Source organism: Schistocerca americana, chromosome 6 (assembly GCF_021461395.2).
Source record: "Schistocerca americana isolate TAMUIC-IGC-003095 chromosome 6, iqSchAmer2.1, whole genome shotgun sequence".
Lineage (NCBI taxonomy): Eukaryota > Metazoa > Arthropoda > Insecta > Orthoptera > Acrididae > Schistocerca > Schistocerca americana.
Genome location: NC_060124.1, coordinates 169613967 through 169686055, shown reverse-complemented (window position 1 = coordinate 169686055; position 72089 = coordinate 169613967). Strand labels below are relative to the sequence as shown.

Below are 72089 nucleotides of genomic sequence, written 5' to 3'. Positions count from 1 at the left end.
AATCCCTAAACACTCGCTCTATTGGGCTACTTTGAGGTCTGTGTTTGGAGCTAAAAGTATGTTGGATTTGCTGTTCAGACATTACTTTCTTCCAACATTTACTAATGAAATACGATGCATTATCGGTAACTATTCTCTCTGGTTTTCCCACACAATTAATATATTCATTCACTAATATTCTCAACATGGGTCGTACATTCGTAGTTCTTAAGGGATACAACTTAATATATTTCGAAAAAAAGTCGTAGAAACCTGTTACATATCGAAAATTTCCCTTGACGATCCGCCACGCCCTGATTACATCACACGAAACCAGTTCTAATGGTCTAAATGGAATAATTGGATGTAATTCTCCCTTATGACTTACATTAACTGGTTTGGTCATTTGACATAGAACACATCTAAATAAAAATTGTATAGCATATTTCTTTAAGTTCGGGTAAACAGTATTTTAATAATTTATACACACACTTCTTCACACCCACATGTCCCCAAACCAAATGAGTATACCAAATAAAAGTGGTTAAACACCCAGTAGGTATACATATTAACCAGTTGGAATCTCTATTTTTACGATAGTATAAGGTCTCGCCGACCAGCTGATATTTATCATTATTTACGCTTTATACCTTCGCTTGTTTGGTTCAAATGGTTCAAATGGCTCTGAGCACTATGGGACTTAACATCTGTGGTCATCAGTCCCCTAGAACTTAGAACTACTTAAACCTAACTAACCTAAGGACATCACACACATCCATGCCCGAGGCAGGATTCGAACCTGCGACCATAGCAGTTGCGCGGGTCCGGACTGAGCGCCTAGAACCGCGAGACCACCGCAGCCGGCCTTTCGCTTGTTTCAAAGATCGTGTGATATTGCTCCTCTTCTTATCGCCATACTGTAATTCAGTGATCTTATTACACATTTCTTCGAATTCTTTTTTGTATGATGTTGATTTAATAAAAAGTAATTTAAAATTGTTATCACTATTGTCATAATTATCTCCTTGTAATCCTTTAGGCAGTCGGGGTAACGCATCTGCTACTACCATGTCTCGACCTTTTACATGCTTGACATCAATCTTATACTCCTGCAATAGTAATACCCATCGAGTCAACCTAGCATGTAACATTTTACTGGATAGTAAGAATGACACAGCTAGATGGTCACAGTAAACAGTGATCTTTTTACCATAAATAAAATATCTAAATTTCTTTAACGACCAGACAACAGCCAAAACTTCCAATTCAGTAGTACTATATGACCGTTCACATGCTGACAGAATTCTATTCGCAAAGCTGATTATCCTGATAGTATTCAGATCATCCTCAGTCTCCAATTGAAACAGAACACTACCAAGTCCGGTGTTAGATGCATCAGCTGCAATACAAAAATCCTTTTCCAGGTCAGGATGCTTTAGAAGTTTTGCTTGTAATAAGGAATCGCAAATATTATCAAAAGCATCCTTACAATCAGTAGTAAAATTCTATGACACTTTTTTCGTAATAATTTTAAAAATACCTCACTATTAAGAATTTGGTTTGGTAAGAACTTCCGAAAAAATGAAACCAATCCCAACAATGACTTCAACTGCTTCTTAGACTTAGGGTAAGGAATTTTCTTTAAACTATCTAGCTTCTTAGGATCGGGGATAATGCCGCTTGGTGAAATGATATGCCCCAAGAACTTTATCTTATTTCTCCCAAATTTTGACTACGTTAAATTTGCAGAAACTCCATATTCTTTAAATCTTTCGAATACCTTATTTAATAAAAATGAATGCTCTTCCCAAGTTCGGGTAGCTATCAATAAGTCATCCACATATACAGTTACTGCTTCGAGTAATTCAGGTCCTAAGACTGTATCTAGAGCGGCTATAAAAACTCCTCCGCTAATATTTAGTCCGAAAGGTATGACTTTAAATTAGTAGCATCGGCCACCGAAAACAAATGCCTTGTATTTGCGTGATTCCTCTGTAATTTTTGTTTGCCAGTCCAAAGAAGTTAGAAAAGAGACTCCATAGAACCTCTGCAGCAATTCTTCGAGATTTTCAGGCCGGGTTCTAACTGGTACCAGAATTTTGTTGATATCCCGAGCATCTAAAACCAACCTCAGATCCCCATTTGCTTTCTCTACTGCCCACAATGGACTAGAATATTCAGAACTAGAAGGCTCAATAATATCCCATTCTAGCATCTTTCTGATTTCTTTCTGGACACCTTCTCTCTTCGAACAAGGTACAGAGTAATTTACCTTACAAAAATTCTTATGAGGATAGACCCTTATGTTATATTCAAACCCTTTTATTACTCCTGGTTTTTTATCAAATATGGATCTGAACTCCCTTAATAATGAAGATAAATGCTGCTTTTGAATTTCCGTGAGATATTCGGATTCAGATACCTTATCATTAATAATACTTTCATTGCCTTCACTTATCTGATCCTCACAATTATCATCACAGCCTTGCAGTACAATGTCATTATTCATACATTTATTGTTAAAGCTATTACAGTATGTTCCATGAATATCAAATCTTTTCATAAATTTTAATTCAACAAATTTATCAATTATTTCCAACTTACACGTACCTTCCTAAATATCTAGGTTTGCACTGTAATTTCATAGAAAATCCCATCCCCATATATATGGTACTGAAAGTTTCTCCACAACCATGAAGCCGCATATTAGTCGATCATCTTGGATCATAAACTCTACCTGTACCTGTATCCTAACACGTTGTGCCTTTGCACTGAAAGCCCTGATATCGTGTGACCTGACACCGGTAAAGTCCGTGTCGTCTTACATCGACAAATCTGCTTGTAAAAACTGTAACTCATGACTTTTACTGAAGAGCCTGTATCTATTAATATCTGCACAGGAAGTATGTCAATTTTTACCTCCACTGTGGCTAGTAAGGTTTCTCTATTTACCTTTGGACAATGTCTTTTCCTCTAACAGTTCTTCACTAATATCATTCTCATTATTATATCAGAGCATAAACGCATTACACAATTTGCCTTCCTGCTTCTCTCCAGTCAACCGAGGAAGGCCTAAGCCAACGGGATCTAGTTTACCTCTCTAGTTTCAGTCGTAATCTTGGGTTCGTCGTGTACTTCAACAATCCTCACAGTATGTTGACCGTTACCTGAAGTACCTGGATTATTAAAGCTTTTTCTGTTGGATAATGGTATCTAATTATTAGCACTATTCATATTGGCTCTGAAATTATTATTACTATTATCACTATATGGTTCTTCCCATCACATATTTTGATTTCGGGTCCAAGATATACTTGGTGCAGAAATATTGTGTATTCTATTAAAATTATGTGATTGATTTTCTACAAATCTATGCCTCCAATTCTGGACATTGTACGATGTATTATTACCATTCCTATTCCCATAATTATTATCAAAACCGTAATATTGGTTATTACCAAAATTTGGATTATTATTCCCAAAAGCATATCTATTCACCTGCCCAGAATTAGAATTTTGCCTACTATTGTTATTATTGTTACCATTTCCATTGCCATTTGCACGAGAAAAGTTGTTATTGTTGTAGTTGTGGTTGTTTCCATTACTACCATCTGCATTAAATTGATAATAATTACTGTTATTATTCTGGTGTCTAGCATCTTCTAATAACGTATCAACTTCATCTACCATAGACAAAAAATAATCAAGATCGTCATCTGACACTGATACTAGTCGTTCTCAAATGTAAATCGGCAATCTAGATCTTAAAATCCTTATTACTTCTCTATATGAAATAGGATTATACCAAAATTTTGTCTTATTTATGTATTTTTCAAAATAGTTCCTAAGAGTACCGTTTTTTGGATTGAACATCTTGGGATTGTAAACCTTGTTTCATAATCTTTCTTGTTTGCTATACGACCAGAATTTTGCTAGAAAAAGTCTCTCAAATTCTTGACATGAACTGCATTGTTCGGTTACGTCATTAGCCCATATCGCCGCTTCTCCTACCATTTTAGACACAATAAATTGTATTTTATCTTTTTCTATCCAACCCTGAGGAAATACTCGCTTAAAACTATTAATGAATACCTTAGGGTGTATATGAACACTATTTTTCTCGGTTGAAAATGTAGGGAATTGTCTACTCTTAAAAATACTGGTTTAAATTCTCAAGTTCGACAAATATCCCTGCTGTATTCGTGGTTCTGAATCCCAGCCAGACATTTCGTCATTTTCATACAGTTCCCTGCCAAATTTTACCCGTTTCTTTGGTCTAGAATTAAAATCATGATCAGAATGGATATCGGTTTGCATCACTCCGCTATCCAATCTGTCCACCCCTTCGATGCGAATTTCGTTACTAGAAATTTTAGAATCTGATTTTAATTGTTGTTTTGAAACTGCTCCTAATGCTTTTTCCTTTATTATCTTAAATTCTTCCTTATACCCATTAATAATTTCCTGACATGACCGTTGAATATCATTTACAATATCTGAGGCCTGATTAGGAACTTTGGAGGATTTTTCTTCGAACCATTGGGATAGTCTCTCCACAGCACCCTTCGATTGTTCTCCTAAATAATTATCAATCGCTTATTTAGCATTAACTTCTAACTTATTCATTCTATCAGTCAAGTTACTAACATTATTTAAGATCTGATCTTGATTAGATTCTAAATACGTAACTTTAATACTTAAGGAATCGTACTTTTCAGTAATCTCTTGTACGTCATCTTGAACTTTTTCAAATCTTTTCTTAAAATGCGATTCTACATTGTGTAATTTATCAGATAACTTTTTATTTTCTTTTAAAATATTTTCCTCTAATTTAGCAAAACGTTCTGCTTCTTTTAATCTACTATCTTTTGCCAATTCCTCTTTAAATTGTGCAAGAATATTAATTAACATATTAGCATCTGAAATATTGGTATTACTAGATTGAGATGTACTCCCATCACCAAACACAGTACCCGTATTCTGCACTTCCACCAAGTTCACATTAACATCAGTAGTTGTCTCCATATTCTGAGCAATATTTGAATCACTAACGTTTACTTGTGAATCAACAGGATCTAATCCCTCTATCACATTCCTCTGTACATCACGTTCCCCTAAGTGTAACTTCCATATCATCCATTCTATTTCTACGTCTCCTAGCCATTTATAAAATCAATATTAATCGCCACACGCATTTTTAAAAAAATATACTTCACTCCCTACACTACAGCACTACTACAAAAGGTGACACAAAGAAACAATCCCTATCAAGATTTCCTTGGATAAAATAATAATTAAATACCTGAGGTCGATTCTTCTGCTTAGTAATAGCAATAGTAGACTCTCGTAGAGACGAGCTGTGTGGCACAGCAGTCAGCTGTACTCTCGTGGTTCTGTAGATCAGCTGCGTTGTGATTGGCTGCACTCTCGTAGACTCGAAGTCCAGCGCTGTCGCCTATTGGTCGCGCTGTGTCGTCCTCTGCGTTGCCGGCTGTCTCCCTCAGCAGTTGGAAAGATCAGCGTTTCTCGCACTCAACAGCGACCTGTGAAACAAACTGCCTACGACGTCCTTCTTCCTAATATGCGAACCTCAATACCCGTAGTGGCTTCAAATCTTGCTCTACCAATCTTCTGTTTGAGCCCCACGTTGTAGGGCGCCAAATACGTGCAGCAGCCCTTTTTCTGTTTTCGCTTTTTCGTCTAATAGGTGATAGTTTGATTTTATTTTTTACACATTGACTGTCATTGAAGGGTTTTACTTTTATGTAATATTGTCCCGGCTAAGTATCAGTTTGATTACTTTTAAAACCCAATGTTGAACGTGGGTCACTACACGTATAGCCTTCCCAACTGTGAGAGAAAAAATCTTTAGTAGCTTTACTACCAATGTTTAGAGATGACGATACTTTAACCTTTCATTCAATTGTTTTAGTTACGAATCGCTAGTTTGTACTTGGCATAGATTACGTAACCTTAACGTTTATTAATCTAAGTTAAATTAATGTTCAAGACTTGTATTATGTTTCAAATTAACAACGTCAGTTTATTGACAAGAATTATCAATAAATAGGTTCACTCATATGATCTCATTCAAAGAAGTTCTTTAATTAGTTGTCTAAGTAGGATTCCCGCTAGCATCAGAGATGTTAGATAATATCCTGTCAGTTTCGGTAAATAAGTTATTTCTATTTAATATCCGCAAACTGCCATTAATTATGATCACTAGTCGCGTGAAGTTAAAGTTTCCCACTGTCACAATTCAAAGTCCGAATCCGGTTAAAATTCTCAATTCAGTAAAGTGTTCAAATATTCACACAAATTGGCATTAAAGCCAAAGAGATTACTATTCACCTTCCCATTTATCTAATCTGCTAAATGTCCAAATTAAAGTCGTGGATTGACAATCCTCAAAAACAATCTCGTCACGATCTATTCTTGGTCCCCGTTTAATAAAGTCCCAATTGTTGTTCTCTAAAGCTGTACGTCCTAAATAACTTCCAAATTAGAACAGACTAGAGACTGGAGTATCGTAATTACAACGTATGGCTGTTTATACTTTAATAAACACTATCTTTGATGTCCCAGACCTATGTTCTATGACTATAATATTGATTTTCTTACGTATTGGAATAACTAATATTTTAATATTTTCTACTGTTTTTCCCCCTTCCCATGTTTCTAAAATTTGTAATTAAATTTTCCTTTTCTTTTCTTTTGCTTTCTATACCAGACATTTCCCTCTATTTGTTTTTTTATTTATTTTTCATAATTACTGCTTGTGGAGGGACTTGGGTCATTTTGTGAACTGATATTTTAAGGACATGGGAGCTAATTTGGGAGATATTTTTGTTTTTTCAACACTGAGAGTCGCTGTAGGTGTTACAGCGGGTGCGAGTATGATGGGGCTGAGTGCCAGTCGGATAGTGTCATCGTGCACCATGACGTGAATGCAGGATGACAAGTCCTTATGCAGAAATAAGGCGGAGGGGGGGGGGGGGGGGGGGAAGGGAAGTGAGTGTGTCCGAGGAGGGAGCATGCGAATGTTAGTGATTAGCTGTCCGTCGAATGCAGATTTGATCCGGGGGGGAGTGAAGGCTTGACCAGCTGGGAGTGTGAGGGTTCTCTGTATAGTACTTCTACCAGAGATGCGCCAAAGTCCTATTTGTAAGTGGCCTGAATGCCTAATATTACCCATGGTAGGGCATTGGCCCACTCGCCTCTGTGGCACATCAGTGTAGCTTTAAGCATTTGGTGTTAGCATTCAGCAAGCCCATTTTGGGGATGGTATGCTGTGGTCCTAAATTGTTTCACCCCATACAGTTCACAAAGCTGCCACAAGAGGGTGGTCTTTAACTGGTGCCCCTGGTTGGTGGTGATAGAAACTGGGCAGCCGAAGCACGAGATCCACATTAATAAAAGAACTCTGGCCACTGCGTCAGCTGTGATAGTAGTGAGGGGAATTACCTCTACCCAGCAGGTAAACCTGTCAGTGGCATACAGTATGTAACAAAAAGGGCTCAAGGGGGGTAAGGGGCCAACTGTATCTATGTGTATGTGTTGAAAGCTTCGCCCTTGCCTTATCGAACTTACCCACGGGGGGCTGTGCATGACGTCTTACTTTTGCGCGCTGACAAGCCATACACGCTCGTGCCCAACTGTGACATTTTTTTATCACCCTGGGCCAAACAAAATGTTCAGATACCAGATGTGCAGTGGCGTGTATGCCAGGGTGTGCCAAGTCACGAATACTATTATAAATGTCCCAGTGGAGAGTTGCAGGTATCACCGGAGATATGTGTCCTGTTGAATATCATGCCGGATGGGTGACGAGAACCGCAGAAGTGTCCGTAACTCGAGTTTGAGTCCTGTTTCAATATTGGAGCGCAATGTGGCAAGTTCAGTACCATCTGTTTGCAATTTGGGAGTTCACTGAGGTCCAGTTGTGAAGATAATACCGACACACGAGATAAAAAATCGGCAACGATGTTCTCTGCTCCTCTGATGTAACGTAAGTCGCTTGTAAACTGGCATATGAGGTCCATATTACAGAAACATCTCAGGGATGAGTCCTTGCCCGGGTTGTGGAAAGCATATATGAGCGTTTCGTGGTTGGTAAATACCACGAGATGGTGACCTTCGATATCGTCTTTGAAATATTTGATAGCAGCGTAAATAGCAAAAATTTCCCAGTGTCCAGATGCCGGCATACGTGGCTATGGGAATGTAGAAGCACTGTCCCATTGAGTACAGCTAGTCGGTGTGTTTGGAAACTGCGTCGAACTATTGTGAACACAAGGTGGATAATTGGAAAATTATTCCAGAGTGTCTGCTGGTAAACCTAGTCGGCACATGTGTGGTGTAGCAGGCAGCAAGTGATCCATTGTGTACTGCTCGATGGGATGAGAATTCATTGTAGCACTCAGAAAAAATTGGGGTCACCAGTATGGGTCTAGTGTTGTAGGACTGCTGGATCCAATAATGTACACTATACCACATGCAATAAGCACTATTTTATTGGTCCGAAGCACACATATACAGATATACACATCTTGTTAATTCTCCATACACACATGTTTACTGTTTTGAGTGTGACCACTGCCTGCTCACAAAAAGCTTGAAAGACAAAGATGTTATACATGACTTGGTCGATAGTCGCCACGGTGACCAATGAAAATAGGGCGCTAAAGACTAAGTGAAGACGTGTCTAGCATGAAGTGTATAAAAAGTAGAACTGTAGAAAAGACGTGAAGAATGTAGCACCACTGGCTGGTGTTGATGCTTGTGGACTTAATCCCAGTGCTTGCAGTAATCACCATCAGCATTTTGCCACAACTTCCACCTCAGATGACCAATGGTTCTGCTGAAATCCAGGACACGTCAAGGGACCACAAGATAGATGTGGCATCTGCTAACAAATGTGCCCAACCTGTGACACATAAAAGTACCAGCTGTCCAGTCAGCAATAGGCATCAAATCAGATCCTACCAGCCATAGATTTACCAGGCATCCACCTTTACTTGTGGCTGCCAGCCAGACACTTAGGTCCAGACGTCTTGCCACATCTGAGGCAGGCCTCCCACTTACCTCTCTAGCAGCACAATCAGTCTGTGCCTGACCACAGTGCCAGCATCTAACATACTTTCGCTGCCAGTCTGGAGTGTCTACTACACATGGGTGCTCTGTTCCCAAGATACGCTGAGCTCAGCGACCACAGGCGACTATATAACAACGCTTCCCCACCTAGGATTGCGGGTTCAGTATCAAACCCCACCTGTGGAAGTGAGCACTAGGTCTCTATTGTACACTGGGCTAAATAAATAAATCAACTGATAGCACGCTTAATGTGACTGGTTTTGCCCTTACCTACCCACTACAGAACCCCAAGCCCCTACAATACTGAGCATTATTTATTAATGAAAGTCTTATTAAAGATCACACACTATAAGAAAACTATTTACACAAGGTGCTCAGTAGTCACACAAAACTATGAAATCATGAGCAAAAGCTTTTAGGCTAGAGCAAATGCTTTTAAGCTAGGCAATGGAATTTACATCAATCACAGCAGTATACTTTCATCCATGACAACCAAAGAAGAAAGTGCTAGGATAGTAGACCAGAGAGTGCAGCTTAACTGATGAGTGAAAATAAAAGACTGAGATTAAATGTAACAAAAACACAGTTCTACGTATTCTGCATGCACATCTGTGAATGAAAGCTCTGTGTTCAATGGGCGTCCAAACAAATCTCAGAATTTTATAGAAACTATAAGTTGAGAGTGAGGGTCAGTTTCTTCTGAGTTTCATGAATACAACAAAATAGTAGTTCAGATGCCAAAACAATTTAACTGAGAATTCAGATACACTACTACATACAAATGCCAAATACAGGGCATAACTGAAGCTGCATCTCTGGTACAAAACAACAACAGATTTTTTTAACACAACAATGTGCTCATCCACATAGCACCCCAGATTTACATCTACATTTGCAGTCTCCAAGCCACTGTACAAGGAGTTACATAGTATACTAGAATCAATTATCAGGCTCCTAAGACATCATTTACAGAGGATGCACAAGAAGCATTGTGGACACACCTCTGCAACGCCTCAAGTTCCTCTGATTTTACCTTTCTGTTCATGGTGCAAGGTGGAATAACTAATGAGTTACCTGACTTGCACTGAGACATGAGCTCCCAAAATTTTGAAGGTAAGGCTCCCTTGATGCTCAACATCTTCCTTGTAGCATTTGCTATTAGAAATTGTTGATTATTTCTGTGATGCGCTCACATTGGAAAAACAAATTCATAACAAAATGTACAACTCTTCTTTCAATCTGTTTTCAACACTTCCATTAATTAAAGTTGGTAAAGGTTCAACATCAACAGAGCACTTTCAAGAATTTGTTGAAGGAGGGTTCTTTTGACAAACTGCCTATTTGCTTCTGTCTCGGGTTCTTCGGCTGATGTTTGTCTGATGATTTTACCGACATTTCGCCAGCATGAGTGGCTGCCATTGTCAAAGATTCACCTTCCATTGCTCGTGGTGAACTGGAGCCAAGCTCATGGCCTCAGACTATGTGTACCTGGTGCACCAATGTCCAAGGGCTTCTCTGCGGTCATTTCCGGTGTGGTTCTCCTCTTGCTACCTGTGACGGTCGTTCGCTGGAGTACGGGAAGCCAGGATCCATTTACCTTACGGTTTTCTCCTTTCTTGTTGAAGCTATTCCCATGTTTGTGTATTTCTACAGCTTCTCTGGACAAGCGGGTGTGATAGTGCTTCTCTACAGCCAGAACTTCCATGTCGGCAAATTTTATTACATGGTCAGTCTCACTCAGTGCGTGCTGTGCCATGGCCAATTTCTCCACCTGCCCCAGCCTGCAATATTGCTTATGTTCTTTGATCCTGGTATTGATTGATCGTCCAGTCATTCCAACATAAACTTTTCCGCATGTACGTGGTATGCAGTATATTCCCGACATTGCAAGTGGGGTCCCTTTTATCCTTTGTCGATCTAAGACATTCTTTGATCTTCCTTGTCAGTTTGAAAATTGTCTTTACACCTTCTTTGTGCAATGTACAGCCGATTCTGTCCATCACTCTGAGAATGTATGGCAGAAAGGCCGTACCTGACGTTTCTTTTTCTGATTTCTTACTTCGTTGAGAGTTTGTCTCTGTGACATTTCTAACATAATTTGTGGCCACAAAAGCCTAAACAATTTTGTAAGGATTCCTTTAAGTAATCTTTTTTTTTGTAGATGAATACTACTAATTCAGATTCATCTGATAATTCTGTGTCCAGCACCTACAGCAGATCTGTGCCAGCATTCTACCTTAAATTGCTTCAGGCAGACACTTTTGAATATTTCATGGCTGTGACTGATCCACATGATTGGTTACCAACTTTGCAGTTAAATGTTTGGTCTTTCCATCTACTTACACTTATCATTTATTTAAATCACTACTCACTTTCTACCAAATGAGTCAACAATATGACTTCAAAGAGCTAAGGTATCTGCCATACAGCACCAACATGGGTCTGAGTTACAACATCTTCATCACTACAAATTTAAAAATAATAAATAAATAAAAAGAATGCTACAATTATAAAACATATTGCAGTCAAAATCCAATAGATTAATGTATTGCAACAGAAGCAGATTACACTTAAAAATAGTATTGTTCTAACACCGAACACAATAAAAGACACAGTCATAAGAAACCAACTATTTATTAAGTCATGGCTTGAAAGCATACGTATAATACACTTCAGAGAACATATACAAGGCTGATGGCCAGAGCCAGTGCAAGGCTATATAAGAAGTAATTGCTCGTCAAAGCCCATCTGCTATTGGGTGCAGGCAATAGAGGTACTGGACAGTAGTCGGTGGCCTCTGGTGGGGGCCCCGAGCATGTGCACACATATTAACACATGCCACAGTAGTGGTGGCAGATGGGAGGTAATGAGGTACTGTGTGGACTACTACATCCCTCCTTCTCCATCTCCAGGGGAGAAGGCGGTGTGAGGGGAGCGACGAGGCTACATCTGGAGTGTGTGGAGTGTGGGAGGGTATGAGCAGGCAGCATGTTGCCCACAGCGAACTGCAATCATGGTGGAAGACATGCCTGCATGGTACATCACATGGAGCCATCTGTGCTCACTTGAGGATGCAGCTACATCTACATCTACATTTATACTCCGCAAGCCACCCAACGGTGTGTGGTGGAGGGCACTTTACGTGCCACTGTCATTACCTCTGTTTCCTGTTCCAGTCGCGTATGGTTCGCGGGAAGAACGACTATCTGAAAGCCTCCGTGCGCGCTCTAATGTCTCTGATTTTACATTTGTGATCTCCTCGGGAGGTATAAGTAGGGGGAAGCAATATATTCGATACCTCATCCAGAAACGCACCCTCTTGAAACCTGGCGAGCAAGCTACACCGCGATGCAGAGCGCCTCTCTTGCAGAGTCTGCCACTTGAGTTTGTTAAACATCTCCGTAACGCTATCACAGTTACCAAATAACCCTGTGACGAAATGCGCCACTCTTCTTTGGATCTTCTCTATCTCCTCCGTCAACCCGATCTGGTACGGATCCCACACTGATGAGCAATACTCAAGTATAGGTCGAACGAGTGTTTTGTAAGCCACCTCCTTTGTTGATGGACTACATTTTCTAAGGACTCTCCCAATGAATCTCAACCTGGTACCCGCCTTACCAACAATTAATTTTATATGATTTTCCGCTTCAAATCGTTCCGCACGCATACTCCCAGATATTTTACAGAAGTAATTGCTACCAGTGCTTGTTCCGCTATCATATAATCATACAATAAAGGATCCTTCTTTCTATGTATTCGCAATACATTACATTTGTCTATGTTAAGGGTCAGTTGCCACTCCCTGCACCAAGTGCCTATCCACTGCAGATCTTCCTGCACTTCGCTACAATTTTCTAATGCTGCAACTTCTCTGTGTACTACAGCATCATCCGCGAAAAGCCGCATGGGACTTCCGACACTATCTACTAGGTCATTTATATATATTGTGAAAAGCAATGGTCCCATAACACTCCCCTGTGGCACACCAGAGGTTACTTTAACGTCTGTAGACGTCTCTCCATTGATAACAACATGCTGTGTTCTGTTTGCTAAAAACTCTTCAATCCAGCCACACAGCTGGTCTGATATTCCGTAGGCTCTTACTTTGTTTATCAGGCGACAGTACGGAACTGTATCGAACGCCTTCCGGACGTCAAGAAAAATAGCATCTACCTGGGAGCCTGTATCTAATATTTTCTGGGTCTCGTGAACAAATAAAGCGAGTTGGGTCTCACACGATCGCTGTTTCCGGAATCCATATTGATTCCTACATAGTAGATTCTGGGTTTCCAAAAACGACATGATACTCGAGCAAAAAAACATGTTCTAAAATTCTACAACATATCGACGTCAGAGATATAGGTCTATAGTTTTGCGCATCTGCTCGACGACCCTTCTTGAAGACTGGGACTACCTGTGCTCTTTTCCAATCATTTGGAACCTTCCGTTCCTCTAGAGACTTGCGGTACACGGCTGTTAGAAGGGGGGCAAGTTCTTTCGCGTACTCTGTGTAGAATCGAATTGGTATCCCGTGAGGTCCAGTGGACTTTCCTCTGTTGAGTGATTCCAGTTGCTTTTCTATTCCTTGGACACTTATTTCGATGTCAGCCATTTTTTCGTTTGTGCGAGGATTTAGAGAAGGAACTGCAGTGTGGTCTTCCTCTGTGAAACAGCTTTGGAAAAAGGTGTTTAGTATTTCAGCTTTATGCGTGTCATCCTCTGTTTCAATGCCATCATCATCCTGGAGTGTCTGGATATGCTGTTTCGAGCCACTTACTGGTTTAACGTAAGACCAGAACTTCCTAGGATTTTCTGTCAAGTCGGTACATAGAATTTTACTTTCGAATTCACTGAACACTTCACGCATAGCCCTCCTTACGCTAGCTTTGACATTGTTTAGCTTCTGTTTGTCTGAGAGGTTTTGGCTGCATTTAAACTTAGAGTGAAGCTCTCTTTGCTTTCGCAGTAGTTTCCTAACATTGTTGTTGTACCACGGTGGGTTTTTCCCGTCCCTCACAGTTTTACTCGGCACATACCTGTCTAAAACGCATTTTACGATTGCCTTGAACTTTTTCCATAAACACTCAACATTGTCAGTGTCGGAACAGAAATTTTCGTTTTGATCTGTTAGGTAGTCTGAAATCTGCCTTCTATTACTCTTGCTAAACAGATAAACCTTCCTCCCTTTTTTTATATTCCTACTAACTTCCATATTCAGGGATGCTGCAACGGCCTTATGATCACTGATTCCCTGTTCTGTACATACAGAGTTGAAAAGTTCGGGTCTGTTTGTTATCAGTAGGTCCAAGATGTTATCTCCAAGAGTCGGTTCTCTGTTTAATTGCTCGAGGTAATTTTCGGATAGTGCACTCAGTATAATGTCACTCGATGCTCTGTCCCTACCACCCGTCCTAAACATCTGAGTGTCCCAGTCTATATCTGGTAAATTGAAATCTCCACCTAAGACTATAACATGCTGATTGTAGGGGTGGTGGGACGATGGGAGGGCATGGTCAACGCAGCTGATTGTAGTGGTGTGACCCAAGGCACTCTTTGGTATGCACCATGAATGGATGTCACATGTGCTGGCTGTGGATGATGGCTGGATTGCAACGCAGGTGTCATCTGAACCTCTGGGTCCAGAATGAAGTTCCAGACACTATCTGTGATGATGTTCGTGCTGCTATAGGATGCCCATCTGGCAGCAGAAGTAGATGGAACAGTGCTGCTGCCAGCCATGCAAGAGGTCAGCCAAGCTCTTGTCCCTGACAGGAGTCATTCTCTAAGAACTGAGAAAAAACATAAGGGCCTCCTCCACTGGTAGTTATGCGGCACATTTGTGTTTTTAAAATTAACGTGAGGCATTGTAATCTTACCCTCCCACACATTACCATCAATTTCTCTATCTCCGCACAAGTTTTGAAAGCTTTGAGAGGCATAAGATACATAAAAGAAAAACTTTTTACTTACTTTCATTTTCTCTTGTTGTTGGCTCCAGTTTTTGTGTCTAGGGGTACATTCTTCTGAATGAAATTTTGATTTAACATTGTGGGTTCCTGATGACTAAATAACTCATGAAGTACTATCTATTGCTGTGAATATCCTTTTATTTTATCCCATTTTTCTATACCACACTGACTTCACAGTCTCCGTTTTCATAAAACCATCAATTACATTGTTGTAAACAAAATTAAAAATATAAGTGCATTTCCATCAAAGGCACACCCACTAATACTTAAGTTCTGCAGTACTCACAATATTAAAAAGAGTTTACAAAGCAAAAGAGTTTACAAAGCAAAAGAGTTTACAAACTTCATTGACCTAAGAATAATCTTTTCTAATTTATATCTTTATTTTTAAAATGAATCCAGAAATAAATTTAATAACTCGCACCCAATTGTGCAATTAATAATATGAATTTGAAATATGCCAGATATTTTGTAATTTCAAATATTTTTAAAAGAAGAATAATTTTAACTGAACATACAGAGTCTAACAAATTAATTTCGTTTTATACATTTTAGTCTGAAATATAATACATCTTATACAGAATAAAATGAAATTCTTTCAGTTAAACAGCTGAGACAATGATCACCTACACAAGTTACTTGGTATTGACTATTTCTATAAAAAAAAAAGGTTATTTTAGGAAAGGGTGTCCCATTACAGCATTCTGCCTCATCATTGGATTGCAGATGAAAGAGAGGCACCTTGACGTGGCAGATGCCATCCCATGAGCAAAAATCTTTGAAGGATTGAGCCAAAAATTAAGGACCATTCTACGAAACTACTGTACAAGGTAGATCCTTGACAGAAAAAACTTTTGACAGGGCCTTGACAGTTGTGTCTGCTGTGGTTGATGGACAACAAACAACATATGGAAACTTGGAAAAGGCATAAAAAACCAATAACCAAAAAGCATCTAAAAAGGTGCAGCAAAGTCGATATGGATTCTTTCTGGAGATAGTATGGGCGCTGGGCAAGGGGTAAAAACAGTAACGGTGCCGCTTGTTGAGTTGGCTTGTGGCAGGCCATGATGAGGAGCTCCACTTCATGATTATTACAAGGTCAGAATATATGCTGATGTGCCAGTTGTTTAGTGCACGAGGCTCACCACTGACCTTGATGTAACAGGCTGACAACCTCCATACGCAATGTTGCTGGAATCACAACACAAGGAGTACCCCCCTTCAGTTGACAAGAAAATGATACCATCTAACAGGGAAAGGTAATGAGGGGAAGCATAGCAGTTATGCAGCAAGTCAGATTCCTGGGCTAGCAGCCAGCCACACCACCCGTGTTATACCATGCGCACCACTTGTTTAAGCACTGTATCCGCAGCTACTGTGAATGTAGATGGTTATAAGTTAGGATGAATGGGCTTAGGCAGAGGGCATGTACTCACAACATACAATATCCTGTTGCAGTGCATGCTCTTCAACATGACAGACACGACCTCGGAGCCTCTTTCGCCACACACGCCATATGGTTTCTTCATCCAGACACCAGTTTCTCAGATCTCCACAGGTGGGAACTGGTGCTACAACATGTCCTCGGTTCTCCCCACCCACCTGGCCTTAATTTATGTTAATTTTTCACTCTCGACATTACTCCACAGAAACTATTCCTTTCTCCCTTTTAATTTTCTACATCTTTCATTTTCTGACCTGTCTATTTTTTGCTACCCCCCCCCCCCCCCCACCTCTATCACATACAATGCAGTTAGCTTTTCGCTCTTATTAACTCATGCACAATGTTTTGGCACTAATCTCTGTCATATACATTTCCCTATCTTCCACCTTTAAACTCTCAGGTTTCCAAATCTTGTCCAGTGCAGTCATCAACAATCAGCCTTTCCTTCTCATCCCATCCAGTAATTCTCCACTGACCTGGGATTCATGGCAACTTTTCTGAATTTGACCCATTTTCCTAACCATCACCATTTCTTTTCCTTCACACCTCTTCCTTCCCCTTCAGTCCTTCAGCCAGAAGAAGGAGCCACTGGCTCCAGAAGCTTACAAACTGTAATACCTCTTACATGTGTGTTCTCCTCCCACCACTTTGTGAGTAGTTAGTTTATCTATCCTATTACATTATTATTCAGTCGTCCACGTGAAACCCGTACAAAGCACATCTGCTACTATCTGCTGTTATATGTGCATGTGTGATACAAAAGGTCAGTGATCCCTATACTAACAAGATGTAGATCTCTGATCTCACAGCAAGGAATTTGATGTGGCTGCAGGTTCTTGCCATCTACATACCGGTAGCACACCACATTGTGATTACAGAAAAAAATTTCCGCTGGTCTGTATGTGATAAAAAATTCTTTACTTATTTCTGGCTTCGAACTTTATATCAACATGCGATGAATAACCTAATGTGGGAGCAGAATCGAAAAGTATTTTCATTTTGACATTCTCACGAAGTTTTGTGCCAGACACATTGTGATTTGGCAAGCAATGAAAAACAAGCATCTCTGGCCAGCAAGTTCAGATACTGTTCAACATAGAAACAGTATAGAAACCACTGCAAAAACATATCAAAAATGCAATGATAAGTTAGTTCATCATTTGACTCAAAAAAGTTAAAAAAATTATGTTTATAAAACACACCTAGAAAGTTTCAAAAATACATTGTTTTGTTTATGAACAGGAAAAAAAGTGCATGAATATTTTTTGTTAAGAATTTATTAACAAATCTAATAAAACCATGCTGGTGTGAAAGTACCTTAACGTCATTTTCACCACATTGTAACTTAATTATCATTCAATAATGAAACATGTAAGAACACTCTCTCGTAAGTTATAAAAGCTATTTCTAACCTTTACTAATAGTATCAAGACTAAGCAACACTATGTAACTCACTTCTGCATGCATGTCAGCTAATATTCCCTGGTGAGTAGAAGATTTAATTTTAGGAATTTGCATGTGGAGTGGAAACAAATCAGCACTGTTAATTTTCCCCTGTGAGGAGGAGGTTTAAATTTTAGGAACTTGTTTGATGTCCATGAATTTTATATAGTCTTCCACAAATAACACCACCCCTTAAAACCTGCTGCCCTGGACAGCTGCCCAAAGCCCTCCCTCCCAAGAAAACAGCCCTGGTTCCATTATTCAGTAACTCACTACTCATATGTACATACTTATATCTTAGTGTCAGTCTAGTTCCAGCAATCATTTCTATCATACAGACTATTTACAATTTCATTTTCTGCCATTAAATTCAGTTTCATTGTTATCTGCACTTAAAATCTCTGTCATGATATTATGACAATGCTGTTACTCGTAGCGTAGATAATAAATTTCAGAATCTTGACTCTACATATTCAAATAGCTTGTAGAAAAAGTAGCAAATGATGTACATTTTTAATGTTCTTTTGAATTGGTATGGATTTCCAATTTCTTCCCTTATGTTAGACAGGAGCTCGTTGAATTCCTTACCACCAGAGTAGCTAACTATATTTGAACGCTGGACAATGAGGAAAAGTCTATTATTTTTGTATCCTGTATTGTGACTGTGTACATCACAGTTCACTAGAAACTGATTTTTATCATCAACAAGAACCATTGTGGGGTAAATGTATTGAGAAGTGAGTGTAAGAATTCCAAGATCATTAAAATGCTTCTGCAAGGTGTACAATTATCTACTTTACATAATATTCTCAATTCTGCTGAACAAACACTTTATTCAGCTACAAAGTCTTTTACGACAGAGTCTTTGAACAAAAGTTCTTTCAATGACAATAAAATAATAGAATCAATATTCATAGTTGAAAAAATATTTCCTTCAAAAATATCATGTTATCAAGCAAATATTAAGCAACTAATAGCAAATAACCAGCAGCTTTGTAATAAAACTGAGAAGGAAGCAGTATTTTCCAAAGTAGTAGATTTCCTATTACTTTTCTCAATTAAACTGAGATGGCGTAAATGTGAATAGCATTTGATATGTAGTGATGATTTGTTGTTAATATAATATACAGACAAAATTCCTACAATGACTTTCTTTTGTATTAAGATATATATTGACTCATTCTCCACATCCTTGAAGGTTCTCCTTCTTGATGTAATACACAGATTCAATTCACTTCTCCATCCAACTGTGATTCACCCCCACTGCCCCCAAATCACTCTCTGTTAACATTCTAGAATTTCTTAACCTCAAACCTTGCCTCACCATCATTCCCTAAATCCCTCAACTTGAAAACCAACCCAACTTCAACAGGAAGAATCACAATCCACCACCTAAAAATTGATCCCTACATGCCGACAAAGGCTTCACCACTTTGGTTTGGAACTGCAAGGATTACCTGGTGGAGGGACTTTGGCAGCTGACAGATTCACCAACCTACAAACCCTACCATAGTGGTCCCATTCCAGAAATCCAACAGGATCTCCAGGCTCTTTTCAAATCCACAGACCCATCCCAGAACCTCTCTCTTGAGTCTATCTCTCTCCTAACCCCTGCCACTCCCTGCTCTTCTACTTTATACATGGTTAATAAAGTGCATGAAGCCAACCAACTAGGATGCCCCATTGTGGCTGGTTACTGTGGCCCTAGAGAGAGAATCTCTGCTTTCATGGATAGACACATTCAGCATATTTCCATTACCTACACAAAAGATGCCAACTATGTCCTCCACCAACTATCCACAGTTCCTGTTCCTTATCAAATGGTGCCCTGTTCATCACTGTTGATGCCACTTCTCTCTACACTACAGCCCCAATAACCACAGCTTTGCCATTAGAACACTATCTTCCACAATGCCTGACCAACTCCAAACCTACAACATCCTTACTGGACACCATGACCCACTATATTGTCACTCGTAGTTAGTTCTCCTCTGATGGATTACTTATACACAAATCTGTGGTACAGCAACCACCTCACGTGTGGCCCCATTTTATGCCAACCTATTCATGGGCCATCTGGAGGAATCCGTCCTAACCACCCAAAATCCCAAATTCTCACTTCATTCACTTTCACTGATAACATCTTCATGATCTATACCGAGGGTGAACACACCGCATCCACAGTCCTCCAGAACCTCAACACCTTCTCCTCCATTCGCTTCACTTAGTCCTCCTCAACCCAACAAGCCAGCTTCCTCAATGTTCACCTCCACCTCAAGGATGGCTACATCAGTGCCTCTGCCCATATAAAACCTACCAACAATCAGCAATACCTCTGCTTTGACAGCTGCCAGCCATTCCAGGCCAAGAAGTTCTTTCCATATAGCCTAGCCACCCATGGTCATTGCATCTGTAGTGCTGAGTAGCCCTCCAAATATACCAAGGTTACCTGTGAGGTCTTCACAAATCAAAATTATCCTCCCAATCCTGCACAGAAATTGATTTCCCACACTCTGTCTCTATTACTTTCCATCATACCCACCATCCAGCAACAATGGAGCACTCCTCTTGTAACTCAGTACGACTCAGGGCTGGAGCAACTGAATCTCAATCTCTACCAGGTTTTGACTACCTCTTGTCATGCCCAGAATTGTGAATATCCTATTCGCAACCCTTCCCACCCCTCCAACAGTGGTGTTCAAACACCCACAGAATCTAGATAATATCCTTGCCCATCCCTACTCCACCCCTGCTCCCAACTCCTTACCTCATGGCTCATATCCTCGCAATAGGCCTGGATACAAGACTTGTCCCATACATCCCCACCACAATCTACTCCAGTTCAGCCACATGTATCTCCTGTCTCATCTAAGGCAGGGTTAACCGTGAAAGCAGCCATGTGATTTACAAACTAAGCTTCAACTACTGTACAGTATTCTACATGGGCATGACTACTAACAATCTGTCTGTCTGCATGAATGCCCACCAACAAACTGTGGCCAAGAGACAGCTGAAATACCCAGTTGCCGATCATGCTTCCCACCACATTGTGCGTCATCTCAATGACTGCTTCACAGCCTGCAACATCTGGACCCTTCCTACCAATACCAGCTTCCTGAATTGCACATGTGGGAACTCTTTCTGCTGTATATCCTATGTTCCTTAAAACAGCCTGACTTCATCTTTTGCTTGACCCTTTCCTCCACCTAGCTATCCCCTTCTGTGCTCCCACTCCAGCACTGAACAACCTTCTACACTGCCAACACACTCACTAGTCTTTTTCTCCCTTTTCTACTTCTCTGCTGCACTCTCCCGTCCCCAAAAATCTCCCATGTGCACCTAGCAAACCTACCTTCCCCCCAACACATCCCTGCATGCTCCTCCAAGCAGCACAGCAGCTTCCCCTACCCTACCCTGCTATCCCTGCACCATACTTCCTCATTAATCCCCACCACCCATGCCAGATTGCTGCTCCCGTCAGGTGCAGTTGCAGTCAGCAGTCCACCCATAGCAGGCAGGGTCAGTGGTCATACGCGTGTGTGAGTTGTGCTTGTGTGAATGTGTGCATGTTTTCAATTTCAGAAGGCTCTTCAGCTGCAAGCTTAAAAGCACAGCAGTCTTTTCATTGTGCTAGTCTGTGAGTCAATGTCCCTCCTATATGGTCAGTATACGTATTGTTAACATTTGGCCATTTCTGTCATTAAACCATTAGCTCCTGATTTTATAGCCAATCACTGCAAGTTTCATACGCATGAAAGCATTACAGAGATGCTCATCAAACTACAGTGGCATACACTGTAACAGAAACATCATACATCATAGAGAAATTTACTCTTAAAAGTCTGACAGCAAATACTCCAAGACATTATGCAATATGCTACATCCTTCCACATACGTCTTGCAAATTGAGCACAAGAAACTCAGGGAAATTACAGCTCATACAGAAGCTTAGGAACAGGAAAGAGGGAAATTGTAGTGGTACTGTAAGATCTCTCTGTCACACACCATAAAGTGGCTTATGGAATATAGATGGGGACATACAGGTAGTACACTGGTAATACACTGAACTTGCACCTTGGAGGATCAATATTAAATTCTCTGCTTTGCTGGCCAGATTTAGGGTTCCTGTAGTTCCCCAAATTTGCTTAAGGCAAATGTCAGTTTGGTTGCTTAGAAAAGCAAAGGCCAATTTCCTTCCCCTAATTCAAGCTTATGGTCCTTCTCTAATGACCTTGTCGTCGTGAGAGTGTTAAACTCTTATCTTACTTGTATGAAAAACTCTGTGATACATATGAATTATACTATATACAGCGTAACTGGATAGAAAAAAACATACTTGCCAAGCAATGGGAAGAGAACGCACATATAAAAGTTATTATGTATGCAAGCTTCCGAACCCAGTGGCTCCTTCTTCTCATAGGAAGCTTGAAGGGAAGGGAAGAGGGGTGAAGGAAAAGGACTTTTGAGGTTTAGGAAAAGGGGTGGAGTTCAGATAAGTCACCCATAATCCCGGGTCTGTTGGAACAACACTCAATCTTTCCTTCTCATCCCGTCTGGTAAGTCTCCCCTGACCCACGGTTCTGGGTGACTTTTCCAAACTCTACCCCCTTTCATAAACCTCACCAGCCCTTTTACTTCACCCCACTTCCTTCTCCTTCAACCGTTCAGGCAGAAGAAGGAGCCACTGGCTCCAAAAGCTCGCATACATAATAACTTTTATATGTGTGTTCTCCTGCCGCCACTTGGTGAGAGGATTTTTTATGTACCCACTTACATTATGTTTTCAAAAATTGACTATTTTCATTTATGTACTATATACAACAGTATTTATTCTTCTTTGCATGAAATTTAGTTACTTCCTATGTTTTGCAAATTATTTTTTTATTATATGGGCAAATTAAAATTACCCATATAATTATCATCAGCGGGTTTCCAGTAGCCGAAACTCATGTCGAGGACACACCCTCAGTTCCACAATATAATCTGTTTGGCATATCTGTGGATGCTTGTTTCACACTTATTCTACACGTGAATAACAGCTACTGAATAAACACAATTCCTCTGATGATACTTGGACCAATCAGGTGAATCAACTATGGATAAATTAAACATAGAAATCAGCTGCTAAAAGAGAAGAATCATTACAATTCTGAAAAAGAATAACATTTCATCTACATCTACAATGATACTCCGCAAGTCACCATATGGTGTGTGGCGGAGGGTACCCTGTACCACAACTAGTCACTTCCTTTCCTGTTCCACTCACAAACAGAGCAAGGGAAAAACAATTGTCTACAAACCTCCACACAAGCCCTGATTTCTCATATCTTATCTTCACAGTCCTTATGCGCAATGTATGTTGGTGGCAGTAGAATCGTTTGGCAATCAGCTTCAAATGCCAGTTCCCTAAATTTTCTCAATAGTTTTTCTGAAAAAGAATGTTGCCTTCCCTCCAGGGATTTCCATCAGAGTTCCCAAAACATCTCTATAGCACTTACGGATCGTTAAAACTTGTCGGTAACAAATCTACATCTACATGATTACTCTGCAATTTACATTTAAGTGCTTGGCAGAGGGTTCATCGAACCACAATCATACTATCTCTCTACCATTCCACTCCCGAACAGTGCGTGGGAAAAACGAACACCTAAACCTTTCTGTTCGAGCTCTGGTTTCTCTTATTTTATATTGATGATCATTCCTACCTATGTAGGTTGGGTTCAACAAAATATTTTCGCAGTCGGAAGAGAAAGTTGATGACTGAAATTTCGTAAATAGATCTCGCCGCAACGAAAAACGTCTTTGCTTTAATGACTTCCATGCCAACTCGCATATCATATCTGCCACACTCTCTCCCCTATTACATGATAATACAAAACGAGGTGCCCTTTTTTGCACCCTTTTGATGTCCTCCGTCAATCCCACCTGGTAAGGATCCCACACCGCGTTGCAATATTCTAACAGAGGACGAACGAATGTAGTGTAAGCTGTCTCTTTAGTGGACTTGTTGCATCTTCTAAGTGTCCTGCCAATGAAACACAACCTTTGGCTCACCTTCCCCACAATATTATCTATGTGGTCTTTCCAACTGAAGTTGGCCTGCTTCTGAATTGCTTCCATGTCTTCCTTCTATCCGACATGGTACGGATCCCAAACACTCAAGTAGTACTCAAGAATAGGTTGCACCAGCATCCTATAGGCAGTGTTCTGTACAAGTGAACCACTCTTTCCTAAAATTCTCCAATAAACCAAAGTTGGCCATTCGCCTTGCCTACCACAGTTCTCACATGCTCGTTCCACCTCATATTGCTTTACAGCATTATGCTCAGATATTCAAATAACTTGAGTGTGTCAAACAAGGCACCAATAATACTGTATCCAAACATTACAGGTTTGTTGTTCCTAATCGTCTGATTAATGTACATTTTTCCACATTTAGAGCTAGCTGCCATTCATAACACCAACTGGAAATTTTGTACAAGTCACCTTGTATCTTCCTACAGCCACTCAACTTTGGCACCTTAGCATACACCATAGCATCATCAGCAAACAACCACAGATAGCTGCCCACTCTGTCCACCAAATAATTTACATATACAGAGAACAGCTGTCGTATCCCACTTCCCTGGGGCACTCTTGATGATACACTTGTCTCTGATGAATGCTCGCTGTCAAGTACACACATACTGGGATCTGATGCTTAAGCATATCTGTGAACTTATTCCATATGCTTATACCTCCATTAACAGCCTGCAATAGGGCACCATGTCAAATGCTTTCTGGAAAACCAGAAATATGGACTCTACCTGTTGCCCTTCATCCTTAGTCACAGTATATCAGGTAGGAAAAGGGTAAGCTGAGTTCCACACAAGCAATGCTTTCTAAAACCATGCTCATTCATGGACGAAAGCTTCCTACTCTCTAGAATGTTTAATATGTTCAAACTGAGAATATGTTCAAGGATTCTGCAACAAACCAGAGTTAGGGATATTGGTCTGTAATTTTGCGGATCTTTTCTGCTACCCTTCTTATATACTGGAATCACCTGCACTTTTTCCAGTCACTTGGGACTTTGTGCTGGGCGAGAGACACACACTGAATGCAGGCTAGGTAAGGGGCCAATGCCATAGAGTACTCTTTGTAAAACCAAAGTGGGGTTCCATGTGGAACTGGTGATTTATTTGCTTTCAAATCTTTTAGTTGTTTCTTTATGCCATGGATGCTAATTACTATGTCGTCCATACAGGAGTGTGTGATGGTCAAATAATGGTATGTTTGCACTATTCACCTATGTGAATGATTTCTTGAACGTGAAATTTAAAACTTCAGCTCTCATTTTCCTATTTTCAACTGCCACAGCAGACTGATTGCATTAAACACGAGGAAAGATATTTTGACATGTGATCCAAATGTATTTACTCTATTTGGCATTTCTTAGTACTAATGCGGTACTAACTTACAGGATGCAAATGGCACAGTTTTCAATCAAACACCGATTTTTTAAAAAAAAAAAAAAAAAAAAAGAAAAAGAAAAGAAAAAAAAAAAAGACCTGAAAAGTTTTTGAACCAGACGAGAGAATAACATGGAGTAGAATGGAAAAGCAATCTGTATCACAGTGTTGCTGAATAATTGAAACTGATTTATTTGCTTGTGGCCAACTGCGATGTTGTATAAGGCATCATCACTACATACATAATTATACAATGGTTTACATATATAAATAATATTACATAAATATTTCTTTTAAAGGTTTAGATTATCACAGGTTTTTTACATAGATTATGTAGGCTACATTTAAGACTCTATTCACAATCACATTATTAAAAGTTCATCGTTTTCTTCAGTACATATAAATTTGTTTGCATTATAAAACACTTTCCCTTTCAGCTTTGTCGCTACCACTATTTTAAATTTATTTCCATTTAATTCCCTTGTCCTATGAGGTATACTGTTGAAAAATCATTTGCTAGCACCTAAAAAATTATTTTTTACTTTACTTAATCAATTCCAACGATGTCTAGTAAATTTCTGTTTCTAGTGTCATGTAAGTGCACATTGACCCACTTTCATACTCGCAGATATTCTGTTTAGCACACATGCATGCATTCATACCTTGAGTATGTAGAGACTGGGGACTGTAAGTATCTTATGTTCAACAAAGTATTGTTTACTACAAGTTAACTTATTCAAGCGAAATATACATCTAATGGTCTTACGCCAGATAAAGGCCTCTTTTGCCCCAGCAGAGTTTCCTAGAAGTATTCCATAGTGTAAGTGTGTACAGAAAAAGGCATAGTATGTCATAAGTATGAGCTCTTTACTCACACAATCCTTCTTTTACCTTAAGAGATATAGAACTCTTGCTAATTTACTGCAAGCTTTTCTGTGTTGGTGTTCCAGTTTAATTTACTATCAAGGTAGATTCCTAACAACTTTACTGAGTGATACTGTACATTATGAATATTCCTAAGAGAAAAGAGTGTATGTTCAGTTTTACTATTATTTAAGGACAGCCTTTTTTTGTGATATGATAAAAGTTGTGTCATCAGCATACATCAAAAATTTGTAGTGTAGTTAGTTAGGGAGGTCATTCAAATACACAATAAATGAGAAAGATCCCAGCATGGATGCTTGTGGGACTCCATATTTTACTTTCAGGTCAGATTTATTATTTGAATTTACAATAGCCATCTGGTTTCTATTTGTCAAATATGATTTCAGTAATGCAAGTTGTGTTTTAGTTATTCCATATGTTTCAAATTCTTAATCAAAATGCTACATGAGACAGTGTCAGGTACCTTTTCCGTACTTTTTTTTTTCATATGAATACCCATGCTCATGAACAGAATGGTAAGAGTTATAGTAGATTTTTAACAGAATCTTTAAATTATTCAAGTGATGTGTGTACCAGTTAGTTACATTTTTGTTTTGTCTCTTCCTTGCATTTAGCTTGTTGTGCTTAATGATGAGGGAACAGTGTTCATTAAATATAGTACGCAAGAAATAATCAAAAGCATAAAGCATCAACCAGTGAGTCATTTTCCATGACAGTGGTGCGCCAGTCAATTGTTAAAAGTCTTTGTGTGAGATTTCCTAAGTTTAGTGGTTTCAATTGTCTCACAAGTCTAGGTTCTATAGATTACACATGATTTTTTTGTACCCCATTAATTTCAGGAATATTCTATCATGGTCAACAACATAGGTTCAACAACAGTTAAAATTACATCATCTCTGCAAATTTTTGGTATAAAATTACTTAGGCAGGCATTCTGCCTGGTAGACTTATAATTTAGGCATGAGAAATTGTATGACTTGTGGTTATCCAGCAGGAAGTTACTTTAAGAATTTTTAATCAATATGTTAATACTGATGTCACCAAAAATTAAAATTTTATGTTCCTTATATCTTAACAGATATATTACAGATTGTTTGTATGTTGGACAAAAATGTTAGTACTAGTTATGGGCATGGTACATAGATATCACCTTGCCTTTGCAATGGATATGCTATATATGCTATCTGGTATAACAGACACAGGCCGCAGAAAAGTGGTGCACAACAGTTACTTCGAATCCATCATCATGTCCTCCTCGCTGTGTCGGGTGACAGCGACTTCATCAGTAATTTAGCCCATACTGTCGCGGGCTCGGATGTGGCTTGCAAAACCGAGCTTTGCTTTGAAGATCCGGTAGCACCAAGTGCAATACAGTTGCCCACTGGAGTTATGCGTATAGATGTAATTAGGCTTGGGCTTAGATTTGCAGAGCTTTCATTTATCATCCAGGTTCTGTAGGCGGATATGCTCGAATTGTTCCACACTCTTGTGTACGTCATCTGCGTAAAGAATTTCTAAGATAGATATTTTATTTACGCGACTTTTTGTTCTGAGGGGAGAGATGTTGAAGACAGTTTTGTCTGTTCTCGAGTCAAGACCCATTTGACCACTGCAGGCTTTGGTCGCGCCTCTCATAACAGCTGCAAAATGAAGTGAGAAGAGTGTGGGAGCCAGTACACAGCATTGTTTTACACTGCATGTCATGGGAAAGTGGTCTGAAAGCTCGTTTTCATGGCGGATTTTTGCCATGATGTTCAGATCCGTAATTAGATATGGTTTAATTTTTTTGGGGAAATTCAAGCTACATGCCACGAATCCTGCTACTTCAAAAAAGAATTGTTAGAAAATTGTGTGCCGCCCCTCCAAGAACATGCTGCCACTCATTATTCATGAACCTAAAAATATTACCTATCCCTGCATTGTACATATTTGAAATTATCATCTTTTTACATAGTAACACTGGGCTAATGGAAGAAAACTATTTCAAGCATATGTACAACAACAGACACAAAGAAAATTTCATGCTTCCACAACATTGCTCAAAACTCTACCAACAGACATCCCAGTGCATGGGAATTAAAATTTACAATAAACTCAAGGGTAGGTACGTACTGAGCATGGAGACAGATTCACTGAAGAGAAAACTATATGATCTCCTGGTGGAAAAATGCTACTATTCAATTGAGGAATTTATGAACGATGAAATCATCATTTGAATAGTGTGACTGCATAATATTATAGCACTGTGTATAATATTGTATACAAATATAAAGATAATGTACTGTTATGTCACAAGAAAATAATAATATTACTATGGCCATCATTTGAATAGTGTGACTGTCTAATATTATAGTAGTGTGTATAATATTGTATAGTACATATATAAAGATAATGTACAGTTACATCATAAGGAAAACACTTTAATAATATTACTGTGTCCAATATAAGTAATTATGTATATCATAACATGTCTCCTATACAGTATGATTGAATGATCTGTAAATGTATGTTATGAGACAAATAAAATACAAATACATGATCTTGCTGTCAGGGAAGTGAATGGCATCGGTTTCAATTTCTCCTTCACATACTAAATGCTTTTTGATCTGTCATCTTAATTCTGTAGTTCACTTTTCATTTGTATTGATAGTTATCCTTTTTGTATATTTGATATAAAGCAGCAAGTTGAAAGTTTATAGCCAGCTGGAATATACATCTCGTATTCATGTTCCTTTAGCCAGTGCTCATCTAGGCACAGCACACCACACTGAAGTTCTTCCAAAAATAGTTCAAGTGCTGGAAGTTTACTTCTCATTGATAGTACGTTTAAATGGAAGAAATGCAGTGAATCACAGTGTTTCGCTGTTAATTGTTGCACAGATTCATAATTACGTGACTGTGGAGTTAATGATGATGGCTCTAATTTCACTGACCGGATTTATATGGACAGGGCTTGGTCATCACTGTAAGTTTCCCTGGGGCAGACACTCACGTTCAAGACTAAGGATGGTGCACACAGATTTTAATTTGTAACTTAATCCCATTGTAGTTACAGTGCTGTCCATGTTTTGTGTAGTGGTCCCTCTTACAAAAATGGTTGCATGAGAAGCTTAGTTACAAAACTGCCTGGAGGTAATAGGTGAACATTATTATGAAGTCACTCTCCTGAATTATTTTCTTCCTCTTCTCTTCGCTCTCTTTTTTATCACATAATTCACCTATACAGAAAGGGTGTGAATGGTCTCAGTATTACATTTTAGTGCTATTAACATTACTATATACTCCAATTAAAATTACTTTGTGATTGACATTTATATGAGTCGAGTCCTAGGGACCAGCCGCCATTCAACTGTAGTTCCTTCTTGAGCACCATGCGCTCACTCTGTTGCCTGGTTTGCAGGTACGTCCAGCACCTTGTGCAGCAGGGCTGGACGTACACCAACAACACAGCCCCCCGCCTCCCTGCAATCTGTCAGCCACAATAATGTAATTTTAATCGGAGTATAGCTGCTTTTATTTTTTATTAATCTATTATGCTACCATTAAAATGATAATTTTTCAATACTAAAAAAGTGAGTTTAGGTTGAAAATAATGTAAAATGTAGCCAACAGAGCTCTACTCTCTCTCTCTCTTTCTCTAAAACACACACCTCTGGCAAACAAGTATATTACATGTCAACAGCAATTGGGTTAAACATGTTAAAACACAAAAATTGGGCGATATGCCGTAATTTCTGGGTAATATTACAGTGTGGCCTTTCTGTCAGATTATGTTGCACAGTCAGTGTGTTCATTTGTGACAAATGTTGAACTACAGTTGCAAAAGTGTTTCTAGAGTGCAACTGAAATGGGGCACTGAACTATGATTTTATTTTCCAATGTATACATAGGCTGGACCAGGTTGATGCGAATGGAACATTACAAGTTAAAGTTTTATCCATTGTGGATGAGGAACACTGCAATTTTGATGAATAAGGGTTTCTTCAAATGACTGCAATCAGTCGCCTTTTGTTTTGTTCTTCAATTTTTTTATTATTCCATTACTGGTTTCGAACTGCCTAGCGATTCGTCATCAGATGGAACATATATTAACTGTCTGCGGCAGTGTAGGAGTCATGTAACTGTGAAGATAATTATTCACATTATTAGATTTTATTGCTTTGCTTACAGTGACTGGTATCCGTTGGCTGCATAGTGGGGTACACAGTATTCTGGAAAACGTATTGGGTGTTTCCCGATGACGATAATTGTACTGCAGTTTACATGACTCCCGCACTGCTGCAGACAATTAAGATATGTACCATCTGATAATGAATAGGCTACAGAAATTTGAAGAAACCTACATTAAAAGTGTCCTGCGGATAACGATGACATTCATCTAGAGGAAAATGGGGGGAAAATTTTTGAAATATTCAAATACAGTGGAATGTCAGGATCTTAAACGCATTTATTTTTATCATCAATAATGTAAATGAAGCACTTAGGTCTAAGGAGACTACAGTAACTTATTTTAAGTTTCATCAAGTATCTGCGGAAGAAATACATCCATCTTCCCACTCCCAAGAACGCACTAGAGGAAGCTGATTAGCTGAAAATTTAAAATCTGGCGGTGATCAAATCCCAACATCAGATCTTTGCTCGTAAGCTCTACAAATACACGGAATCCGAGCAGTTAATTAACGTCAAAATTTTATATTCATGAGCATGAACCCTGTGGCATTTCCGTTCGTGTAGTGACTAGCTAAACACATCCAACGTAGGTAACGCCTTCGCACAGCAGATGCACCATACTATAATGTCAGATACAAGAACTATTCAGAACTCAAATTAATTGTGCTTGCGAATATAATTTTGTTGCAAGATAAACTATCAATCACCGGTGCAAAATAATAACTGAGATTAAAATATACTCAAAAATAATACTCAAAACATCGCCAGGTACACAAGTTTGTCCACACATCGCACACGGCAAAAACAAACACAACCAATCATGAGAGCCATATTAATTTTATCAAAGAAATAATAGAACATGTAATGTTAGACAGTGGCTACAACCAACACACGTATTTAAAGGCAATCGTGGATGCACTATTTTTATGCAACATTATTTTATTAAATTCTAATTTTTGTATAACTACTGTCCATCAAATTAAAATTAAGTACTGTCGATATAAAACTTTCATATGTTGTCTAACCCGATACGTTGTGAACAACAATCTTTGGCGGTCAAAGAGGTTCGAGGTTTCTTTCTTCCGGTCGGGGTGGCAGAAGCGTGATTAGAGAGGTAATGTTGTTAAATGTTATATCTGTTTAAATCTAATTAATAGTCGAAAACCGGTGTTGTACATAGTGTGAATATTCCTTAAAATAGTGTTTAGCTTCATTTGAGAATTTTCTAGGTGAAGTAAATATTTCATATTGCAATTGTGATGCTCTACGTATGGAACCAAACTTAAATTTTCTTTGTTTATATTGATTTTTTTCTGAAATTTTTCGACGTATTATTTGCTTAGTGTTGTTTTTTCTACTGTCAGGATGAAGACAATAGTAACGAATCAAACTGTTAAAATCCCCGACGGGTGCAGCGTGAAGGTTAAGTCACGCCTGGTCACCGTCAAGGGACCCCGCGGCGTGCTGAAGAGGTCGTTCAAGCATTTAGCATTGGATATTCGTGTAAGTAGTAACAAATTGTGATAATTACAATTCGAAAACATTATATTTACGTTTAGAAACTATGTGGAAGGTTTTTGTTCGACTCTGCCTTGAACATTAATTTCACAGAACTCACCGAACCCCTTAACATGCGCGCCTGAACAGATACGTGTATTCAACAGGAATTTGTTTAGGATAGTGCTCTCGGAATACCTTCTTGGTGAAAGGTAGTTCGGTGCTTACCACGCCAGTTGGTTCACAGAAAAAATTGTTTAATGTTGTCCTTTCAATGGTATGTTTACCTTGTGTAAACCCACATCTTACTGTCATTTGACTGTGAAAATTAGAAGTCGACGACAATTATCACTCATGCATTTATCGCTGTATGACAATCTTTTCACGACTTCTTCGTGCATTATGATCTCCAGCTATACACACCCATGTTGCTTCTGTATGTTATTTCTTATCTGCACACTTTCCATTAATGGCTTTGACCATTCCCTTACATTGTGAAATCCAACAAAGTAATCCCTTGATTCACTAACCATATATTATGTACCAACATATCCCACCCAGTTAAACTTTAGTTTGGTCATTATTGTTCTTCCAGTCCAGTCTGTCATCGAATTTGCATTCCTGTCTTCTTTAGTAATTTGCAACAAGCATCTCCATTGCTTGCTGAGCAACTTCAAGTTTTGTAATAGCTTCAAAATTAAAAGTCCATTTCTAATGTCAGTCAAAACACACACAAATTCTAAACTTTTGTCCAGGCACTGTGGAAATTGTTTGGGAAACTCTACTCTACCACAAGTGTCCCCATTTTTACTCTTTTGTTTCTTCTCCTGTAAAGTGATTGATTGCTGTAACTCGAAAACTTGACAGCTGGATCCATAACTAGTAAATTTCTATAGTTTTCGTTCTAGTGTGTGGCTAAAGTTTGCAATTGGCTGCTCATACGCAGATGTTGGCAACACCTATGCATGTATGATAAAGATCAAATGAGTAAGCATGTTACTACTTTTGACAATAAATACTTCACCCATCAACCCCCCCCCCCCCAGCCCTTTGGGGGGGGGGGAGGAATCATATGAAACATTGATTCACATTTTAGCTATTCTGCCATCTTAGATTTCACCCCACAGTGTTTCGCAAAGTTGTTAATAAATTCAATGCTACTGCCAGATTTGCTCTGTTAAGTTATTCCTTTTATTTTTGTAAACAACAAGCAAACAGTTCAAAATCATAATGCAAATGTGATTCAAAAATATAGCTATACTGTGTCTAGTCACACTCTTTTTATCCTGTTTTCAATATTTTGCTCGTGCTGCTTATAAAGCATTTTGTAATTACATCTACATGATTACTCTGCTATTCACATTTATGTGCTTTGCAGAGGGTTCATCGAACCACAATCATACTATCTCTCTACCATTCCACTCCCGAACAGCGCGCGGGAAAAACGAACACCTAAACCTTTTGCGAGCTCTGATTTCTCCTATTTCACTTTAATGATCGTTCCTACCTATGTAGGTGGGCTCAACAAAATATTTTCGCATTCTGAAGAGAAAGTTGGTGACTGAAATTTCGTAAATAGATCTCGCCGCGACAAAAAATGTCTTTGCTTTAATGACTTCCATCCCAACTCGCGTATCATATCTGCCACACTCTCTCCCCTATTACGTGATAATACAAAATGAGCTGCCCTTTTTTGCACCCTTTTGATGTCCTCCGTCAGTCCCACCTGGTAAGGATCCCACACTGTGCAGCAATATTCTAACAGAGGACGAACGAGTGTAGTGTAAGCTGTCTCTTTAGTGGACTTGTTGCATCTTCTAAGTGTCCTGCCAATGAAACACATCCTTTGGCTCACCTTCCCCACAATATTATGTATGTGGTCTTTCCAACTGAAGTTGTTCGTAATTTTAACACCCAGGTACTTAGTTGAATTGACAGCCTTGAGAATTGTACTATTTGTCGAGTAATCGAATTCCTCAGGATTTCTTTTGGAACTCATGTGGATCACCTCACACTTTTTGTTATTTAGTGTCAACTGCCACCTGCCATACCATACAGCAATCTTTTCTAAATCGCTTTGCAACTGATACTGGTCTTCGGATGACCTTACTAGACAGTAAATTACAGCATTATCTGCGAACAACCTAAGAGAACTGCTCTGATTGTCACCCAGGTCATTTATATAGATCAGGAACAGCAGAGGTCCCAGGATACTTCCCTGGGGAACACCAGATATCACTTCAGTTTTACTCGATGATTTGCTGTCTATTACTACGAACTGCGACCTTCCTGACAGGAAATCACGAATCCAGTCGCACAACTGCGACGATACCCCATAGGCCCGCAGCTTGATTAGAAGTCGCTTGTGAGGAACGGTGTCAAAGGCTTTCTGGAAATCTAGAAATACAGAATCAACTTGAGATCCCCTGTTGATAGCAGCCATTACTTCGTGTGAATAAAGAGCTAGCTGCGTTGCACAAGGACAATGTTTTCTGAAACCGTGCTGATTACGTATCAATATCAATAGATCGTTCCCTTCGAGGTGATTAATGTTTGAATACAGTATATGCTCCGAAACCGTACTGCAAACCAACGCCAACGATATAGGTCTGTAGTTCGATGGATTACTCCTTCTACCCTTCTTAATCACTGGTGCGGCCTACGTAATTTTCCAATCTGTAGGTACAGATCTATTGGTGAGCGAGCGGTTGTATATGATTGCTAAGTAGGGAGCTATTGTATCAGCGCAATCTGAAAGGAACCTAATCGGTATACAATCTAGACCTGCAGACTTGCCCGTATCAAGCAATTTGAGTTGCTTCGCAACCCCTAAGGTATCTACTTCCAAGAAATTCGTGCTAGCAGCTGTTCGTGTTTCAAATTCTGGAATATTCCATTTGTCTTCCCTGGTGAAGGAATTTCGGAAAACTGCGTTCAATAACTCCGCTTTAGCGGCACAGTCATCGGTAACAGTACCATCGGCACTGCGCAGCGAAGGTATTGACTGCGTCTTGCCGCTTGTGTACCTTACATACAACATTTGGATTAAAGGATTGTACTCACTTGAAAGTAGAAGCATTGAGCTGTTGATAGACACAGCTTTAGGAGTTATCCTTTGATGAGCTTGTGCTGCGTCTGTGTTTCACTCTAGCTCATCAAAGGATAACTTCCGGAGGTAGCAAGTTTTCTTTCTTTTGTCTGTCCTTATTGACAACTCACACTTCTGCTTTTTGGTGAATGGTCTTATTTAATCCAATAGCATTTACATTTTACAAACACGTTCCTACATTTATAATGGATTTAGGAATTTCCCACTATCCTAAAATCTAATAGAAGCTGCAGGAATAATATATGATATCTTCATATCAGCTATGTAAGATTTGTTGATCGATAAGACATTTCTAATGGGGGTTATTATTATGCAAAAATATATCTTGTGTGCTACAGTTCTGATAATTACAGTTTCGTAATATTTTATTTGTGTGAAATCCTCACGACTGACAATTACACAGGGAAAAAATTTCATGCTATAATAACTAAAAAGGTGTCTGGCAGTTGTCACATGGAATGGTGCAAATATAATGTGTGGGGTAATTTTCAGACAGCAAACATTTGTGTCGAGTCACGTGCATGTTTATAGTGTCTTTCACTTTTTGCTAGTCAAATTCCCCATTAGGTCATACATCATCTTCTGGCATAATTGGCTTCCTTCCAGCTATGCTGCCACTAGTCTTTTGAAATAAGAAAATTAAAAAGTTCTCCTTTAGTCCAAATTCCCAGGGAACGCTTGTGATTGTTACGCTGGAATTTTCATTCACTTCTGTTGTTGCTCTTAGTAGCTGGTTCTCAGACTAACCTTGTTCGATGAGTGTTTTCTGTAGCCTTCTTGTTTGATGAGTGTTTTCTGCAGGTTCGTAACTCTACAGAAAATTTAGTTGCTGTCACTGCAGTGGTACCATGGAAATTTAAATTAATTTCTGCCCACAAGTGGATAGGGAGGAATGATACATTAGAGTCATTGACTTTGACCCGTGATACAGGAAAGATGCAATGAACATCGTAAACATTATGGCAGCTATAATGTGATGTTATTTTGCGATTTTTTTCAAACAGGCTAAGGTGCTAATCAGTTCTATCACCACAAGAGTGGTTCCCCCCCACCTTCATGCGTTTTGCCAACTCACAGCCAAACTGTTACCTTCCAGTGTAACCTATACCTTGGGCTAAGCTAGAGAGCAGTGTGTCACTACAACCAGTCTTTTAAAGCAGTTTAAAGGTGGTGTTCCAGTGGAAACTTATCGAAATAAATTTTGTGTTACTGGTAACAGCAGCACCTAGTGCATTGTCAATAGGGCATGGGACTTCTTGCTAAGTTATAACAACTCAGGAACCAAATAAGGCTGTAAAATAATTATTATTTTATAGTGACAATCTATTTATTACATTATAAATTTAGATTCACACATGGCTTTCCCGAGTTAACTGTGAAGATACTTCAACATATGCCGTGGCTTGCTCAAACAAGATTATGAATAATTTGTTTAATTATACCTTCATTTTACAAATACATTAATGTTACTTATTAAACCACAATGTAGCTGCTAATTGTTGATGTTGTGGTCATCTGTCCGAAGGCTGTTTTGATGCAGCTGCCCACGCTAACCTATTCTGTGCAAGACTCTTCATCTCTGAGTAACTACTGCAACCTGCATCATTGTGAATCTTCATACTGTATTTATCTCTTGGTTTTCTTCTACTACCCCCCACACTTGCCTCCAGTACTAAATTGGTGGCCCCTTGATGCCTCAGAATGTACCCTACCAACGGAACCCTTCTTCTAGTCAGGTTGTGCTGCAAATTTCTCTTCTCCCAATTCTTTTCAACACCACCTCATTAGCCAAGTGATCTTCCCATCTAATATTGAGCATGCTTCTGTAGCACATTTCAAAAGCTTCTATTCTCTTCTTGTCTAAACTGTGTATCGTCCATGTTTCACTTCCATACATGGCTACTCTCCATGCAAATTCTTTCAGAAAGGAGTTCCTGGCACTTAAATCTATACTTGATGTTAACAAATTTCTCTTCATCAGAAAAGCTTTTCTTGCCATTGCCAGTGTACATTCTATAGCCTCCCTACTTTGACCATCATCAGTTATTTTGCTTCCCAAATAGCAGAACTCATCTGCTACTTTCTCTCTCATTTCGTAATCTTATTCCTTCCCCATCACCTGCTTTAATTTGACTACATCCCATTATCCTCGTTTAGTTTTTGTTGATGTTCTTCTTATATCCTCTTTTCAAGACACTGTCTATTCCGTTCAACTGCACTCCCAAGTCCTTTGCTGTCTCTGACACAATTACAAAGGCATTGGCAAATCTTAAAGTTTTTATTTGTCCTTCCTAGACTTAAATTCCTCCTCCAACTTTTTCTTCCATTTCTGAATAACATCGAGGATACGCTACAAGCCTCTCTCTCTTCTCAACCATTCCTTCCCTTTCTTGCCCCTCAACTCTTTCAACTCTTGTGACTGCCATTTGGTTTCTGTACAAATTGTAAATAGCCTTTTTCCCCCTGTATTTTACCCCTGCCACCTCCAGAATTTGAAAGAGATTATTCTAGTCAACATTGTCAAAAGCTTTCTCTAAGTCTACAAATGCTTGAAACATAAGTTTGCCTTTCCTGAATCTAGCTTCTAAGATAAGTCGTAGGGTCAGTATTGCCTCATGTGTTCCAATATTTCTACGGAATCCAAACTGATCTTCCCTGAGGCCGGCTTTTACCAGTTTTTCCATTCTTCTGTAAAGGATTCGTGTTAGTATTTTGCAGCTGTGACTTATGAAGCTGATAGTTCAGCAATTTTCACACCTGTCAGCACCTGCTTTCTTTGTAATTGGAATTATTATATTTATTTTGAAGTCTGAGTGTATTTCACCTGTCTCATATGTCTTGCTCATCAGATGGAAGAGTTTTGTCATGCCTGGCTCTCCCAAGGCTATCAGTAACTCTTAGCGGAATATTGTCTACGCCTGGGGCCTTGTTTAGAGTTAAGTCTTTCAGCACGTTGTCAAATTCTTCATGCAGTATCATATCTCCCTTCTCATCTTCCTCTGCGTACTCTTCCATTTCCATAATATTGCCTCAAAGTACATGTCCCTTGTGTAGGCCTTCTATATAGCTCCACTTTTCTGCTTTCCCTTCTTTGGTTAGGACTGGTTTTCCATCTACGCTCTTGAAATTCTCATAGGTAGTTCTCTGTTTTCCAAAGATCTCTTTCATTCTCCTGGAGGTGGCATCTACCTTACACACTAGCCTATGCTTCTACATCCTTTCATATGTCCTCTAGCCATTCCTGCTTAGCTATTTTGCACTTCCTATCAATCTCAATTTTTAGACCTCTGTATTCCCTTTCACCTGGTTCATTTATTGCATTTTATATTTTCTCCTTTCATCAATTAAATTCAATTTGTCTTGTCACCCAAACATTTCTCCTAGCCCTCATCTTTTTACCTATTTGACAATCTGCTGCCTTCACTATTTCAGCTCTCAGAGCTATCCATTCTTCTACTACATTCTTATCCCCTATTCTTGTCCATCATTCCCTAATGCTCCCACTAAAACTCTCTACTACTTCTGGTTCTTTCAGTTTATCCAGGTCCTACCTCTTTAAATTCCCGCATTTTTGCAGTTTCTTCCATTGTAATCTGCAGTTCATAACCAATAAATTGTGGTCAGAGTCTACATCTGCCCCCTGGAAAGGTCTTACATTTAAAACCTTGTTCCGAAACCTCTGTCTTACCATTATATAATCAGTCTGAAACATTCCGGTGTCTCCAGTACTCTTCCATATATACAACCTTCTTTCATTGTTCTTAAACCAAGTGTAGCTATGATTAAATGAAGCTCTGTGCAGAACTCAAATCAGGTGGCTTCCTCTTTCATTCCTTTCCCCCAATCCATATTCACCTACTACTTTTCCTTCTCTTCCTTTTCCTACTATCGAATTCCAGTCGCCCATGACTATTAAATTTTTGTCTCCCTTAGCTGTCTGAACAATTTCTTTTATCTCTTCATACATTTCCTCAATCTCTTGACCTGTGGGGCTAGGTGGCATATTAATTTGTACTGCCATGGTGTGTGTGGACTTCATGTCTACTATGGTTACAATAATGCGTTCACTGTGCTGTTCATAGTGGCTTTTCTGCATTCCTATTTTTGTATTTCTAACCCTGTATTCACCTGACCGGAAGTCCTGTTGCTCCTGCCACTAAACTTAACTTATTCCCACAATATCTCAATTTAACCTATCCATTTCCCTTTTAAGTTTTCGAGCCTACCTGGCCAATTAAGGGATCTGACACACTACACTCTGATCCGTAGAATGCCTTTTCTGTTTCTTCTGATAACGATGTCCTGAGTAGTCCCTGCCCAGAGTTCCCAATGGGTGACTATTTTATCTCTGGAATATTTTACCCAAGAGGATGCAGGCATCATTTAATCATATAGTAGAGCTGCATGCCCGTGGGAAAAATTACGGCTGTAGTTTCCCCTTGCTTTCCGTCTGCCCTCTCAACAGATACACCTCCATTGCGGTTGCATCTATGGTTCAGCTATCTGTATCGCTGAGGCACGCAAGCCTTCCCACCAATGGAAAGGTCCGTGGTTCGTGAGGAGTCTGAAGTTATGTACTGCAGTTTCCTTTCAAATTGTGTTGTCTCAAACAGTACTGACAGATTACTGTTGTAACATGTTCTTTTCCAGTGTAATGCAAGGCTTTTCATGGCTCTTTATTGGCTAATCTGTATGTTCTTCCAATGTCAGTTGCAGAATTTAATTTACTAAGTATGAGGTTTTTCATTGCTTGATACTTCCAACAAGGAGTCCTGGGGACTGCTATGACTATAAAATCTTTTTGACAAGCTCCTTTTTGTATTCTGCACATGCTCATCATTTTTTACATATAAGTGATTGCTGGCGTACATCCTTACTCTGCTTAAACAGTTGAAAGGAAGTTAATATCTGATCATGTTGTCCTTCCACAGTTAATACAAATGTCAAGGAAGCCACTTTGACTTATATTTTATGGGCAATTATTAATCCACTTGTTTCATTTGCAAGAATGTCTTCAGGTAACAGTGTCACAAATGTGCCAGTATAATGATTTAAAATGCTTAAGCCTCCAATTGATTTTTTAACTGCACATGTTGGAATACAGAAAGTTTATTCTTCCACTCTGTTGACCATGATTGGTACTCGTCGTATTCCCAAATGTGCCTTTCAACTTTCTTTTGGGAAATTTGGAATTTTAAATCATGACACTGCAACTTTTCTATCCACATGAGCTGCTGTAAATTAAATATTACGTAACATGAAAAATGCATACTATACATTACATTACTTATGTTAATGGTTTATGTCATAGCTTAGTAAAAATATAAAATCATAAAGCAAAGTGTACTTACTTTGTGCTCAATGTCAATTAACAGTTGTTTTATGAACCAGCTTGCAACAAAGTGCAGTTGGCAACTGGAATGCAGTAAAATAAAATTTATTTCCATGTGTTCTCTATGGAATACCATCATGAAATGTGGTTCACATGTTAACAAATAGTGTATGACTAACTTACATTTTTTAAAACAAAAAAGGCAGATTTGGAAATTTTCAAAATTAAGTGTTTTGGTTTGGGAAAATTTAGCATTTTAATGAATTTTGTCAAGCAGCACATGTTTTAAAGCCTATAATAAACTGACTAAAATTGTATTAATTTCAGGCATATATGTCAGACTTTTGAGAAGTCCATTTTAAGGTTTTGAAATGTGGCAAAAATCACATAGTTTTGGCAACTAAAATAATAACTTGTAAATAAAATGCCCAGAACTCTTTAATTTTGGATTTCATCTTATTTTGATGGGTTGACTAAAATGACAAAATATTACAAAGTTCTAAACTGTCAAGGTTCAGGCTTACAATGTAGGAAAAGATAGATTGCTACTTGCCATTCTTTTATTGCTCGATTTCATGTGGAACGACTCACAGCATTTCAGGGTAGGCAGAAGCAAATTTTAGAAGTGAGGTAGGATAGTAAACAATTTATATATATTTTTAAAATTATGAAAAGAAAACAAATGCAAAGTAATTATTTATTTGTGTAATGATATATAGAAAACTAGTTTATATTTTTACTTAAGGTTACATCATGTGATGAATTTCATTGCAGTTTCTTATGGGTGCAAGTAAATGTGATATTCTGTGCAGAAGACTGTTACTCTTACACTTTTGCAGTCTGTAGTACTCTACAACAGTGTGTCAGTGGTGTTCTACAACAGTGAGATCGGTAACCAACAACTTATGGTACGTGAATTTCTCATGGGTTCCCGTTTGGTTGGCTTGGGGTGGGGCATTGGGAATTATTTGTTGGAGGACAAAATGCATTTACATCATCTTCACTGTACACTTATATCTGCATGCTGCAGTTATTCTGATACCTTGCTCGTGCACCTTTTTACACCATTGTCTGTGTTCGTTACTTCGAACAGTGCAGTCCTACCTGAATTAAGTCCATACAGCAATATCCATGTGTCTGCAACTGTGCAGATCACACTTAAGTGCTTGACAGAGTAAAGGAAAACATAAATAAAGTGCATAACACTATGTGGACTATTCCCTTCCTAGTTATTGCAGGTTGTCTTTGTGCTGCAGTGATGTGGTAAAACAAGTCAGCATCTTAAACCTGAAATAGGTTAGTGCTACTCACCACATAGGTGGTGTTGAGTGACAGGTAAGAACATTGTAAGAAGACTGCTTAATATTATAAGCTGTTCCAGCCCTTCAAATGTAGGAAGAAAACACGCGTGCGCACACACCCACACACACACACACACACACACACACACAGCACACCCATGTGCGGCCATTGACATCATTGGATGCTAAGTCCATTGCGCCCAGATGACTGGCCGTGTGTGTGTGTGTGTGTGTGTGTGTGTGTGTGTGTGTGTGTGTGTGTGTGTGTGTTTGTTGGTATCTTCTTTGATAAACATTTCCATTGTCTCATAGGCATTTTTTGCCTCCTATTGATCAAGGACTTCATGTTTGTTGCCATACTGTTTAGCATCAGAAACCAGTTCATTTCCTGGTATGAACAGGTCACTTGCACCCTGAGTCATCTTCCTCGCTTCATTGTCAGGCTGAAGGCAAACTGTCGTTTGAATTCTGTCACATGAACATGGTTCCAGTTGTCCTAAAACCTAGTTCAGCCTCGGCAGTGAAATAGCTCGGTGGAAGTAAACTTGCAGCTTTGTCTGTAGAAAGTCATAACTTTCCAGTAGGGTGTCACATTTTCCCTTGTCCATAAAGTAATTTAATGGCAGTCCTTCTGTTGAGATACGAATGAAGGTCTTTAGACAGCCTGGATTTTACTGCCTCACCATAAACTGTCTGCAATGGGACAGCCTGTTTTTTATATTTTATTTGTTTGTTTACTCTCCCTTGCCCCCCATGAACCATGGACCTTGCCGTTGGTGGGGAGGCTTGCGTGCCTCAGCGATACAGATGGCCGTACCGTAGGTGCAACCACAACGGAGGGGTATCTGTTGAGAGGCCAGACAAACATGTGGTTCCTGAAGAGGGGCAGCAGCCTTTTCAGTAGTTGCAGGGGCAACAGTCTGGATGATTGACTGATCTGGCCTTGTAACATTAACCAAAACGGCCTTGCTGTGCTGGTACTGCGAATGGCTGAAAGCAAGGGGAAACTACAGCCGTAATTTTTTCCGAGGACATGCAGCTTTATTGTATGATTAAATGATGATGGAGTCCTCTTGGGTAAAATATTCCGGAGGTAAAATAGTCCCCCATTCGGATCTCCGGGCGGGGACTACTCAAGAGAACGTCATTATCAGGAGAAAGAAAACTGGCATTCTACGGATCGGAGCGTGGAATGTCAGATCCCTTAATCGGGCAGGTAGGTTAGAAAATTTAAAAAGGGAAATGGATAGGTTAAAGTTAGATATAGTGGGAATTAGTGAAGTTCGGTGGCAGGAGGAACAAGACTTTTGGTCAGGTGATTACAGGGTTATAAATACAAAATCAAATAGGGGTAATGCAGGAGTAGGTTTAATAATGAATAAAAAAATAGGAGTGCGGGTTAGCTACTACAAACAGCATAGTGAACGCATTATTGTGGCCAAGATAGATACGAAGCCCACACCTACTACAGTAGTACAAGTTTATATGCCAACTAGCTCTGCAGATGATGATGAAATAGATGAAATGTATGACGAGATAAAAGAAATTATTCAGGGAGTGAAGGGAGACGAAAATTTAGTAGTCATGGGTGACTGGAATTCGACAGTAGGAAAAGGGAGAGAAGGAAACATAGTAGGTGAATATGGATTGGGGGGAAGGAATGAGAGAGGAAGCCGCCTTGTAGAATTTTGCACAGAGCATAACTTAATCATAGCTAACACTTGGTTCAAGAATCATAAAAGGAGGTTGTATACCTGGAAGAATCCTGGAGATACTAAAAGATATCAGATAGATTATATAATGGTAAGACAGAGATTTAGGAACCAGGTTTTAAATTGTAAGACATTTCCAGGGGCAGATATGGATTCTGACCACAATCTATTGGTTATGAACTGCAGATTGAAACTGAAGAAACTGCAAAAAGGTGGGAATTTAAGAAGATGGGACCTGGATAAACTGAAAGAACCAGAGGTTGTAGAGAGTTTCAGGGAGAGCATAAGGGAACAATTGACAGGAATGGGGGAAAGAAATACAGTAGAAGAAGAATGGGTAGCTCTGAGGGATGCAGTAGTGAAGGCAGCAGATGATCAAGTAGGTAAAAAGACGAGGGCTAATAGAAATCCTTGGGTAACAGAAGAAATATTGAATTTAATTGATGAATGGAGAAAATATAAAAATGCAGTAAATGAAGCAGGCAAAAAGGGATACAAACATCTCAAAAATGAGATCGACAGGAAGTGCAAAATGGCTAAGCAGGGATGGCTAGAGGACAAATGTAAGGATGTAGAGGCTTATCTCACTAGGGGTAAGATAGATACTGCCTACAGGAAAATTAAAGAGACCTTTGGAGAGAAGAGAACCACTTGTACGAATATCAAGAGCTCAGATAGAAACCCAGTTCTAAGCAAAGAAGGGAAAGCAGAAAGGTGGAAGGAGTATATAGAGGGTCTATACAAGGGCGATGTACTTGAGGACAATATTATGGAAATGGAAGAGGATGTAGATGAAGACTAAATGGGAGATAAGATACTGCGTGAAGAGTTTGACAGAGCACTGAAAGACCTGAGTCGAAACAAGGCCCCGGGAGTAGACAACATTCCATTAGAACTACTGATGGCCTCGGGAGAGCCAGTCATGACAAAACTCTACCATCTGGTGAGCACGATGTATGAGACAGGCGAAATACCCTCAGACTTCAAGAAGAATATAATAATTCCAATCCCAAAGAAAGCAGGTGTTGACAGATGTGAAAATTACCGAACTATCAGTTTAATAAGTCACAGCTGCAAAATACTGATGCGAATTCTTTACAGACGAATGGAAAAACTGGTAGAAGCCGACCTCGGGGAAGATCAGTTTGGATTCCATAGAAATGTTGGAACGCGTGAGGCAATACTGACCTTACGACTTATCTTAGAAGAAAGATTAAGAAAAGGCAAACCTACGTTTCTAACATTTGTAGACTTAGAGAAAGCTTTTGACAATGTTAACTGGAATACTGTCTTTCAAATTCTGAAGGTGGCAGGGGTAAAATACAGGGAGCGAAAGGCTATTTACAACTTGTACAGAAACCAGATGGCAGTTATGAGTCGAGGGACATGAAAGGGAAGCAGTGGTTGGGAAAGGAGTGAGACAGGGTTGTAGCCTTTCCCCGATGTTATTCAATCTGTATATTGAGCAAGCAGTAAAGGAAACAAAAGAAAAATTCGGAGTAGGTATTAAAATTCATGGAGAAGAAGTAAAAACTTTGAGGTTCGCCGATGACATTGTAATTCTGTCAGAGACAGCAAAGGACTTGGAAGAGCAGTTGAACGGAATGGACAGTGTCTTGAAAGGAGGATATAAGATGAACATCAACAAAAGCAAAACGAGGATAATGGAATGTAGTCAAATTAAGTCGGGTGATGCTGAGGGAATTAGATTAGGAAATGAGACACTTAGAGTAGTAAAGGAGTTTTGCTATTTAGGGAGTAAAATAACCGATGATGGTCGAAGCAGAGAGGATATAAAATGTAGACTGGCAATGGCAAGGAAAGCGTTTCTCAAGAAGAGAAACTTGTTAACATCGAATATAGATTTAAGTGTCAGGAAGTCATTTCTGAAAGTATTTGTATGGAGTGTAGCCATGTATGGAAGTGAAACATGGACGATAACTAGTTTGGACAAGAAGAGAATAGAAGCTTTCGAAATGTGGTGCTACAGAAGAATGCTGAAGATTAGATGGGTAGATCACGTAACTAATGAGGAGGTATTGAGTAGGATTGGGGAGAAGAGGAGTTTGTGGCACAACTTGACTAGAAGAAGGGATCGGTTGGTAGGACATGTTTTGAGGCATCAAGGGATCACAAATTTAGCATCGGAGGGCACCGTGGAGGGTAAAAATCATAGAGGGAGACCAAGAGATGAATACACTAAGCAGATTCAGAAGGATGTAGGATGCAGTAGGTACTGGGAGATGAAGAAGCTTGCACAGGATAGAGTAGCATGGAGAGCTGCATCAAACCAGTCTCAGGACTGAAGACAACAACAACAACTCTCCCTTGGACCATTCAGTACAACAGTGTCAGGCATGTCATATGCAGTACAGAAATAAAAAAAGAATACTCATATAAAACATAAACAGAGTAAGTTAGGATTAGGTGAGGATAAAGCAGGAAGTCTGAAAATTAGAGTAGTCCTTAGTCTCCGAACCTCTCAATCCTCAGATGTGGAGTGTACATGTAAAAACTTGTCACTTTAACTTATATGATTAGGCACATCACTTTCAACAGTTGTTTTCCATGTGTTCATATGAAAAAAAAATTTCTTGGCGTTTTAGTAAATATATTGTATCTACTACCCAGAGCACCTACATTCTACAGTAGCCAAGATATGTCACTTTCCATTTGTAATAAAAAAAGAAATGCTTTATTTTTCAGTTGTTGTTTTTAAAGACCTTGCAGTATGTATGAATGGCAGTTGTTCGTACATGTGATGTATTTTAGAAAGTAATGGCATTGTTAATTGTTTTTGCCTTGCTGAACAGCTTCTACAAAACCTGTGGCAAGTGACAGAGTCTAAAATGCATATTTGTGTGGCAAGGAGGATTATTTTATCATTGTGGCAGAAGTAATTGTGGATCAGTTTACATTTGACGTGTCATTTGATGACAGATGTACTGTTCCTAGGGTTGAACAAAGATCGTATTAGCGTAATCACTTGATACCGTATTTATGTGAGTATAAGACATCCCCCTATTCTTTAAAAGCCCCCCTGAGAAAAATTTATTTTTAACATGTTTTTACTGATCAAATGTACAAACTTTTGTTGGTGTAAGGTATCTGCCTAAAAAGTTACCATTACACCTATGTTCTAAACTTATACCATTTATTGGTCGTCTGCATCTTGATAATACAAGGAGAAATAAAATAAACAAAAAGAAATTATGTATATTAATTTTTATCTTCACTTTTATTTAGCCTGTGTTGTTCGAGAGACCATTATTTTTTATTATCGTCCTAAAGGAGAACTGTGAAACTTATATCTTCATTGTCACAAATATTTGGCCTCTTCTTTCAAACACAGTGGATTTTACTTCTATACTGATGTGACTGTAAAAACATAGTGTTTGCCCACTGTTCTCTCGTTGGCTGTGTAGAACCAGCTGCTGACACACCCCCTTTTGTTTGCGCCGTACCTCATGGTGAGCATCGACAACATTACTGCACGACACACATAAGTATGCCACTGGCCCCAATGTAGACTTTCTGCATCTCCTGCAGTATTGCATATTATTGTTGAGTATTGGGCCAGTTTTAAAGTCTATTCTATTCTGAGTACAAATGGATTCAGGCAATTGGCAGTTTATTTCAGCTAAGCTCATGTCACTGTTTCCCCTCCAAGCCTTCCATAGTGCTGTGCTTGAGCAACAGTGAACTACAGATAGCTATATCTTCTAGGGTGTAGGTCATGTGTACCAACAGCGACAATACATAAATAAAAGATTGCAATCACAATTCAGTCCAATGCTTGAACTTTCGCTCAACTCGCGATCTATAGCCGCCTGTTGGTACTATCTTCACAGGGGTTTTTTCCGCTGTAATTTATTCTTGCAATAACTATTGCAGTCAGCTTACTGTCATTTGTTTTGTTTTTTAGACATTTAATTCTGGATTAATTTTCTTTCTCATTTCATATGGATATCACTATCTTGCACTAAAGCTGGTCAAGTTTTCTCCCCAGCAGTGTACTGTGTGAACAACTGAATTTTCATTTGCAGTGCACTTTTTAAATCATTAGTTTCTCATAACCAAATATAAAACTGACTTGGGTTCAGAATCATGTAGTGGTTTTTGAAGGAAAAGATTTTCGCCTTTGAATGTTACCTTTACCTAGAAAGCAGCATAGATGTGTGTTTATGGTATCCATACATGTATGAGAACTTTTATTGCAAAACTTCAATTCAACAGAAGTTTATGAGTTGACAGAATTTAATGCTGTTCCATCCTGTGTTTCACAAAGTACCCATTTTTTTAAAAGCATAACATTAGACAGTTCTTGTACGTAGTTCACAGTTTCTCATGTATCCATCCATTGCACTAGTGCCCTGAGTCAAATGTCACGTGACTGACTGAGCAAGGTCGATACTGTATCGAGCACTTCTGTGTATTCTGAAATCTCGAGCTTATTTGAACGAATGTATTGTTTTCTGAGCTCTGCCCTTTGGAACTCTTCAAAATAAACTTGTACGAAACCTCAATGGCCAATGCTTTATCTGTAAATGCAAGACAAAAACACTGTGAAAACATATATCATCATGTGATCCTGTATTTTTCTAGTGACAAATTTGGGGGAAAACCTCATCTTGTAATCGGGTAAATACAGTATTTCCTAAAGTTATGGTCAAAATTGAATTACTTCTCCAGCACACAAAAGGAGCTCAGCTTCTGGCACTAAGGGAAAAATACTCGTGTTGCTGATGAGGAAATCATTGTTCTTGGATTAATGTTATAGTTACTGACACTCAGGAATAATGTAATGTACCAAAACTGATTCCAAAGTACTGCTGAAAACTAACAAATGCAAAAACTTTTTAAAAAAGATGTACAAATCTGCTGTATTGTGTACAGCAACCCCCCAACACACACACACACACACACACACACACAAATAACAGTGGAAATTGCTACGTTCGATTAATGTTCGGGTATTAAGTCTTTTGCCAAAATAGCATTGAATTTTTTGATAGTACATGTATAAACACACAGACTGCAAGAATATTGGCATTGCTTTGTTGTTCTTCCACTGCAGATGATGTGGAAACAGCTGTCTTTGATAACTGGCATCACAGAATACTGGAACTCGCTGCAGTGGTGACTGACACCCTACAGAGGAAGAGCAAGCCGTTGCCAGTACTTTGGCTCTAAATAGGTTTTGTATGCAAACAAAAATTTCCAGTTTTGTGTTATATGACACAGAATCTGAAGAGGGTGTATTCTTCATGGTACTGAAATGAATCTTTGGCTTTTTCTCAACAGCTGCCAACACAAATTCGGTTCAGATTTTTGCCCGAAGCTTCATAACACTTATTCCACAATTTTATGTATATATAAAATGCCATGCAAAGAGTCCTTTGTGGTGTATACAGTTCTGAAATCAGATTGTTAATTTTTTATTTTTTTATGCAATGTCTTGCACAATATGAAGGTGAATTTGGTAAGCCTGTAGTTCCATTTCATGTGAATTGGAACACTTGCATCATTGTTCCAGATTTGGAGAATCTTCATTCTCTGCAGGACACCTGTTAACAATACAGCAAATGAGTTGTGTTGCTTTTTTGTTGATTTATCTTTTACTTTCTTATAACCTAATAGCTTTATACACCTTATCTGGAATTACTTGCAGCATGTCATTTTCATCTTTTGTCAATCTGTACAGACATTCAAAGAAATCTTAGACTCTTTGTACTGTGGTCTGTGCTGGTTAATGACCCATATCATCTACTGAAATGTGGTGTCTAGCCAAAAAGTTTTTCTTCTTCGTCATATTTTTTCCCGTATTTTCATTGTGCCATGCGTTATCACTCTGTTGAAGGCCTATCCTAATAGTTCAGTTCAAGCTGTTCCACAGTGTTCTTATGTTTTACCCTGTTGTTGTTGCCTATTCTTTCGTATTTTCTTCATTCTAGGTGCATCTTTTCTTCAATCATTTGTCCCAGCCACACTTTTTTTTTCTTTTTGCGTGATTAACTTCTTAATTTTCAAAGATACTGGACTTCATGCTTAATCAAACCTTTCTGTGAAGAGCACTCACAGTTAAATGTAAATCAATTTAGACAAATTGGACAAAACACCAGGTTCCCCTCAAAAAATCACTGATACAAAAGATTTTAAAAATACTATATTTTTATTATGAGAATATTTTATAGGGTGGTTTTGACACAACAGTGTTAAACCCTTTAGAGTACATATTTATGGCCGGCCGGAGTGGCCGTGCGGTTCTAGGCGCTACAGTCTGGAACCGAGCAACCGCTACGGTCGCAGGTTCGAATCCTGCCTCGGGCATGGATGTGTGTGATGTCCTTAGGTTAGTTAGGTTTAATTAGTTCTAAGTTCTAGGCGACTGATGACCTCAGGAGTTAAGTCGCATAGTGCTCAGAGCCATTTGAACATATTTATACCTGCTGCGCCATTGCCAAGCGGTGTATATACCTTAAGTTTCTGCTAAGTGTGGTTAGTCACAACAAATCAACTGTGTTTTGGTAAATTCAATGCACAAGTCATTATTTTTTTCACAGATGGTGAACCCAAAACTTCTCAAAGTAGAAAAATGGTTTGGCACCAAGAAAGAGCTTGCTGCTGTGCGTACTGTGTGCTCGCACATTGAAAACATGTTAAAAGGTGTAACAAAGGTAAGAAATGCCTCTTCATTCATTTTCAATTTGGTGACATGTTAACTCTGATTAGTTTTAAGCTTGTGTTTTGCTTATTCTCACATTTGTTTTTCAGGGTTTCCTCTACAAAATGAGGGCAGTATATGCTCACTTCCCTATTAACTGTGTAACAACTGAGAACAACACAGTTATTGAAGTTCGTAACTTTTTGGGAGAGAAATACATTCGTAGGGTGAAAATGGCCCCAGGTGTTACTGTGACAAACTCGGCAAAGCAAAAAGATGAGTTGATAGTTGAAGGAAACAGCATTGAAGATGTTTCCCGATCAGGTAATTATTGCTGTGGCATTTTCTCATTGTAGGTAGGGTAAGTCTTCCATTTCTCACTGTGTAGAATATGTAACCTATTTTCTAGTATTGGTTTTCATATTTTGTTCTGCCTTTCAACTTCTGTGAGATTGTTCTTTCATGCTTTTTAATATTGTTTGATATAGATAGAGTGAAATAATTTAATGACTGTCAATTGATAGTGGCAGGAATGGCATTGCCAGCTGGCACGTAACATGTCATGTGCCACCAGAGATTGCAGTTTCCTTGGCCATTAGTGTAGACACTGACATATTCAAAAGTAAATAACTGGCATTGGATGAATATAACTCTCAGATATTTAGCTTGTAAGTTATATTTCATTGTAAATAAGATTGCAAGGTAAATGCAGAATTGTAATACACGAGTGATCTTGGAATATTTTGGTACACATTGTGTTTTTAATCATGCACTATAGAAAAATACATGTTGGGAAGGGGACAAAATGTAATTCGTACCAGCATGTTAAATTACAACAGTTACTTATAGCTTATCTCAAATTTCAACCTCTCACTGGTGGTTCCAGTAAGTTATCTTAGGTATCTAAATGTTGTTGACGGTATTGTATTTGAAACCTTAATAGTTCTAATCCAAGGTGGTGGTATATTGCTGATATCAAAACTGCATTACTTCAATTTCTAGCCAGTTTGTGCAAAAACATAGGCAACCCTTTTCATGACAAGTGTAAATTTTTTGTGAATGGTGACACGTGGGCATTTCTGGTCCACCACCCCAATTCATTCACATTCTGTTGTTGTGACTGTCCAAAATGTGACATTCTGAACTTTCAAATGTGTAACTACAAATGTAAGAGTGGTATAGGAACATTTACACCTGTGTTTGTTCCAACAGTTTTATTGAAAACTCATTTCAACATAATTATATGAAACAGATGTAAACTGTCACAACTTTTCTTGGATTATAATGAAAATAAAAAAAAAACTTTCTTGTCCTTGAACAATCGGGGAAAATCAATCCTTATTTCTACAATGAATATAGCACATGACAAAAAAGACTCAGTACTTGAGGGGGGAAAGTGACTGCAGGAGGAACCTACTTGTATCCTTCAACAATAATTATTTTTCTACTTAGTCTTCCAAAATGAGAAAACTCAAACTAGGAAATTAGGATACACTTTGGTATAACAAAGTAGTAGTTAAGAATTGGTTATCATCAGTCTCCGAGTAGTTGTACCTGACTAGAAATTTTCATCACGAAAGTAAACGCAGATTAGTGGCAAGAGGTAGTATAACATTTAGTTTATACAAAATAGCAAAATACCATAACATTGAAAATAATGCTCCATGCATTGCAGACTGGCAAACATACATCATTATCTACCTCATCCACCCAATTATATTTTTTTATGGCAAGAAGTGCAGATTTTATTTGAACATTGCACACAAACAGGCTCTCAGCAATCGACAGATTTATTAGTTGTCTTCCTGCACTGATGACAAAGATGACAGTATTTTCTTTTCTCCAGCTTATCATCCATCGGAATGGTTGAGGTGGGAATCTCAGTTTTTGGTATTTTACACATCCAAGATTTGACATCATTATTCATTGAAGTATTTGCTAGTGTTGCTCTCTTGTGTGGTTCTGCAAGCTGCATCCCAGATGTGTGATAAGTTCCCTTGGGATGCCAACAAAACTTTTGTGGACAGTATGGAAGCTTATCGTGGCAGTGTTTAGTATTCCACTAAATTCACAAAGATGCCATCTCTCATCCTTTTGTTGTGTTTAGTAAATTGTGCATTTGTGATTCAGTGTGTCAACGCCTCGTTGGTAGCATTGTAAAAAAAGTTGCATTCAGATTTACCATTTTCATTAATTCCTTTACAATGATGCGTAGATGATACAGTGTTCAAAACCTTGTTGCTTTTCACTTTTGAGGAAAACGAGGAACTTTTTCCATCTGGGGAGAATCCATAACGTGAATCATTGAGGCGTTGTTTTTTGGTGGTGGTGGTAAAGCCCTTTTATTTTTCTGCGTGGTACTTAAGTAGATCAACCCTCTTTTACCAAGCTCATTCCCAGCCTTGACTGAACAAACCAGTGTCACCTGTCACTTTTCGGTTGCTGCCCTGAATTGGGGCTGTTATGAGAAAAGCTCAAATTTGGACCTGTTATGTTTTTTCTGCTTCTCTATGGATTTTGCCATCCTATCCTATTCCTGCGTATACATAGGTATTGAACATTTAGCTGGCATCAGCGTCAGCTAAGTTAATCATCTTTATGCCATAATTTACTGCTTTGTTTGGCATATGTACATGAGATCTGCATAATGCCCTGAAAGCAAATAGGGTTTGTCACAGTGGTTCAATCACTAACTACTTGCTCCTTCTGGCTGTGTGCCACGAACGTAGCATAAATTTCTGAAGTAGGAGCAGCAGGGTCACATTTAAGTCTCTCTGTTGCAGCAGCGTCATCAGGTCGTAGTGCTTATTTTATAGCTGCAAAGCGACAAAAAGACGTGGCAGCGTGAAAAATAGGACACATTTTACACCCAATGCAAAAGAAAGACTGGTAGTTTTCATGATTAAATTTGTATTCTGCGATCAGTAACAATAGCGCAATGAACACGTCCACTTTGTCCTTTGTTATATTGTAGTAGTTCCATATGTTGGGCAAACTAACATGTGACTTCGTTTCGTGTATTGATTGCCAAATCTCTCTTGTTCTCTCTCCATCAGTGAACAGTTTTCAAAAGTCCCAACACAGGAGGTTGTCCGTTGATTTTCATTGTCATCTTCATGAAACATACTTCTATCATTGTCAATATCGTCATAGAGGTTCAGTGAGCATTGCCAAAATGTTCACCAAAATCTGCTTCATCAACTCGAGGTATTTTCCTCACTGGACACGGTCTTTACCTCTATGTGATTACTCTGCTATTCACAATAAAGTGCCTGGCAGAGCGTTCAATGAACCACCTTCAAGCTGTCTCTCTACCACTCTCAAACGGCACGCAGGAAGAACGAGCACTTAAATTTTTCTGTGCAAGCCCTGATTTCCCTTATTTTTATCATGATGATCATTTGTCCGTATGTAGATGGGTGCCAACAGAATGTTTTCACAATCGGAGGAGAATAGTGGTGGTTGAAATTTCATGAGAAGAGCCTGTGGCAAAGAAAAACCTTTGTTTTAATGATTGCCACTCTAATTGACGTATCATGTCTGTGGTACTATATCCTGTTTCACAATAATACAAAACAAGCTGCCCTTCTTTGAACTTTTTCGATGTCATCCATCAGTCCCACCTGATGCGCATCCCACATTGCACAGCAATACTCCAGAATATGGTGGTCAGGTGTGGTGTAAGCACTCTCTTTAGTAGACCTCTTGAACGTACTAAGTGTTCTGCCAATGAATCACAGTCCTTGGTTGGCCCTACCCACATCATTATCTATGTGATCGTTCCAATTCAGGTTATTTGTAATTCTAATGCCTAAGTATTTAGTTGAATTTACAGTCTTCAGATTTGTGTGACTTGTAACATAATCGATATTTTGTGGATTTTTTTAGTACTCCTGTGAATAACTTCACACTATTCTTTTTTCAGGGTCAATTGCCACTTTTTGCACCATAGAGATATCATTTCTAAATCATTTTGCAATTCATTTTGGTCATATGATGACTTTACAAGATAGTAAATCACAGCATTATCTACAAACAATCTAAGAGAGCTACACAGATTATCTCCTATGTCATTAATATAGACCAGGAACAATAGAGGGCGGGAACACTTCCTTGTGGAATGCCGGTTATTATTTATGTTCTACTCAATGACTTTTCATCTATTACTACGAACTCTGACCTTTCTGACAGGAAATCACAAATCCAGTCGCACAATTGAGGTGATATTCCATAGGCACGCAGTTTGGTTAGAAGACACTTGTGAGGAGCGGTGTTGAAAGCCTTCTGGAAATCTAAAGATATCAATTTGACATCCCCTGTTGATAGCACTCATTACTTCATGAGTATAAATACATAGTTGTGTTTCACAAGAACAACATTTTCTGAACTGTGTCCGTAAATTGTTTTCTTTGAGGTACTTCATAATGTTCAAACACAGTATGTCCCAAAAACCTACTGCAAATCAGTGTTCGTGATATGGGCCTGTAATTGAGCGGATTACTCCTACTTCCCTTTTTGGGTATTGGTGTGCCTTGAGCAATTTTCCAGTCTTCTGATACAGATATTTCTGTGAGTGAGCAGTTTTATATAATTGCTAAATATGGAGCTATTGTATCAGCATACTCTGAAAGGAACCTGACTGGTATACAATCGGGACTGGAGGCCTTGCCTTTATTAAGTGGTTTAACAGGGTGTATACGACCCGGGACAGCTGGGAGATCTGAGAAAAATCTGGGAATTTTTCCATCCGGGATAAAACCGGGAAAAACCCAGGAATCATTTAGAAATCCGGGAATTTTTCATTGTTTTAGTTTTTAGTTAAATTTTTGTGATTTTTGACTGGTAAGAACCAATACTGTAACAAAGGATATTATTGTATCCCGCTACTGCAGCAACAAAACATGAACGGGAGAAGAAAAACGAAAATAAAACTTAAGTTGCAAAGGAAATGCGCCGTATACAACAACAAAACAGTGCTCATACAAGTGTCTGCCAACAGTAAAGTGTGTCAAAGGCTCTAGGAACACTATGCAATGCTTTATAACAACAAATTGCCTCCAATGAGCGTGACGTGACAACTGTTTAAATTAGATTCGTTTGAGCAGTTGCGGGCGGGCTCTTGCGCATGCGCAGTTTAGTCGCATATAAGTAGTACCTTCTCCTGCTTCTGGTTACGGAAGTGTGGCTTGGCACCACTACTTAACATTGCCCCGGCTCGGAAATATCGTAGATCCGGGGCTGATGCACAGAGCAGTCAGAGTTGTAGTGGGGAGGTGGGTTGTCTCCACATGACCTGTGTTTACATTCAGTGATTTTGTTGTTTCCTCTTCGTTTATTGCTCTCACGTTAAATGATAACGAAACAGATTTTTGTGGCGGGGAGCTATCAAATGAATTAAAATGCGTTCGCATAATTATGGCAGGCTAAAATATGTTAATAGTTTCAGATTTTATTTCCAGCGTTGACAGTCGAGCATTAATCGCCTTACAGAACAATGAAGTTATTTTTGCTGGTTTGCTAAAGAGATTTGGCGTTTATTAATACTTTGTACTGAGACACTCAGTTTTTTTAATTTCACACTATTGGCTAGTTTCAACTGTTTGCTGCATTTCAAGCGCACGTATGGCATTATGCTATAATAAAGAACCAAACATTAGTACTGGTACTCCAAGAAAATTTACATACGGATGTGCATTTTAAGCCGAATTATGCACTTTAGTATGGTTCACGAAATCCAGACGCTCTTGAAGTATCCTTTCGTGTGTTGTTTCTTTTATAACATAATGTAAGATCTTTTAATGTTTTACACGTACGAACATATGGGCTTGCTGCGTCATCGTAGCTGCCCAAGCGCGGTGATGCCAGTTATCTGGCGCTTTCTTGCAACTGCTGAAACAAACCTATTTCCAACAGGTCGTGGGAAAATATTGCGAATGGTGGTTACATTCAAAGCAGATTTCCTTTTACGCAAGGTGAATTATGTGCGAGAATGTATGATGAATTTCTTAAATCACAAAGTGTTTGACTCTCATTTAAAAATCAACTCTTTGAGGACGACCACTTAGAAGTATTTCGAGCTCAGAAGATGAGACATTTGCGTCATTATTAAAAATTTTACTGGCACATTTGTGTGTGTATCTTAAAGTGCAACATGTGCAAGAAAGATCAACATTATATGTGGAATTTTAGCTTCTCTTCCAACTTATTAATCTTTGAGACCAGTATTATATGTGAATGCTATGTATATTAGTTGAAGCCATTAACTTTTCTTATTTGTGTATTCGCGCTAATTAAGAGTGGTCTTGCTATTGGCTGACTACATCACGTGTCCTATAGCTATCATCAGCTGGCGAGATAACGTGAATGAACTATGACGCTTACAAAAGCGCATCGCAATCTCAATTTCAATACTTTGGAAAGTGACATGCGTTATTTGGTGGAATTCAAATTTATACCTTTGTAATACGAAAATATGCAGCGTACGTGATGCTGCACATCAAAGGTCTTTCAAAACGCGTTTTTCCCCCTGAGTTTCGTTTTCTAAAGTGCTTGGAAATTATGCGTTGGTATATAAAACAATAAACATTCAAAGGATTGATGACTTTTACAGTGCCGAGGAAGAGTATACTGTCACTTAACACGGAAAAAGTGTATTTTTAACTGGGAAATCCAGGAATTTTTTTTCCTTGTCCACGTATACATCCTGTTCAAGCAGCTTTGGTACACCGAGAGTATCTACTTCTATGTTTCCGATCTTCGCAGTTGTTCTTGATTGTAATTCAGGAATATTTACTTCATCTTCTTTGGTGAAGGAGTTTCAGAAAACCATGTTTAATAATTCTGCTTTAATGTCACTGTCATCAGTGAAACACCATTGTTATCGCACAGTGAAGGTATTGATTGTGTCTTGCCACTGGTGTGTTTCTGTACAACTTATTTCCAGCTTTCTATATCTATAACTATTTGAGTTTCAGTGCTTTCTATTAGGACTTCGATCTCTGGTTTTTTCCCAACACGGCTATGACAGTTCACAACTACAATACCGATCATTTCTACAACTACCTTACTGTGTCTCACCTGCCCCTTTTAGACGGACACCCTTTCTGTGGTTTCCTGAGATCCTCTAACCTAAAAAGCTGCCAGTCCCTTCCACACACTTCCCACTACCCGTGTAGCTGCTTCCTGTATGTAGTGGACTCCTGACTTGTTAAGTGGAACCTGGAAACTCACCACCTGATGGTGCAAGTCAAGGAATCTGCAGCCTACAGTCACAGAACTGCCTGAGCATCTGATTCAGAGGAAAAAGCAAAGTTTTATCTTACCTTGAAACAGCTGAGGCTGCAACAGTTACACCAGTCACTCAACAAGTAATTAAAATGTATTAATGTTGGCTCTCTAGGCTCTCATGACCTCCAGTGTTCACAACGCAACCCCTTTAACTTCCTGCATGTGTTGCAAAGGTCTACATGTCACGAAAAGGGTTAAGTTTACTCCAGGTGATGTGTAGCAACTATTGCCATTTCTATAATTGTCTGGCATTGAAATAATTTTCCCATTGTGGCCAGTTAATAACGTTTATATAACTGTAGGCACTTTGTCAGGGACTGTTGAAAGTGTTAACAGCAACATGTGTAGACCGTGTACTACACATTTTTTAACAGTGAGCTACTAAACTGTTATGAAATGTGACAATTCATGTGCTGATGGCAGTAGCAGTTTTATTTGGTTTGAAGTGTCCAGTTTCACAAGGCTTGTGTGCTTGTTTGGCTCAGTTGTTACGTACCGGTCCAAGGGTCTGAGGTGTGATCTCTGGTCAGTTCTAGGATTGTCATTTATGACTCCTTTCACTTGGAGCAACAATTACGAGATTTATACACTCGGGGGAAAAACCTGGGAGAAGACCATGAAATCGTTTATACTCTAACAAAGAATTTCATTTTAGCCCATTACTGCAAAATAATATTGCAGCAGTAAAGCATGAACGATAGAAAAACACCAAAATAAAACAAAGTGCGAAGAAAATGCGCCATTTACAACCACCACAAACACAGTACACACACAAGTGTCTTCCTGACTGCAAAATTTATCAAAGGCTTTAGGATGAAAACTGTGCAACACTTCGTAACAACAAACAGCATATTCATCTTATGGCACATAAGCCATAATGCAATAATAATGAACCAAACATGAGATAATAGAGTATTGGTACTTCAAGCTTAGTTCCAGGTGGGGCCTACTTCAGTGTGAATCTGGACATATGAATGTGCACTTTAATAAGCCTAATTGTGCTTTTTAGTATGGCTTACAAAATTCCTGTGGTTTTCTGAGTATTCTGTGACATCCTGTTTCCTTCATCACGTAATGTAAGATTAATGCTACGTATGTACGAACATATGGGCTTCCTACATCATTGTAGCTACATACATGCAGTAACGCCTGTTCTCTGGTGCCCTCTGGCAATTGCTAAAACAAACCCGTTTCTAACAGGTTGCAGGAAAATATTGTTAATGGTGGTTTGAAAAGCATTACTTTCAAAGTGATTTTCCTTTAAGCAAAATGAGTTTGTTACGGAAGTGAATGTGCAATGAATTTCTGAAATCACAGAGCATTTGACTCTCATTTAAAACTTTGAGGACCAGTTACTTCGAAGAATTTCGAGCCCACAAGATAAGACACACCTCGTCATTTAAAATTTTGCTGGCATATTTGTATGGCATATCTTAAGGTGCAACACACATAAAAAGACAAATGTTATATGTGAAAGCTTAGCTTTTCTTGAAGTTACGCTATGTATATTAATTTAAACCAGAAACTTTTTCCTACTTGTGTTTTCACATTACTTAACAGTGATGTTGCTATTGGCTGACTACATCACGTGTCTTATGCTCTGAATATGTGCTGTCATCAGTTTAGCAGATCCCGTGACATGAATTATGAGTGACTTATAAATGCACATCGTAATCTCGAATTCAGTGCTTTGGAAAATAACATGCTATGTTTGGTGGAATTGGAATTTCTACCTTTGTAATACAAAAATATGCAGCGTATACGCCAGTGTGTAAAACACTGACCATCCAAATGATTGATAAGTTTTACAGTTCTGAGGGAAGTATACTGTCACTTAATGTGGAAAATTGTGTTTTTAATCGGTTAATCCGGGGAAAATGCAGGAATTTTTTTTTGTTTTTTTACGTGTACACCCTGTTGTTTCGAAAATATATCATTATTAAAGAACTAATGAAATAATTTTTAAAGCTAAATCTTCTCAGTTACAAATTTAAAAATAAAAACACTATTGAATTGTTTTTGGGAATTCAACCCCTAAGGGGGTGAAATAGGGATGAGATTTTTTATGAAAATATTTTATTATGAAAGCATTTTTGAAGCTAAATCTATGAAAATTTGTATTTGATTTCTCTGTTAGAAATGAAACATACGCATCACTGGTTTTGGTCAGACGAATTCACCGACTCATCGCCCAGTCCAAACGACTAAGGATGGATAGAAATTTGATGTTTGGAGAGAGTGTGGGTCTTATACTGTAAGCATTGTCCAAAACTCCACTCCTAAGGTAGTGAAATACAGAATGAAAGGCCTTTTGAAAGTATGTAAGAAATAAGGGAATTTTGAAGCTAGAACTATGAAAACTGCTATTTGGTTTCTTTCAGGAAATAAAAATGTGTGTTTCAGCATTTTGGGGAATCCAGTCACTAACGGGGTAATATAGCTGGTGGAAGTTTTTTGAAAATAGGTAATTACTAAAGAACTACTGAAGGATTTTATTGCTGCATCTATGACAATTGGTATTTGACTTATCGGTTAGAAATTTTAAAAAACTACGTGTTTCAGTGTTTCTCGAAATTCAGCACCTACAGGAGTGCAGTAGAAGATGAAAATTTTTAAGAAAATATTTCGTTTCATTAAAAATAAATGTATGAAAATTGGAATTTCTCTTCTTGGTTAGACATAAAGAAATATTTGTTTCTATACTTCCCTCTTTCCTGATGAAGCAACCATGGGTTGCAAAAGCTTGAATAAAACACACTTTCCACCTGTTCTCAAAAGCATTTTTTTTGTTCTGTTTCAGCTGCCCTTATCCAGCAGTCGACGACAGTGAAGAATAAGGACATCCGAAAATTTTTGGATGGTCTTTATGTTTCAGAAAAAACAACAGTTGTGCAAGAAGATTAAAATAATTTGTATAAAAGACTATTATTAAAATACAATTTAAACTGAGTTTTCCTTGGTGTTTTGCTTATTCCTTTAACTGGTGATGGCACTGAAGATACTGATGGTTCATTATCTGATAGTATAATGATTTGATCATGGAATGTAGGACAAAACTGTAAGTTGGTGGAAATGCCACTGAAGTATTGAGTTCATGCTGAAGTTCATCTCTGTAGATCCACCTGCCCTTTGGCTGTCTGTTTGTATTTTCCTATGTAAATATTCATTTTGTGGATATATGATTTGGTTTTCTAATATTTAATGGATGCTATCCTTATATAGGCTCAGAATAAATAATTTTATGCAGGGCAGTGCATTTAATCTAACATAGAGCGAAATTGTGACTAGATATCTTAACAATTACGTTAATACACGCAAAAGTAGTGTCTCTGACTAACCTTAAAACAGAACAGTGGGAGCAGGAGACAGCTAAATGTTAGCTGTTTCAGCGGTAGATAATGACCAAATAGATACACGGAATAGTGGTTGTGTGCACATACCAGAATATATTGCTATGCTTTGTGTGGCGTGTATAACTTTCTGTTACTGTCATCAGTTCATATACTGGTTGAAATGTAACTGTTTACTTTCTAGCACATAATCGAGCTGTCCCCTCCTTTGTCACTACTTTCTCAAATCCACAATGCCTGTGAATGTACTTATCTTATTGTTGCCTTTTTATACAGAGTTGCAGGTATGTGGCTTTATATGATGACAAAGGCGAATCGCAAACAAAGTTTAGTTGTTTGTTTATTGTCATTAGAGTCCAGCTTTTGGTAACGTGGTGCCATAAATTTTTCCCCGTGGACTTTTTATTCTCCATTCATTTGTTGTCTTGCCAACCAATCTAATTTTTAGATTTGTTATGTGAAAAGGAACAATGTTCTCATTTCAAAAAAGAACAGAAATGTTGACAGGTAAAAATTAGTAGAAATTCATTTGTATGTGCGTAGCACTTGCTGAGAACCCAAGAAAAGTGAGTCTCAGGTACTATTCAGACGCTCATCAACCAAGAGAAGACATCACTGACTCCTTATGGATGATGTGGAAATGTTGTTGTTGTTGTTGTTATCTTCAGTCATCAGACTGGTTTGATGCAGCTCTCCATGCTACTCTATCCTGTGGAAGCTTCTTCATCTCCCAGTACTTACTGCAACCTACATCCTTCTGAATCTGCTTAGTGTATTCATCTCTTGGTCTCCTTCTACTATTTTTACCCTCCACGCTGCCCTCCAATGCTAAATTTGTGATCCCTTGATGCCTCAGAACATGTCCTACCAACCGGTCCCTTCTTCTTGTCAAGCTGTGCCACAAGCTCCTCTTCTCCCCAATTCTATTCAATACCTCCTCATTAGTTATGTGATCAACCCATCTAATCTTCAGCATTCTTCTGTAGCACCACATTTCGAAAGCTTTTGTTCTCTCCTTGTCCAAACTATTTATCATCCATGTTTCACTTCCATACAAATACTTTCAGAAACGACTTCCTGACACTTAAATCAATACTCTATGTTAACAAATTTCTCTTCTTCAGAAACACTTTCCTTGCCATTGCCAGTCTACATTTTATATCCTCTCTACTTTGACCATCATCAGTTATTTTTCTCCCCAAACAGCAAAACTCCTTTACTACTTTAAGTGTCTCATTTCCTAATCTAATTCCCTCAGCATCACCTGACTTAATTCAACTACATTCCATTATCCTCGTTTTGCTTTTGTTGATATTCATCTTACATCCTCCTTTCAAGACACTGTCCATTCCGTTCAACTGCTCTTCCACGTCCTTTGCTGTGTCTGAGAGTCATCGGCGAACCTCAAAGGTTTTATTTCTTCTCCATGGGTTTTAATACCTACTCTGAATTTTTCTTTTGTTTCCTTTACTGCGTGCTCAGTATACAGATTGAATAACATCGGGGACAGACTACAACCCTGTCTCACTCCCTTCCCAACCGCTGCTTCCCTTTCATGCCCCTCGACTCTTATAACTGCGATCTGGTTTCTGTACAAATTGTAAGGAGCCTTTCGCTCCCTGTATTTTACCCCTGCCACCTTTAGAATGTGAAAGAGAGTATTCCAGTCAACATTGTCAAAAGCTTCCTCTAAGTCTACAAATGCTAGAAATGTAGGTTTGCCTTTCCTTAATCTATTTTCTAAGATAAGTTGTAGGGTCAGTATTGCCTCACGTGTTCCAACATTTCTGCGGAATCCAAACTGATCTTCGCCGAGGTCGGCTTCTACCAGTTTTTCCATTCGTCTGTAAAGAATTTGTGTTAGTATTTTGCAGCTGTGATTTATTAAACTGATGGTTCGGTAATTTTCACATCTGTCAACACCTGCTTTCTTTGGGATTGGAATTATTACATTCTTCTTGACGTCTGAAGGTATTTCGCCTGTTTCATACATCTTGCTCACCAGATAGTAGAGTTTCGTCAGGACTGGCTCTCCCAAGGCCGTCAGTAGTTCAAATGGAATGTTGTCTACTCTCGGGGCCTTGTTTCGACTCAGGTCTTTCAGTGCTCTGTCAAACTCTTCACGCAGTATCGTATCTCCCGTTTCATCTTCATCTACATCCTCTACCATTTCCACAATATTGTCCTGAAGTACATCGCTCTTGTATAGACACACTATATACTCCTTCCACCTTTCTGCTTTCCCTTCTTTGCTTGGAACTGGGTTTCCGTCTGAGCTCTTGATATTCATACAAGTGGCTCTCTTTTCTCCAAAGGTCTCTTTAATTTTCCTGTAGGCAGCATCTATCTTACCTCTAGTGAGATAAGCCTCTACATCCTTACATTTGTCCTCTAGCCATCCCTGCTTAGCCATTTTGCACTTCCTGTCGATCTCATTTTTGAGACGTTTCTATTCCCTTTTGCCTGTTTCATTTACTGCGTTTTTATATTTTCTCCTTTCATCAATTAAATTCAATATTTCTTCTGTTACCCAAGGATTTCTACTAGCCCCTGTCTTTTTACCTACTTGATCCTCTGCTGCCTTCACTACTTCATCCCTCAGAGCTACCCATTCTTCTTCTACTGTATTTCTTTCCCCCATTCCTGTCAATTGTTCCTTTATGCTCTTCCTGAAACTCTCTACGACCTCTGGTTTCTTCAGTTTATCCATGTCCCATCTCCTCAAATTCCCACATTTTTGTAGTTTCTTCAGTTTTAATCTACAGTTCATAACCAATAGATTGTGATCAGAGTCCACATCTGCCCCTGGAAACGTCTTACAATTTAAAACCTGGTTCCTAAATCTGTGTCTTACCATTATATAATCTATCTGATACCTTCTAGTATCTCCAGGATTCTTCCATGTATACAACCTTCTTGCATGATTCTTGAACCAAGTGTTAGCTATGATTAAGTTATGCTCTGTGCAAAATTCTACCAGACGGCTTCCTCTTTCATTTCTCTCTCCCAATCCATATTCGCCCACTATGTTTCCTTCTCCCTTTTCCTACTCTCGAATTCCAGTCACCCATGACTATTAAATTTTCGTCTCCCTTCACTACCTGAATAATTTCTTTTATCTCATCATACATTTCTTCAATTTCTTTGTCATCTGCAGAGCTAGTTGGCATATAAACTTGTACTACTGTTGTAGGTGTGGGCTTCGTGTCTATCTTGGCCACAATAATGCGTTCACTATGCTGTTTGTAGTAGCTTACCCGCACTCCTATTTTTTTATTCATTATTAAACCTACTCCTGCATTACCCCTATTTGATTTTGTATTTATAACCCCGTATTCACCTGACCAAAAGTCTTGTTCCTCCTGCCACCGAACTTCACTAATTCCCACTATATCTAACTTCAACCTATCCATTTCCTTTTTTAAATTTTCTAACCTACCTGCCCGATTAAGGGATCTGACAGTCCACGCTCCGATGCGTATAACACCAGTTTTCTTTCTCCTAATAATGGCGTCCTCTTGAGTAGTCCCCGCCCGGAGATCCGAATGGGGGACTATTTTACCCAAGAGAACGTCATCATCATTTAACCATACGGTAAAGCTGCATGCCCTCGGGAAAAATTATGGCTGTAGTTTCCCCTTGCTTTCAGCCGTTCGCAGTACCAGCAGAGCAAGGCCGTTTTGGTTAGTGGTGCAAGGCCAGATCAGTCAATCATCCAGACTGTTGCCCCTGCAACTACTGAAAAGGCTGCTGCCCCTCTTCAGGAACCACACGTTTGTCTGGCCTCTCAACAGATACCCCTCCGTTGTGGTTGCACCTACGGTACGGCCATCTGTATCGCTGAGGCATGCAAGCCTCCCCACCAATGGCAAGGTCCATGGTTCACGGGGGTAGAGATGTGGAAATAGGCATCCCTTATCCCTTTGAGAGGCAACTAGGAGTATAACAATTCAGAGACTACCCACGTACAACATCGGGCCTAGGAAACTCGCCATTTATACTGTTATTTAAAGCGTTAATGGCACATAAGTAACTGATGTATCTTCAAGAGTAATACATACTAAAAAGGACAGTGCTTCAAGATTTATTTTCCATATTTACTTTAGTTCTTTGATAGATTATACTTCCTGTAATCATCCTCCTAAGAAAGAAGTGCGAGGTGACTTACTGAGCAATTTCTTCCTTTTGAGCCTCCAAAATTTCATTCTCATGCACAAATGTGGCGTATTTGGTGGAGAACTTCAGCAAACTGCGAAACCTAACAAATACACACATGAAATTGCGTCTGTGCAATCATATTGGGTCGGCCATTAGTGACAGCAGGTGTACATTTGGTAATATTCACACTTGCATTCATAATCGTTCAGTGATGTGTGGTGTAGTCTTCAACCTGCTCCAGTTCCCTAACAACTGAAAATCAAACACATGTTAATAGGACTTTCTGGGTTTATATTCACATGTAGAACCACCTCACAAATTGTGACATTCCTCCTGAATCACCCTGTATAAGAAGGGTAATAGAATGGACCTGTAAAAATGCAGACTAGTGTCCTTAACATTGTTCTGCTGTTGAATTCTTGTGCATATTGTGTGTTCGAATGTAATAAATTTCTTTGAGGCAGAATACTTCTGTCCACAAATTGGTACGGATTTAGAAAGGATCGCTTGTGAGAAACTCAACTTCCTGTTTCTCACACAATATCCATGGGTACTAGTGGCTCAAAGGCTTCTTAAATAGTAGAGCCTAGTATGTTGTCCTGGACAAAGTGTTCATCAGATAATAGAGTATCATTGGGAGTGCCATAGATAAGTGTGAAAGGACCACTCTTTTTGTCTACACATATGTAAACATTCTTAGGTGAGCAACAATTTGTGACTGGTGGTGATGTGGTAGTGAAAGAGAAAGTTCTGTTGACTGCAGGAGGACACAGTATGACTTAGAATTTTTATTTGTTGCAATGATCGGCAATGAGTTCTACAAGTAGAAAAGTGTGATTTAATCCAGATTAGCAGGAAGACAATCCTATAATATTTGAATACAGTATTTACTGTGTGCTGCTGGACAGTCATATCTGTTAAATATGTATGCATTACCTCAGATCACTTAAGATCTGTATCTGGGACATCATATTGCAAAGTGATTTGAAATGGAATGAGCATGTGAGGGTAAGTAAATGGCACTGAAGGTGCTGATGGTTCATACTATGATGATTTGATAGTGGAATGTATGGCAAAACTGTAAGTTGGTGGAAATGCCACTAAAATATTGATTTCACTGGGAGAATTCTAGGAAAATGTAGCTCATTTGTAAAGGAGACCCATTCTTGGGTGCTGCTCGTGTGTTTATGATCCCCACTAGGTCAAATGAAAGGATGACATTGAAGTAATTGAGAAGCATGCTGCTGGATTTGATACTGGTAGCTCCAATTAATACGCAAGTATTACACAAATGCTCTCCGAACTCTTGGGGAAATCCGTGGAGGGAAGAAATTCTTTTTGTGAAATGTTACTGAGAACATCTAGAGAATGGCATTTGCAGCTGAATGCAGATCGATCCTGCCATTGCCAACATATATTTCGCTTAAGGAGTGTGAAGTCAATAGGAATTAGGGGTCCAACAGTAGCTTTCAGACAGTTTTTTCCTCTTGCTATATTTGAGAGTGGATCAGGGAAGGGTGACTAGTAGTGATTCAAGGTACCCTCTCCGTACACCGTATGGTGGCGTGTGAGTGTTTATATGTAATCATCACTTGGTGTCTTTAATTTTGTAACTTCACTGCTACATCTGGACTTGTAATAAGCTGCTAGTCTTAGGACTTACAGTGATGTATTCTGTTGAAGAAAAAATTTAATGTGATCTCATTAGCAGCAATATTCTTAGGATAATTTAGTGGCAGTATGCATTCCTGTTCAGTTGATTGCATCATGGTTGCATGTGGAATATCTGTATATTTGAAGTGTTATAAGATCAACCAAAAAGTTTCTAGTGGTAAAAAAGCGGCTTCTTCCTGATTTATATTACTAGACAAATTGAGCTGTAGGCCTGGCAGTATCAAGAACAAAGTTGTGTCACCTGGTTAAGTACATTCTTAAACATAAAAAACTCTGCCATCTCTGAGATTAAGTCAGTCGTTCACTTAAGGCGGTCAGTGTAACAGACCATCCCTCAGAATTCTACATCCGGCCATATACACAATATGGTAACACCTTAGGTTGTGGAAGCATATGGAGAAGTGCTGTCACTATTCACAAGCTGTTACAGTACTGTATTCATATTTTGGTTGACTACGAAAGTCTGGTGGAACCTCAAGAATAGTTCATTTCACTTTCTAAATCACCTGTAATAGCAAAAACTTCCAGAAATTGTTCTGCCATACAGAGTACACTTGAGAGTTTCGTCGCTATTCAGTGAATACTGGCTACATGTAACTTGCCACTGGATGTCAGGTGACTGTAATGCTGCCCTGTGTCATCTTGCAGTTTGCATCCTTGAAACTTTTGAATGTTGTTCAAGTGTTGCAAAATAGTCACAAGTGGAGAAAAGTCTAACATTTACAACACATTCTTTGGTTTGGTTTTAATAGGAGGCAGCTCTAAACCTTTGTATTGTGTGTGGGACAAATGCTTTTGTGCCGAATATATCCGGAAAGGATTTTCTTGTTTCATAAAAGATTGTTCTGGCATGAATGATTTTAGACGTCCAGGAAGACATGATGATTTGCAACCGTTTAAGCATCATGCAACATGTTCATTTTATAGGCAAGGTTCAGTAGTTGGGGGTAGTAGTACTACATGCTGTAATTCAGACCTACAGAAATAAAAATGGAGGACTGTTACTGCAGTTTTGTGTGAATGTCATCAGTTCAATCATTGGGAAATACTCTGCAGTACTGTTGCTAGTTACAAGTTACAATGCCTTTATAATAACTTCTTAGGACAAAATTAATAGCTGAGCCCCAACAAAAGACAAATAGTTGAGCAAAGGGCAGTGAGAACATAATATTTTGCATCTGGTGGCTCAGAAAGGGTACTGTGTGCTACAAACTCCTCCCGCACAATTTCACCCACTGTAGTTGATACTTGTATTTGTTGCCACAACTTGAGACACTTTTTGGGCACAGTGCTGGAAAAACAACTAACAAAACTCCATCACATCTTGCTGCTACGTGATAACACACTTGATTTCACAAACAGAACTTCCAGAAATTTGTTTTGGAAGTCACCTGTCGTGCACTTATTCTTCTCATCGTATCACCTCAAATGTTTACCATTCCCACTCCTTAATAAAAAAGAGAGCCGAGAAAATTCCTACCTGAATGAAAATGCACTTACAACTAGGTTTGACAACTTTTTAACTCATATTGACTAGGTTTCCACAGGCTTAGAATCGGTAAACTATCTGAGCATTTTCGGACTGTATTAGATAATGTGAGAGATTATATTGTTGATGATTGATTTCTCTCTGATATTTTCAGCTGTGTTCAACAAACTGATCTAGAACACTATTAAACTATGCACTGTTCTGATAAAAAAGAAACACAGTATACCATAATAACCTTATGATGAGAGTCTGTTTTAGTAAAACATACGGTATCTGTAACTAATGTGCCTATTTAGGCATGAATTAGTAAGATATTACTCTGGGCTTCAAAATGGTCTGTCTGTACTTGCTGTCCTGGGCAACTGTCAATAGTATGAAAATGAGGCAGTGTATGAACAAAACTAAAGATTCCTGTACTTATTTTTGTTCTGGCTGCCTGTAACTCTGTCACAAAAAGGCTAAAAATCTGTCCTTTAGTGAGACTGGAACCATAGCCCAAAGCAGCCTCCATTTTACAGATGACCGTTTTACCTCGGTTCCAACAAAGCGTTTGGTATTTCACTGTCCCTTATTACTCTGGTGGTGGCTAGAACAGCTAAATGACAATGTAAAAGATCAGATACTTGTAGTTTTCATGTGGAACGACTTTCCTGGACTCAAAGCCATAAATTGGTAACCTTGTTCCACACATCATGAAAATCACTCGCAGTATTCAATGGAAATGGTATACATCAAGTGAATTGAACAGGATAATTCTGTGCCACCCAGGAAGTAACTCATTGGTCAAAGAGAATACTACCCAATGTGTCCTTAGAATGGGCTGGGAAGGGAGACAGTTGCTGTCTCAAAGACGCGGCTGCCGAGTACCTTAATACGCAAAGGATATGAAAGAGTCTTAATCACATTTCAATAACTAGATTTAGAAACTAGAGCATGGTTATTAATAGTATTCAGATGCACAGACTGCAAACCAAATGTCATAAATCAGGAACTGTCATAATAATTCGTGTTTGTGACAAGCCTACTGAAAACTGGAAAGGTCGTTCACTAGACGTGATTCACATTTTTGTAGAGTCTCCAGTGGCTATACTGTAAGCATCATGAGTAGGCAGCCCATCTTTATAATAACTAGAGACTCGGAAAATCTGTTACTTGAGATCGCTGTCATTAGCACTATGCCCAAGAGAGAACCATAATTATATAGAGACAAGACAGAACTGATTACTAAACATGAACATCAACAGGGAGATTTCGTAAGCTATGTACAACATAAAATTCCAAATCAATAAAGACTACTGTACAGAAAATCTTGTGCAATGATGTAAAATGTGGGCTCAAAAACCCATTGAAAATTAAACCAGTAAATGTATGCAGTGCACGTATGATTCTCCCATCTGTTACCACGAAAGAAGCAGTTAGTTACCTTAAAGTCTAGAATAAGGCATCCTCAAGCAAAACTGCCACTCAGTCTACAAGTAGTGAAAGAACGACAAGTATCTAATCGTTGTGAGTACAATATATCTGCTGCTAATGTTTGTCAATAAAAGTGAAAACCGCCTATGTTGAGGGTTTTTGAACTTACAGTATGCTTAAGATAAAGATAACCTGTAATAACAACTGGTTCACTAAGCTGAGTGTGGTACTGAGATTCTATGAAGCATCTGCGTAGAGGGTTATTAACTTAGCCCCTGATGTTTTCATATGAATGGCACCTCTAGGCTACGATGAGATTCGGAGAACAGTTATCGAGTTGTGATGCAACAGCATAGATGAGCAGACGACTGTAGAATTTTAACAAAACACAGGCCTATTATACACCAATTAATCATAGCCAAATGCTCTATGCTTAAATCTTTCTGTCAACTACTTGATTTTTTTCGCAGCAGACGGTCACCCCATTGTGGATGCGAGAAACAAGTTTGATGTTCTACCACACCATTGTTCACACCAACTCTCTCCTGCATACCCACTGTGGATGTCTCGAAGGAGAACAATAACAACAGGGTGATCATGTGATGATTGTACAAACATTCAGAGATGATGGAGAAGAATAAATGTATCAATTTGAGGTAAGGGACCCTGGTCCCGAAACGAAAATCATAAGCAAAAACTGTTTTGATACCTCTGACATTGGACCTCTTCCACTGCAAGCTCTTTGCTTCATATGTTTTGGGAGGAGGCAGTATGGAACCAAAACAAGAACACATTATGTAGTAAACATGGGCTCTCCAATGCATAGTGTGAGAGCTACGAGCACTTGTTCAGTGGAAGAGATGTGTTTCGCTGTAGTAAAGATGAACAAGTTTTCATAGCTCTTAAGGTATGCACTTTAGAGCCCGCAGAAGAGGGCCGCTGTCAGATGTATCAGAAAGATTTTCCCTCATAAATTTTGAGTTGGTCATTTCTGGGCTAGGGTCACTGACTCCAGATTTATGCAATTTCTTTACCCCATCATCCCTGAAAATCTGTCCCATCATCAAGGAATCATGCTGAAGATATACATCTGCACTAATTGTCATACGTTACCAGACATCCACAGTGGGTGGGGCGGATGGGTGAGAATGATGTCGTGGCAGACTGTAACACCAGTTTATTACCTCCACAACAGAGTAACAGTCTAATGCAAAAGAAATTAAGTTGTTGGCAGAAAGTTGTAAGCATAGAGCATTTTGCTATAATTGCCATATAATCGGACTGTATTTTCTGTGGGGTGCATAGCTGTTGATGCTATTCACCTAGTACTGAGCAATTCTTTCACAGACAGATTAATTCTGGGCTATAATCTGACATAGTGGTAGTTTGGCATTATGAATCGTAGTATATGGATAGTCTCGACAAATTCTACAACCATCTGCCCATCTATGCCGTTGCATTACAACTCGATAATTCTCATCTGACTTTCATCGTAGCCCAGGGGTGCCATACGTACAAAAATTTCAATGGTTAAGTTACTAACCCTCTAGGCAGATGGTTCATAGAATCCCAGCACCACATTCAGCTTGGTGAACCAGTTTCCATTTCGGGTTCTCTCTGTCTTACGCGTATTGCAAGTTGAAAAGCTCTTTAAGATAGATGCTTTTCACATTAGTTGACAAAGCATCAGAAGTGATTGTATTATAATCATTATGAGTAGATGATTTTTGTCGTTCTTTCACTATTTATAGACTGAATAACTGTTTTATGTAAGGATGACGTATTCTGGCCATTACTGTCAGTGTTCCGTGTTCCTTGTTTCACATTCTGATGAAAACTGCTTTTCCTTTCATGTTAGCTGGTCTAATTGTCTCAACTCGTTTCGGAGACCGCTTTTTCAACTGTGGCGTACAGTTTTTGTGCACAGTAGACTATTTGTTTTGAAACTTTGTTATTCATAGCCTGCGAAGTGTGTCTGTAGAGGTTCACATTTTGCAGTCAATGCTGTGTTGTTGTCTTTTCATTTGAGTTACTCTGTTTTGGGGTTTTGCCAATGACAGTGTGCTTAAGACAAATATTTTCAAAGTGTATAATGATCAAAAGACGTGTTGCCTGCCCATAATGATTGCAGTATACCGTATTTACTCGAATGTAAGCCGCACTTTTTTCCGGTTTTTGTAATCCAAAAAACCGCCTGCGGCTTAGAATCGAGTGCAAAGCAAGCGGGAGTTCTGAAAAATGTTGGTTGGTGCCGCCACAACTAACTTCTGCCGTCGAATATATGTAGCGCCACACAGGCATGCTTTGTAGGGCACAAAGATAAATACTGGTACCAAAATCTCTGCGTCAGTAAATGAATTTTAAAAAAACGTGGAAGACGAGCCTTTTTCCTCCGCCCAGAGTTTCGACCACTGCGTTTTGGTACATTATCCAACGAAGTAAATACAAATTCTGTATTGTTGATCTTCGAATGTAGCAGCATTTCAATGTACTACGAAAATCCGACTGGCAAGACTGTTTGGGATGTTTGTCAATATGGCCAACTCTACGTTCTGAATTTTTTCCTACCTGTGAGAAGAGATGGTTGCTAATAGGAGCTTTTATGAATTGTGAATCACATGTAGTATTCTCTTCGCCATAAGAATAATACGAATATAAACATTTTG

At 38.9% G+C, this 72089-nt stretch overlaps 1 protein-coding gene across 1 annotated transcript; it reads left to right on the top strand.

The window, feature by feature from the left end:
- Positions 1–31404: 31404 nt before the first annotated feature.
- LOC124619854 (60S ribosomal protein L9) lies at positions 31405–60288 on the top strand. The gene is made up of 5 exons (XM_047146466.1): positions 31405–31551; positions 31802–31940; positions 49952–50065; positions 50163–50376; positions 60140–60288. Exons 2-5 carry the CDS (start codon positions 31803–31805, stop codon positions 60241–60243), a joined length of 570 nt encoding a protein of 189 aa, XP_047002422.1. The 5' UTR covers positions 31405–31551; position 31802; the 3' UTR covers positions 60244–60288.
- Positions 60289–72089: the final 11801 nt, after the last annotated feature.

Excerpts from the sequence above, each read along its gene's own strand:
- LOC124619854 (XM_047146466.1), top strand. The coding sequence starts at position 31,803 with ATGAAGACAATAGTAACGAATCAAACTGTTAAAATCCCCGACGGGTGC. Across the intron at positions 50,066-50,162 it reads TGTTAAAAGGTGTAACAAAG|GGTTTCCTCTACAAAATGAG; the intron begins GTAAGAAATGCC and ends TTTGTTTTTCAG. Across the intron at positions 50,377-60,139 it reads TGAAGATGTTTCCCGATCAG|CTGCCCTTATCCAGCAGTCG; the intron begins GTAATTATTGCT and ends GTTCTGTTTCAG.